This window comes from Jaculus jaculus, chromosome 17, assembly GCF_020740685.1.
Source record: "Jaculus jaculus isolate mJacJac1 chromosome 17, mJacJac1.mat.Y.cur, whole genome shotgun sequence".
Taxonomy (NCBI): Eukaryota; Metazoa; Chordata; class Mammalia; order Rodentia; family Dipodidae; genus Jaculus; species Jaculus jaculus.
This window is the reverse complement of record NC_059118.1, coordinates 15,391,406-15,461,246: the sequence shown is the minus strand read 5'-3', so window position 1 is coordinate 15,461,246 and position 69,841 is coordinate 15,391,406. Positions and strand designations below refer to the sequence as shown.

The following is a 69,841-nucleotide window of genomic DNA, read 5'->3' as shown; positions in this document are numbered from 1 at the left end:
TCCAGCTGTGCTCTTCTTCTTCTTTTTTTGTAATTTGTTTGGTTTTATGAGGTAGAGTCTTGCTCTAGTCCATGCTTACCTGGACTTCACTATGTAGTCTCAGGCTGACCTGGAACTCACAGTGATCCTCCCAAGTGTTGGGATTAACGTGTGCACCACGCCTGGCTTCTGCATCCGCTTCTCTGTGGGGTTTGGAGAACAAACCCGGGGCTTCATGCATGCTAGGCCAGCACTGAGCTGCATCCTCAGCCCTAGTCACGTTCATCTTGTGACACATGGAGAATTTATGCGAGTCGCACGGCATCATCAGCCTTCACTTGAAGGTTTTTTCCTGGTGAAGACTGACCAGGAAAAGCCTTCCCAGGAAAGATGGCCCAGCCTTCCTATTAACTAACAATAGTTTCTTCCTACTGTTCCATGGCCTGACCTCCATTCCCTCCAGGACCTTAGAATGCTTTACACAAGACATTAGCTATCCCAGCACTTCATAGTCACTGGAAATGTAAAAACAGTATTAAAAAAAAAAGATGTTCAGCCAGGCATGGTGGTGCATGCCTTTAATCCCAGCCCTTTGGAGACAGAGGTAAGAGGATTGCCAGGAGTTTGAGGCCACCCTGAGACTACATAGTTAATTCTAGGTCAGCCTGGGCCACAGTGAGACCCTACCTCCAAAAAAAAAAAAAAAAAAAAGGGCTGCTAGATGCACAAGGTAGAGCATGCATCTAAAGTTCATTTGCAATGGCAAGAGGCCCTGGCATGCCATTCTCTCTCACTCTTCCTCCCGTATCTCTCTCTGCTTGAAAATAAATAAATAGGCTGGGTATGCTGGCAAACACCTTTAATCCCAGCACTCGAAGACAGAGGTAAGATCACCGTGAATTCAGGGCTACCCTACAACTACATAGTGAATTTTGGGTCAGCCTGGGCTAGGGTAAGACCCTATCTGAAAAAACTAAAAAGAAAAAGTACTACTAATAAATAAATAAAACCCTTGCTAGTGTGGTGGCATACTCCTTTAATCCCAGGACCTGAGATGCCAAGGTAGGAGGATTGCCATGAGTTCCAGGCCACCCTAAGACTGCAGAGTGAATTGAAAAACAAGGTAGGATCTCTGTCTAGCCCAGGCTGACCTGGAATTCACTACGTAGTCTCATGGTGGCCTCGAACTCACGGCGATCCTTCTACCTCTGCCTCCTGAGAGCTGGGGTTAAAGGCGTGCGCCACCACGCCTGACTAAAATAAAGTTGTTTTTTTTTTTTGTGACATCAGGGCTGCAATGTGGTGCATGACCTCCCGGGAACTGGAAATTCCTCCCCCTGGTGCAGATTTGTTTTCAAGGACCTCGTTAAACATCAAACACCAGCTGGGAGAAAGGACAGGCGCTGCAGAATGGACAGAGCCTGGGCTTGTGCATCTCTCGGCCTGACCTTCTCCAAGCCCCCAGTGGAGCCGACGCTCATTGGAAGAGCAGCCCCCCCCCGCAGGCTCAGCAGCGCAGGTGGACGCGGTTAGTGAGCTGCCTGGATTACACCAGCCTGCCTTCGGGAACCTTCCAGGTCATTCTCTGAAGAAAAATGAGAGCGGGGAAGATTCGTTGGCAGTACTTTTGGGGAGATTATTTTGGGTCCAGGGACTTTTGAGGCCTTTCCAGGCACTCCAAACGAGGCTGCTGAGCCCAGTCACATCTGCCCAGTCACGTCTCTGGGTTCCAAGGGACAAAGCTCGTGAAGGGCGCGGCTGCCCATGGGAGAAACCCTCAGGCCACCCCTGATGCTGGCTTTGTAGAGCAGTGGAGAGACTGAGGGACAGTGGGGTTGGAGTCCTTGTCCCCACTGGTGAGTGAGCCAAACTTGCACAGCTCGCGGTGGGGCCGTCGTCTTCGGTCTGTGTGTGACCATCCATGTCACCACAACTGCTGCTGGACACGGGGGATGCCGATGGTTTAACTGGAGGATCCCCTTAGTCCCTCAGCACCCCCCCTTCCCTCCAGGCTCCTATGTCATTAGTCTTTCCACTATATAGTTCCAGCGTCCTAACCCCTCTCCTGCTGGTTAAGGCTTTTTGTCCCCTTGGATGATGAGCAAGGAGTATCCCCGAGGCAGGCTGGGGGGGGGCTGGGAGAGTCCAGAAGCAGAGGGACTTAACCGCGGAAACCCACTTAACCATCCTAAAGTCTCCTTTTACTCACGTGTGGAGCAAGGGTTGTAAGGCCACCTCTACCTTCAGCACACCCTGGTTTCAGAGCAGCTTCTTCATGGGCTACGAGAAAGCAAGGGCACGTGCCTTTCTTTGTACAGCTGTAGATGCATTTCTTCCCAGAATAAGGACGTCCAGCCAGGCGCACGCCTTTAATCCCAGCACTCGGAGGCAGAGGTAGGAGGATCGCAGTGAGTTCAAGGACCCACATTAGCCAGATGCACAAGGGGGTGCACGCTTCTGGAGTTCGTTTGCAGTGGCTGGAGGCCATGGCAAGGGTGCTCCCCTTCTCTCTCTCTCTCTCTGCCTGTCGCTCTCAGATAAATAAAAATAAACAGCATAACTAAGGCAAATTTTAAAAATAAAAACAAAAAAAACAAAAAAAGAATTTCCAGCCGGAAGCCCGGTGTGGTGGCACACACCTTTAATCCCAGCATTTGGGGAGTAGAGGTAGGAGGATCACAGTGAGTTCAAGGCCACACTGAGTCTCCATAGTGAATTGCAGGTCAGCCTGGGCTGGAGTGAGACCCTACCTCAAAAAAAAAAAAAAAAAAAAAAAAGTCCAGAGTGTCCTCAAAAGGCTAAATTCCAGTGTGATAGTTTGAATGTATGTCCTCATAGGCTCAGGTATTTTATTTTTGAATATTTTATTCATTTGAGAGAGAGAGAAAGAGACAGATAAAGAATGAGCACACCAGTCACTGCCACCAAACTCCAGATGCATGCACCACCTTGTACATCTGTCTTTCCATGGGTACTAGGGAATGGAACTTGGGTCCTTGGGTGTTTCAGCAAGCCCCTTAATCCCTGAGCCATCTCTCCAGCCACTCAAAAAACATATATTTTATTTATTGGAGAGAAAGGCAGATAGAATGGGCTCATCAGGGCCTCCAGCCACTGCAAACAAACTACAGGTGCATGCACCACCTTGTGCATCTGGCTTACATGGGTACTGGGGAATAGAACATGGGTCCCGAGGATTCACAGACAAATGCCTTAACCACTAAGCCATCTCTCCAGCCCCAACTCAGGTGTTTTATTAAAGCTTGTAACTTGGGTCTCCAGCTACCCGGCTGGAGGAGGTGTCACTGGGGGCAGATCCTAGGATCCAGCCCAAAGGTATAGACAGCAGTCTGAGCTGTGGGGGTCCTTTTTTTTGCTGCTGTTTGGTTGTTTTTCTCTGCTTGGATATATGGAAACAGTTTCTTCTGCCACTGATGAAACCCCTGGGGGAGCTGTTTATTTATTTGGGTTTTTCGAGGTAGGGTCTCACCCTAGCCCAGGCTGACCTCAAACTCACAGAGGATCCTCCCACCTCTACCTCCCTAAATGCTGGAACTAAACCCCTTCCTCCAGGTGAGACTGACCACTACAGTCAGCAATGAAAGCAGCTCCCCCCTGCTGGACGGGATTCTAACTTAGAGAATTGTGGGTTGTTGTCTCCAAGCCAAGCCAAAAAAACAAAACAAACAAACAAAAGACAATCTCTTCCATGACACAGTTCAGGAACCTTTCTGGAAAGACACAGTTCTGGGATTTCGGGAGCTGACTCCCAGAGAACTGGACATGTTCCCTGATTATAGCTATGGCTGGTTCCACACAAGCCTAATTCTGGAGGAGAAGGCATATTTGCAGTGGCCGACAGAGCGGTTAACTGAGAGGGGAGTGAAGTTCGTCCAGCGGAAGGTGGAGTCTTTGGAGGAGGTGCAGAAGTGATTATCAACTGCACAGGCCTGTGGGTTGGGGCGCTGAAGCCAGATGCCCAGCTCCAATCAGGCAGAGGACAGGTTCTCGTTTTTGCAGAAAAAGTCGTTTTTAGGCTGGGGGTGGGGCTCAGTGTTGGAGTGTTAACTGTGTGTGAGGCTCTCACCACCAGCGTAGCCAGAAAGAAAAAATAGGTGCTTTTTATTGGGCAAGCAGGACAGAGGTGACGTCCTGGGTGTCTTCAGTAAGTGTTAGGGACCCGTATGGAAATGTGTGCATTTTAGGACACTGGAAAAGTGGCCTTTACTGGTCATGAAATTTATACAACACCTACACTTGCTTGCCTAGAAAAAAGGCAAATGTCTATTAATAGTAACTTTGGATAGAAAGACCGGCACAGGCCAGCATCAAGGTGGTTGGCACTGATGGCGCTAATTCTGTCATCCTGGAAGCTCTGAGGTGATCGTCCGTCACATGGCCCCCTGGAAGGTAGAGACACTTAGTTATGAAAGAAAATCTCTCCAGCAGTTTATCCTGCTGACCCAACTGCCTTGCGTCCGTGGCTTTATCTACAAGATCCAAAACCCAGCCTGGATCCAACATTTGATGTCAAAGTGCTCATGGGATCAGTGGTACTGACTGCATGACACCCACTACTCCCCCTCAGAAGAGCTTTCAGCAAAAATGGTCACAGCATGACATGGCTACTGCAATTCCGACATCATAGCGACGGTCATTACCTGAATGTGATCTGCATGATACGAAGCCCATCAGCGCCCGATCACGGGTGCAGGAGGAGGGCGTAAGTGGCCCCCATCCCATCCTGAGGAGTGATTGGTTGGTAGGGTTGGTAGCAGGAGATATTTTCTGAAGCAGCAGTGTGACCATTAGTAAGTGGTACTGTAAAACCCATGGAAAAATACCAGGAGCCCAAAACAGCCCCCCAGATGCAGACAGGCAGACAACCTTGTGACCATAGCATGACCATTAACCCCGCCTAATGTACTATAGATAACCCTGTCAGGATGTTTCTGAGAAGAAAACAAAAAAAGGGATCCCCACCACTCCAAGTCTATTAATAAGTAACCAGTAACCAGTGCTGGGACTGAAATCATGCTTCTGCTTCTGTAAACCTGCTTCTGCTCTCCCTAACTCTATAAAAAGAGACCCTTCCCCTTGCCCGGTGCGCTCAGCCTCTCAAAGGACTGGAGTGCCCGCAGGCGCCTGTGTAAACAATAAAGCTGCCTCTTGCCTTTGCATCCAGTGGCTCGGTCTTGGTTCTTGGGCGCGGGTCTCCCACCACGGAAGATTCCCCCTCCCCCGGGAATCTTACAGTACATGCTCTGGTAAGTGACCCCTCACCCACGCTAATGTCGGAAACCCTAATTGAACTCAATGGGCGCACAAATACACAAGGAAAAAGATCAGAGTAGAAGAGGGTCTAGTTGAGAAAAAGAAGAGGTTCAGTAGAAAGGAGACGGGAAGGGCTGGAGAGATGGCTTAGTGGCAGGCCGCTTGCCTGCGAAGCCTAGGGAGCCATGTTCCACTCTCCAGATCCCACTTAAGCCAGACGCACAAAGGTGAGGCAAGTGCAAGGCCGCACATGCCCACTAGGTGGCGCAAGCGTCTGGAGTATGAGTACCACAGGGCTGAGGCCCTGGAGTGCCAATTCTCTCTCTCTCTCTCTCCCCATCTCCCCTCTAAAATAACAAGAAAAGAAACAAAGAAAGGAAGGAAGGAAGGAGACAGGGTAATAATGGGAGGAGACTGAACAAAGTACATCATGTACATGTACGAAAACTTAGCTCTTTCTTGGGTGTTTTTTTTTTCCCCCTCTCCTGGTAGGTAAATGTCACAGTGAGCTTCACATTGCTGAGACAAACGTCCAACCAGAAGCAGCTTATGGGAGGAAGGGATTTGTTTCAGACTTACAAAATCCAGGGGAACACCATTGACGGTGTGGAAGAAACTGACTCACTTCCACAGGCCACAGCAGAGAGATGCCACCAAACAGCCAGCGGGCACCAAAACCCGCCAAGAGCAAGAGCTCAAGCTTTACACATCCTAGGGCTGCACCCCAGATCCACCCCCACGGATAGTGCCGTCCTCTGTGGAGACTCAAGATTCAAGCCCGAGTCTATGGGGACCACACATTTCTACTACCACAGTGAAGGCACACAGGGCCTCTTTATTGATGGATTGTGCAGGTCCATCTTGCCCTTGTGGAAGCTTTGTAGTCATTCCCTGCGTGCATTGAACACACTCCATTCCTGATAGTAACGGAGGCAACCACGAGAGTCCTGTGAACATGCGGGGCCAGAAAACCCCAGCCTCCATGTGAAGAAGTCTCTTACAACCCTCCACTCTTTTTTTTTTTTAAATTTTTTTATTTATTTATTTGAGAGCAAGAGACACAGAGAGAAAGACAGATAGAGGGAGAGAGAGAGAATGGGCATGCCAGGGTTTCCAGCCTCTGCAAATGAACTCCAGATGTGTGCGCCCCCTTGTGCATCTGGCTAACGTGGGACCTGGGGAACCGAGCCTTGAACCGGGGTCCTTAGGCTTCACAGGCAAGCGCTTAACCGCTAAGCCATCTCTCCAGCCCAACCCTCCACTCTTATTCTTGCCACTGTAAACAAACTCCAGATGTATATATCCACTTGGTGTATTTGGCTTTACATGGTACTGAGGAATTGAATCTGGGCTGTCAGACTTTGCAAGCAAGCACCACTAACCACTGAGTGGTCTCCTCAATTGTCTTAAAAAATACTTATTTCTTTATTCATTAGAGAGAGAGAGAGAATGGGCATGCCAGGGCCCCTAGCCACTGCAAACAAACTCCAGATGCATGTGCCACCTTATGCATCTGGCTCATGTGAGACCTGGAGAGTTGAACCTGGATTCTTACACTCCACAGGCAAGCGCCTTAACCGCTAAGCCATCTCTCCAGCCTTTTTTTTTTGAGGTCGAGTTTCACTCTAGCCCAGGCAGGCTGACCTGGAATCACTTCACTACATAGTCTCAGGGTGGCTTTGAACTCAAGGCGATCCTCCCAAGTGCTGGTATCAAAGATGTGTGCCACCATGCCCAGCACCCTCATCTCTCTCTCTCTCTTTTCAATATTTTATTTATTTGCAAGGAGAGAGAGAGAGAGAGAGAGAGAGAGAGAATGAACATGGGTGCATCAGGGCTTCTTGCTGCTGCAAACAAACTCCAGATACATGTGCCACTTTGCGCATCTGACTTTATGTGGGTACTGGGGAAACTGAACGTGGGCTGCCAGACTTTGCAAGCAAACGCTTTTAACCTCTAAGCAATCTCCCCAGCCCTCACTGTCTTTTTCAAATCAGTAACTGGAAAGGATGAAACCAACCAGCAGGTACCTTTTAGGACCCAGGGAGAAGTTCCTAGAGGACAATGGCAAGGTCAAAGTACTGGTAAATCCTGGTGTGCTGGCACAGGCTTGTGATTCCAGCGCTGAGGTGAAGGCCGAAGGTCGGCCGTGAGTTTGAGCTAGGTCTATACGACAAAGTGAGTTCTGGGCCAGCCTGGGCCACAGAGCAAGACACACCATCAAGAAACCAAAACCAGGTTTTCCCTTCTCCTGCCTGCCCATGAGCAAGAGCACTTCCTATTGTTTTCCCTTTCCTTCTCTTACTCTGATCAAGTCCCTGTAAACTCACTGGGCTGGAGAGATGGCTTAGCGGTTAAGCTGCTAGCCTGAGAAGCCTAAGGACCCAGGTTCAATTCTTCAGGACCCATGTAAGCCAGATGCACAAGGTGGCGCATGCATCTGGAGTTTATTTGCAGCGGCTGGAGGCCTCTGGGCGGGCCCATTCTCTCTCTCTCTCTCTCTCTCTCTCTCTCTCTCTTTCTATCCGCTGGGATAAAAGGCGTGAGCCACCACACCCAACCCCCATGCTGTTTTCCAAGCAGAAGGTTGGCCAGCAGGTCAGGAGGTAGGTAGGAGGGACACACTGGTTCACTAGCATCCCTCGGACGAACGAGTGACCAGAAAGGACTCACCAAAGAGGAAGAGCTACTTACCACAGCCAGGCAGAAAGGTCTGCAGGAAGCAGTGCAGCTGGCCGTGCCAACATCTACACAGGGAACACGTTTTGGGCAGCCAGGTGCCATGGGGGATGGACCCACAACGCCTGAGAAGAAGAAGCGGACAATACTTCCATTGGTACATCCCCATCTCTCTTTCCCGCCTACCTCTCCCTCCAGTGACTCACTCCTTGCGTACGTCCCGTTCACAGTTGCGTCCATAGAAGGAAGGGGGACAGGCACAGAAGGACCCCAGGATGCAGGTACCTCCATTCAGGCAGCAGGTTTTATTTAGCAACTTGCCTAAAAGTTAAGAAGAAGCCTTGAGGCAGGTGGAGGAAGGGACAAAACGCCTAGGACATTTTCTGTTAAGAAGGGGCTCACCTAGCACCCCAGCCTTCACCGATCCCCCCAGTATCCTATATCTGAAAACCTCACTGAACAACTCCGTTCGTTTTGCTACAGGGACCTTGGAGCAGGGAAATCACATCCATGTTCCCACCAGCAATGGCTCCTAGGTTCCCATGTGAAGTGGGATCAGCCGAGAGAAACCGTGCTCCGGGGAGGTGAAAACATGCTTGTGTCATTCACCTCTGTACCCCAATCCCCGACAGCTGCGCACCCCCAACTGCAGACTCACCCACCCTCTCTTGGGCTGAAGTTTAACATGACACAGAGGGTGCTGGGAGGTGGCTCAGTGGTTAAAGGCATTGCAAAGACGGCCAGCCCTGGTTCAACTCCCCAGCACCCACGTAAAGCCAGGCAAGCGCTTGTTCACAGTAGTAAGAGATACTCACATGTACAAACTAATTTTTAAAAATAATACTAAGGAAGCGTGTGAAGGGCTCGGACAGAGGTGACTGAAGGCAAGGAGGTCTTACTGCTCTGTATACTGGTGGATCGCACAAACTGGAAAGAGGGAATGCGAACTTCAGGCTCCTCCAAGGATGGAGCGCTGTCCTCTCTGAAGGCCAGGTCTCCCAGAGACGGACGCGCCAGTTCACGGTGGTCCAACCCTTAATGACAAAACCAACTCCTGGAGTCTACATTCCAGGCCACATAAAAAAGATTGTTAGCCAGATGTGGTGGCGCACACCTTTAATCCCAGCACTCGGAAGGCAGAGGTAGGAGGATTGCCGTAAAGTTCGAGGCCACCTTGAGACTCCATAAGTGAATTCCAGGTGCGCCTCAAGAAACCAAAAAAAATTGGCTGGAGAGATGGCTTAACGGTTCAGGCACTTGCCTGCAAAGTCAAAGGACTTGGTTCGACTCCCCAAGACCCACGTAAGCCAGATGCAAAAGGGGGGTACACCCATTCTCCCTCTCTCAAATAAATAAGTAAAAATAGGCTGGAGAGATGGCTTAGCAGTTATGGTGTTTGCCTGCAAAGCCAAAGGACCCAGGTTCGATTCTCCAGGACCCACATGAGCCAGATGCACAAGGGGGCGCATGCACTTGGAGTTCATTTGCAGGGGCTGGATGCCCTGGCATGCCCATTCTCTCTCTATGCCTCTTTCTCTCAGATATATATATATGAAAAACCAAAATAGATTGTTGTTTAAAGGAAGAAAAACAGGTATGGAGGAGCAGGAGGATACTGGGTTCAAGGTCATCCTGAGACTACATAGTGAATTCCAGGTCAGCCTGGGCCAGAGTGAGCCCCCCCTCTAAAAACAAACAAACAAACAAACAAACAACAACAACAAAAAAGAACCAACAACAACAACAAAAATCAACCAAACAACCAATAACAAAAACCTCGCCAGGGCATAATGGCACTGGGTGCCAGGCGAGGAGTGGGGGGATGGAAGCCAAGCTATCAGCAAGGTATCAGGAGTTACGGGCCATGTGTGTGTGTGTGTGTGGGGGGGGATGTATAACAAAGCTGAAAAAGCCCAAAACAACAAGAGAAGAACAAAATTCTCTCACCAGCAAGGAATCCCAATTCAAACAGGTTGGAAATGGCCATGATCAAAACCACACTAGAAAAAGCAAATTGACATCCAATTAGGGAAGTTAGCAGAACAAAGCAAATTAAACACACAAAACAATCACCTTTCTCTTTTTACAAGTGGTTAACTCAAGAAAACAAAATGTGTGAATAGAGGGCACCTCCTCAGACACCCTGCTCCCTCCACTCCCCCACTGTCCAATTTCATCTATGTTGAAGATTTTTGCAAACTGACTTTGTGATTGAGGAGGACTGGAATGTTGCAGCTTAAGAGCCAAAATTATTTTGGGGTACGTTTAGTCCCTTTAATGGCCCCTGTGTCTGGACTAACTTTTTTTTTTTTAATTTGAGAGCGACAGAGAGAAAGAGGCAGATAGAGAGAATGGGCGTGCCAGGGCCTCCAGCCACTGCAAACGAACTGCAGACACGTGCGCCCCCTTGTGCATCTGTCTAATGTGGGTCCTGGGGAACAGAGCCTCGAACCGGGGTCCTTATGCTTCACAGGCAAGCGTTTAACTGCTAAGCCATCTCTCCAGCCCTGACCTAACTAACATTTTTTTCTTGGCTGTCAGATAAAACAAATAGAATGTAGTAATAACAGACCAATGGCTTCCATCAATCCCAAAGTTAAGAATGTTATAAAGTTTCATCTGAAGCCAAGAAAAGATATTTCTCTGCTTTGCTATAATCTGGCCTATCTAATATCCCTATCAAAAGATTTGGTCAATGCATTGACTCTAACCTGAAAGTCTCTATGTAGTCTCAGGCTGGCCTCAAGCTCACAGTGATCCTCCTACCTCTTCTCCCCAGTACTGGGATTAAAGGTGTGTGCCACCAGGCCTGGCTGCATTGATTTTTTGTTTAATTCTGTGATTATTAAAATATTAAAAAGCCCCTGTAATCTCTTCCTTGGTAAAAACAAAACAAAACAAAACATCAACTCAGGGTCACTTCAATCTGTGTTCCCCAACCGTGGTCACGCCTCTGTCTTAGAATTAGCTCATACTCCCTAGGAAGCAAATACATGTTTTGGATCGACAAAACAAAACCCATCACGAGATGGTACAACATGGTGGGTGTTAAGATGCAAGCGTTCAGTCCTAGCCCTGGTGAGGCAGAGGTAAGAAAGAGTTTCACTGTAAGTTCGAGGCCAGCCTCTAGAACTCCAGACACGTGTGCCCCCTTGTACATCTGGCTAACAGCTAAGCCATCCCTCCAGCTCTTTTTATTTTTTTAGGTTAGGTCTCACTCTAATCGCGGCTGACCTGGATTCACTATGCAGTCTCAGTGTGGCCTCGAACTCATGGCGGTCCTCCTACCTCTGCCTCCCGAGTAGTGGATTAAAGGTTACATGTACATATTTTTAAAAAATATTTTTTTTATTTATTTGAGAGGGAGAAAGAGAGAGGAAGGGAGGGAGAGAGAATGGGCATGCCAGGGCCTCCAGCCACTGCAATTGAACTCCAGATGTATGTGCCACCCTGTGCTTCTGGCTTAGTTGGGTCCTGGGGAATCGAACTGTGGTCCTTTGGCTTTGCAGGCAAGCACCTTAGCTCCATATCTCCAGTCCACATGTACATAATTTTAAGCAGGAATAAACCTTTCATCTTCTATTTTGCTTAACCTACAGATAAGTCCTCTGTACATAGTTTTCATAAACACATAGGGAAATGGCTATGTGGCTGGGGGGGTAGCTGGGTGATGGGGTGTCTGCTTAGCATATGCAAAACCCTGGGCATGATCATCTCCCCCCTCCAAGTTATATAAATAGCAAATGGTTGCATGGCCTTGTTATTGGTGAGTTTTGTTTTACAATTTCATTTAGACCTGTCATTTAAAACATTTTCAGTTCAAAGTTTTTTCGTTTTTGTTACTCTTCATGGTTTATAAGTATTGAATCTGTCTACACTTTTAATCTTAATTTGCTGAAATTCTCATGCTGTTTACATAAGGGTAGGACAGCATTTTGTAGGCAGAGCTATTAATGCGGTTGAAATTGCTAAAAAAGCCAATGACAAAGTAAGCTATAATTGTAAGGGCAAAGTTCCAGGTTTTTCAGGAAAAAGAGAGAGAGAGAGTGTGTTAAAAAAAGAGCCGGGTGTGGTGGCACATGCCTTTAATCCCAGCACTTGGAGGCAGAGGTAGGAGGATCCCGGTGAGTTCGAGGCTACCCTGGGACAACAGAGTGAATTCCAGGACAGCCTGGGCTAGAGAGATACCTTGAAAAACAAAACAAACAAAAAAAAAAAGAAAGAAAGAAAAGAAAAGAGCATTATTGACGATCTTTTAAGGTTGGAACAAAATGAGATCAGAGGTGTGGAATTTAATTTTCTAAACTAGCCGTCTATAGTGATAATGAATTCAAGTTCAAGGTTAGCTCATACCTGGAAGAGAAGCGCGCCATCTTCCTGCAGTCCACGGCTCTCAAAGATTCAGGGGAAAATTATAAATATAGAGAAAATAAAAATAATAAATTTAGTAAACAATATTAGCGATGGCTTTAATTCACAAAAAAATTCCAAAACACCTAAAGGAAAACATTAATTTCCTAAAGTGAAGATGATTATGTGAAAAAAGGAAAAGTATCCCAGAGGAGAAGAAACATGCTTGTCCCGAAGGTCTTAGGAGAAGCGGGCACCTAGGTCCAGGAAAACTGGGAGGGGGAGGGACCAGGCTCTGCCCTCTAATGACTATTGTGACCTTGAGCAAAGGACTTCCGGGGGCTCCTCCTTCCTCCTCCAGAAACCCCTGGGGTGCCTGAGGGGACCCTCAGGTGGGCGGGGAGGTGAGAGCTGCAAGCTCCATTACAAAGCCCAAACCCTGTGGGCAGGGAGGTGAGAGTAAGAGACCCCATCTTTAAAACGGAATTACTACCTCTGCTGTTGGTGCCTTTAGAGAACAGAAAGACGAGTTAAGAAGACTTACTCTTTTGAAAGAAAGAAAAAATACATCCATTTATATCAAGTTAGTGTTTCCAACTTGACTGTCATTAGTTCAGAATTAATGAATCTGGGCCTAAAAATTACAGCTCAGTTGGTAGAGGCTTGCACAAAACCCTGGGTTTGACTCCCAGCGTCAAAGAAGCTGGTTGTCGTGGCCCGTTGTCTGCAGCCCCACCACTTGGAAGAGGCCGAAGGATCAGAAGTTCAAGGTCATTCTTGGCTACAAGGCGAGTTCAAGACCAGTCTGGGCTACCTGAAACCCTGTCTTAAAAAAGAAGCTAGTCGCCTTGGCATGGTGGCGCACGCCTTTAATCCCAGCACTCTGGAGGCAGAGGTAGGAGGATGGCTGTGAGTTCGAGGCCACCCTGAAACTACAGAGTGAGTCCTTGTCAGCCTGGGCTACAGTGAGACCCTATCTAGAACAAGCAAACAAAACAAACAAACAAACTCTATATGTTAGGAAAATCTAAATTCTATGGGGGGTGTCTTTCAAGATATTTGATATCTTTTTTTCTCTAAATTTGATGCTACCTTTTTTTTTTTTTTGGTTTTTCGAGGTAGGGTCTCCCTGTAGCCCAGGCTGACCTGGAATTCCCTATGGAGTCTCAGGGTGGCCTCGAACTCATGGCTATCCTCCTACCTCTGCCTCCCAAATGCTGGGATTAAAGGCATGCGCCACCACGCCCAGCTTGTTGCTATCTTTTTGCAAGAAAGGGGTGTGGACCCCAGTGCTGCAGATGATCGGGAGGCTTTGATAGGGTGAGGGGAAAGCTCAAAATCGGGAGGGAATGGTTACCCCAGCTCCTGGATTGCCAGAGGAGGCTGGGGGCGAGCTGGCCGGCTCCTGTGGCCTGGCGGGTGAGCAGCGGGGAGCCTGGTGGCCAGATGCCTGACCAGCTCCAGGATAAACCTCCAGAAATGGCCATGCGACCCAGGGTCTCGCTGCATTTAAATTTTTTTTCTTTGTTTTATGTTTATTTATTTATTTGAAAGTGACAGGCAGAGAGAGAGAGAGAGAGAGAGAGAATGGGCGTGCCAGGGCCTCCAGCCACTGCAAATGAACTCCAGACGCTTGCGCCCCCTTGTGCATCTGGCCATCGTGGGTCCTGGAGAATCGAGCCTCAAACCAGGGTCTCATTTAATCCCAGTTTCTAAGGGAAAACTTGGCATTTAGTACAGTTGCCAGGTACAGGCATGGGAAACTTTCCTAAAGGCCGGTTTTCAGGACTAAAGGCAGTGGCTTTGGATAGTTGGGGGCAGAGGCTGGGGCCATTTCAGCACCATGGTGTGGAGGGATCCGCCCAGGGGCGCAGGCTGTTCCCTTCTACCCCTGACCTTGGGGAAATTAAACTATTATTGTTGGGCTGGTTTGATTCCCCAGGACCCTGGCGCACCCATTCTCTCTGTCTCTCTTCTATCTCTATCTTTCTCTGTTTGCAAATTAAAAACAAAACAAAAGGACACTTATTACTGGGATTTAAACTTTAAAAAAAAATTACTTTGAGAGAGAGAGAGAGAGAATGGGCATGCCAGGACCTTCAGCCACTGAAAATGAACTGTACTCATGCACGCCCCTTTGTGGGTTTATGTCACTGCATCTAGTTTACATGGTACCTGGAGATTCAAACATGAGTGCTTAGGCTTAACAGGCAAGCGCCTTAACCACTAAGCCATCTCTCCAGCTCTATTATTGGAATTTTATTTATTTTTATTTTTATTTTTTTGGTTTTTCGAGGTAGGGTCTTACTGTAGCTCAGGCTGACCTGGAATTCACTATGTAGTCTCAGGGTGGCCTCCAACTCACGGCGATCCTCCTACCTCTGCCTCCCGAGTGCTGGGATTAAAGGTGTGCACCACCACACCTTGCTTTATTATTGGAATTTTTTGCTTGTTTGTTTGTTTTGTTTTTCCAGGTAAGGTATCACTGTAGTCCAGGATATATATTTTTTTAACTTTCTTTTTAGTTATTTATTTATTTTGCTTGACTCCTTGTTGTCTGTGTGTCTGATTTTTTGTGGTTGCCAGGACAAAGGACCCCAAGTAATGAAATCTGCAACGTAAGAGGAAGCTGAAAGCCCGGCCTGGTGACTCCTTGCCCTTGGAAGGAAGGAAGAAAAAAAAAGTGTCCTGTAGTCTCAGGACTGGGCTATCAGTAGGATTGCCAGTTTGAGGCCAGCCTGGGCTACATAGTAAGATCCTATTTTCTCTTTTCTTTTTTTTAAATCAATCAATTTATTTATTTCAGAGTGACAGACGGAGAGAGAAAGAGACAGAGAGACAGAGAATGGGTGTGCCAGGGCTACCAGCCACTGCAAATGAACTCCTGATGTGTGCGCCCCCTTGTGCATCTAGGTAATGTGGGTCCTGGGGAATTGAGCCTTGAACCGGCATCCTTAGGCTTCACAGGCAAGCGCTTAACCACTAAGCCATCTCTCCAGACCCTATTTTCTCTTTTCAAGGTAGGGTCTCACTCTAGCTCAGGCTGAGCTGTGATCTGGAACTCACTATGTAGTCTCAGGCTGGCCTTGAACTCACAGTGATCCTCCTACCTCTGCCTTCTAAGTGCTGGGATTAAAGGTGTGTGCCACCACTCCTGATTTCATTTTTTAAAAAAAATCTTATTTATTTGAGAGAGAGAAAGATAGATTGATAGAGAGAGAGAGAATGGGCACGCCAGGGTCTCCAGCCACTGCTAACAAACTCCAGAGATATGCATCACCTTGTACATCTGGCTTATATGGATCCTGGGGAATCAAACCTGGGTCCTTAGGCTTTGCAGACCAGCACCTTAACCACTAAACCATCTCTCCCGCCCCTCTTTCTTCTGAGACAGTGTTACGGGAATTTCTGGGTGTCAAGAGACCAGCAGCAGAGTGAGGTGAAGGAGAAGTTTATTTATGCAGATCTCTCCGTAATGGCACCGGCTCCAAACTCAAGTTTGTGAGGGACTTTATAGTATAAGTAAGCGTGGTTTACAATAGTACATGACAGCCGGGCATGGTGGCGCACGCCTTTAATCCCAGCACTCGGGAGGCAGAGGTAGGAGGATCGCCGTGAGTTCAAGGCCACCCTGAGACTACACAGTGAATTCCAGGTCATCCTGAGCTAGAGTGAGTCCCTAACTAAAAAAAAAAAAAGTTAAACCTGCAATAAACTGCAAAAGGGGGCAAAGGCAATAAACAGCCAGAGGCGCGCGGGGGGCGGGGTGCTCTTTAGTCATCCCTCCTTATTCTGTTCTTATCTCATTTTTAGGGACTTTCCACTGTTCAAGTTGACATATATATATATAATTTATTTGAGAGAGAGGAAGAGGGGCAGATAGAAAGAGAATGGGCAAACCAGGGCCTCTAACCACTATAAATGAACTCCAGACGTACACGCCCCTTGTGTATCTGGCTTACGTGGGTCCTGGGGAATCGAACCGGGGTCCTTAGGCTTCGCAGGCAAATGCCTTAACCACTAAGCCTTTTCCTCAGCCCCAACTGTTGAAGTTTTTTTGTTTGTTTGTTTGTTTTTGGCCTATTTGTACCACCACTGCATTAACAGGGTGTTACTGTAGCCCAAGCTGACCTGGAACTCCCTCTGTAGTTCAGGCTAACCTCGATCATACTGTGATCCAGAGTCCTCTCAGCACCTCAGACTCAGAGCGCTGGCCAGGAGCACAAGCATGAGAGCTCACTACCGCAGGCCGGCTAGGTGGTTGTATTTGAGACAGGGTCTCGCTTTAGTCCAGGCCGGCCTGGAACTCATATCATAACCCAGACTGGGCTCAAATTCATGGGGATCCTCCTGCTTCAGCCTCCCAAGTGCTGGGATTAGTCACGTAAATTGTTAAAACAAATCAGCTAAGACCCAGTCTCAAAATGCAAACAAAACCTTGGGGCATCCAGGAAGGCAGTAGACCCAGAGCGCCAGTAAATCGGGAGAATTCTGCATATACACAGCTGAACCCAAGAGTGGGCCTCTCTGACCTAACCCATCACTGTGATCAGCCATCCAGCTTCCGGATTCCCGAATCAATACTTGTGGTGGAACCTGGTGTTTCCCAGCAGGACCAGGTCCCTTCGTTAACAAGTTAGCCACTGGAAGCCTGTCGGCCTTTTCCCCAGGTCCCCAGGTGGGTTTAAGAGAGCAGATTCCTGCATACCAAAATCTGAAGTCTCTGTGGGGGGGGGGGGGATTTTGTTTGACTCAAGTAGTAAAGGATGTAATTGGATGGGGATGGCGCAGGCCTCAGCAACAACTTGGTTTGTTCAGGTGTGGAATGTCGACTTAGTACAAATTATTTTATCAGTGAGCAGTCTGGATACATTTGCAATGAACTTCTTTGCACATATATCTTGGGGCTCACTAGCGGGCATATTCAGGTAAGTGTATAATACTGGCAATGGCTTGCTTAGCCAGTAAGTTTCCAAATTGTTTTCCCAGAATCCTGCCCCTATTTCTTCTCTCTCCCTGGCCCCTCCCCCAAAACCTGTGTGGGCATCTTCCCCAAGTCCGGCTGCAATTCAGTTTTTGCTAATTCCCACTATGTAAAACTTTTTTTTTTTTTTTTGAAGTAGGGTCTCTCTCTAGCCAAGGCTAACCTGGAATTCACTATGTATAGTCTCAGGCTGGCCTTGAACTCACGGTGATCCTCCTACCTCTCCCTCCCAAATGATGGGATTAAAGGCGTGTACCACCATGCCTGGCTCCCATTTGTATTTTTGTTTAAAGGTAATACTCTTATTCTCTTATACACCCTCTCCCTCAGGTCCATTCCACTGATGGCCCTCGTTGGTGGGGTTATTGGTGTTTACTGTGTGGTCAGTGAAGGTCTCAGTCAATCTCTGTGGCTGGTATTTTAAAAAATATTTTATTTTTATTTATTTATTTGAGAGAGAGAGAGGCAGAGAGAGAGAGAGAGAGAGAGAACAGGCATGCCAGCATGCCAGGGCTTTCAGCGCACTGCAAATGAACTTCAGACACATGTGCCACCTTGAGCATCTGGCTTACATGGGTCCTGGGGAATTGAACCAGGGTCCTTAGGCTTTGCAGGCAAGCGCCTTAACTGCTAAGCCATCTCTTCTGCGGCTGGTTCTTACTGAGCACTCAGATGGGTCTTTTTCTACTTAAAAAAAAAAAAAAAATTACTGGGCTGGAGAGATGGCTTAGCGGTTAAGCGCTTGCATATGAAGCCTAAGGACCCTGGTTCAAGGCTCAATTCTCCAGGACCCACGTAAACTCATTTGCAGTGGCTGGAGGCGCTGGCGCAGCCATGCTTTATCTGCTTCTTTGTCTGTCTGTCGCTCTCAAATAAATAAAATAAAAAACAAAACAAAAAAATATTTTAAAAAATTACTTAGTTTAAAAAATTTTTATCCATGGAAAATGTTAATAAAAATTAAAAAAAAAATTTTTTATCTTTATTTATTTATTTGAGAGCAAGAGAAAGAGAGAGAGAATGGGCACGCCAGGGCCTCCAGCCACTGCAAACGAACTCTGGATGCATGCGTCCCCTTGTGCATCTGGCTTACGTGGGTCCTGGAGAATCAAGCCTTGAACCGGGGTCCTTAGGCTTCACAGGCAAGCACTCAGCCGCTAAGCCATCTCTTCAGCCCTATTTATTTATTTATTTATTTGACAGAGAAAGCGGGGAGAGAGAGAGAATGGGCGCGCCAGGGCCTCCAGCCACTGCAAACGAACTCCAGATGCATCTGCCCCCTGTGCATCTGGCTAACATGGGTCCTTGGCAATCAAACCTAGGTCCTTTGGCTTTGCAGGCAAACGCCTTAACACTTAAGCCTTTTCTCCAGCCCCCCCTCCTTTTCTTTAAGTGAGGTCTCTTACCTGAACTTCACTATGTAGTCTCAGGGAGGCCTCCAACTCGGGGTGATCCTCCTACCTCAGCCTCCTGAGTGCTGGCTTTAAAGGTATGCCACCATGTCCGGCTGAGGCTCTTTTTTTGGAATGAGCCCAAACATCATTTCCTCTTACTGGTTTCTGCCTCCTTATCCTGGTTTCCAGCTGAGAGTGAGCTGGTTTTCATTCTGCCTGCCCGGGCCCCTGAGCTTACTTTATCTTACCATTACCCAGCAATGGTGTGAGCTGCTTTCTTTTCTTCCATCAACTTCCTATCCCATATTCCCCCTGCTCCCCACTAGGAGGCCCAGAAACCAGGTCTTCCAAAACTCAAAGCTTTTCCCAACTTTTTGCAGCATCCACTCACATATTCTGATTGATTTACCTACAGCTTTTTTTTTTTTTTTTTTTGAGGCAGAGTCTCACTCTAGTCCAAGCTGTCCAATAACTGAAGGCTGGCCTTGCTAATCCTCCTACCTCAGCCTTCCTAGTGCTGAGGCTGAAAGTGTAAACCACTATGCCTGACTGGATAAAGGGAGAGACAGACAGAATTGCTGCGCCAGGGCCTCCAGCTACTGCAGTCGAACTCCAGATGCGTGTGCCATCTCGTGGGCATGTGGGACCTTGTGCACTTGTGTTACGTGCATCTGGCTTACGTGAGACCTGGAGAGTCGAACATGGGTCCTTAGGCTTCGCAGGCAAGCACCTTAATCACAAAGCCATCTCTCCAGCTAAGACTGGGTAACTTTTATCTAAATCTTTTTGTTGTTGTTGTTGTTGGTTTTTGTTTTCTCAAGATAGGGTCCCACTCTAGCCCAGGCTGTTCTGAAATTCACTATGTAGCCTGAGGCTGGCCTCGAATTCACTGCAATCCTCCCAATGCTGGGATTAAAGGCGTGCACCACCATGCCCGGCTTTTTGTTGTTGTTGTTGTTGTTAAGAATCTTTGTTGTGTTGCACACATGTTATTAACTGGAAATGCAAACAAGAACAATCCACAATGGAAAGGAGACACTAGCGTCACCACAGTGACCGAGCACGCAGGCGCTACGTGGGCCACAGGCAGCCGGACAAACACGGGGGAAGGTCGCAGCCACAAGCAGAGCGTTCTGCAGCTCTGTATCAGAAACAGACCGGTACTTCAAGGGGACGGTTTCAGGAAGGAGCCCATTTGAGAAAAAGCGTCCAATGTGGCCACGACATCAAAACTGACAAACACAGATGCATTTGGTCAGAGAGACAATTCACAGTATTTGACTCCAGTCGATCCTTTTCATTCAATACTCCGGGAGGACCACTCTCTAAAACAAAACAAATCAAAAGTAGATTTCCATGATGTTTCATTGCGATAGAAAAGAAAAAGAAAAAATATCTTTGTTACCCAAGTAAAACCCCTTAATCACAAAACAGAGAGGAGAGACCTGATGCTGCAAAGATCCGTGTCCACTAAAACAATTCCCAGCCCGTTACCTTTTAGGGCATCTCTTGAGGAATCTTTTGGGGTGAGTTTTTAAAAAATATTTTATTTATTTGCAAGCAGAGAGGGACACAAAGAGAGGGGACGAGTGCACCAGGGCCTCCTGCCACTGCAAACTCCAGACGCATGTGCCGATTTCTGCATCTGGCTTTACCTGGGTGTTGGGGAATTGAACCCAGGCCATCAGGCTTTACAAGCAAATACCTCTGGCTGCCCAGCCATTTCCCCAGCGTGGGGTGAGTCGTTTCTCATAAACGTTTGTTAATACAAACACCTGGATCTGCTGTATGACACAAGGGGATTGAGGAATAGGTGGTCCCTCCAGGGAAGGCACCCTCCTGGCCCAGGGTTAGGGGACAGAGGCAGTGACCCCTCCTCCTCAGCCTGTCAGCCATCAGGTACATCCAGGTGGACAGGGAGGTACTCCTGAGCTGTATGACCCATGGTCTAGAGTCAACAGACCAGGAACACTGGTGTAAGAGAGAGTACAGGAGAGCTGAGCAGGTCATCAGGGAAGAGACCCACCGAGAGGTGGCGCTGCCTTGAGCTTTTCTGTTGCTATGACGGGTCATTGATTGGACTCAGCAGTTTCGTATGGAGCAGGGGAAAGTAAGACCCGGGTCCTGACTTTGTGCCACCAAGGAGGGGCGACAGCCAGCTGGAAGACAGGTGCCTAGGGGCAAGGGAAGCTAAGAGGTGGCCTGCGTTGGACAAGCAATCTAACAGTGACCATCAGCGCCCTGCACACCACAGAGCACGGATTCCTGGAGCCACAGGGAGGGCAGGAGCACCCCTGGCTGACAGCTTCACGGTGTGTGTGTGTGTGGGGGGGGGACTCAACCTCGGCTGTCAGGTCTCAGCAGGTCACTTGAGCCTGTGTAACAAACAGCTCAGCTACACCAGGCACAATGCTTGTGTGTCCCTTTGTAGTGCAAGAAACGGAAGTAGGGGAATTAAGCTCATGTTGCACAGGTACCTGACGTGGATGGAAATGCTGCAGAGTGTCACTTTATCTTGGTCGTAAAAGATGAAAAAAAAAACAAAACTGGGCAACTAAAGCTAAGATGTTGGTGGGAGAATGAGGGTGTGTCCATCAGAAAGTGGAGCAAAAGTTAGGCTGGAGAGATGGCTTAGCGGTTAAGCGCTTGCCTGTGAAGCCTGAGGACCCCAGTTCGAGGCTTGATTCCCCAGGACCCACGTTAGCCAGATGCACAAGGGGGTGCACGCGTCTGGAGTTCGTTTGCAGTGGCTGGCGGCCCTGGCGCGTCCATTCTCTCCCTCTCCCTCTCTCTCTGCCTCTTTCTATCTCTTTGTCACTCAAATAAATAAATAAAAATGAACAAAAAAGAAATCAAAACTTCAGCCAGGCTGCTTCAAACAGTGCAAAACACCTTCCCGTGGCTTTCTGATCCTGCCTCCTGTCTGATCCCTAACCTCGAACCCGGAACCTTTGCCCTTCTCGGGAGGAGGAGGGGGGGCGGGTCGTGGGGGTATGGGGGGGGTTCCCTATTTTGTTCTGTTTTCTCTCCAGGATTCCCGGGGCTGGTAAGAAGATCTCGCCCCTCTGGCAGAGGCGTTGTAGGGAGGCTCGGGCCTCGCAGGGCTCCTTCGTGGCCAGCCCTCGCCGACGCAGCCTGTTTTGTCTCCCGGCGGGGCTGAGTCACATTGAATAGATAGACCGTTTATCAGCACATGTTGCCGGGATCATATTATCCGCTTACAAATATAGCCTGTTAGCGCACAGGCACGGTGGGGTGGTGGCCCGGGGGAGGCGGGGGGTGTCGCTCAGCGGGTGTCAACAGCATCGAAACGCGATTGCGGCGCGGCGCGGCCGGGATTGGGGGGCGGGGACTGAACCGTCGGCGCCCACGGCTCGGGGAAGGTGAGTGGCGGGACCCCTGGGTCGCCCGTCCCGCGCGGATGCCCTGCGGGGACAGGAGTGGGGGGTCGGGGGAGGTCCCGGCTGCCTGGGTACCCGAGGTGCTCGGCTGTTTACGACTTCACCTGGGGCGCGGGGAGCCTCCAGCCAGCCCGCGCGGACCGGGCGCTCCACGCGGATGTACATTTCACATCAAGAACCGCAATCGAAAAGCCGCGCGTGGTGGGCGCACGCCTCTTTAATCCCAGGGCTAGGAGGATCGCTGTGAGTTCAAGGCCACCCTGAGACTACATAGTGAATTCCAGGTCAGCCTGGGCCAGAGTGAGACCCTAGCTTGAAAAACAAAACAAAACAACCCACCACAATAAAACGGGGGTGGGGAGCACGTAGAACCCACAGGTTTCCCCCCCGCCACCGCCCCCCGCAACTGGGCTCCTGCTGGTGCAGTTTCGCCACGAATCCTTCCTGGTGCCCAAGATGGGACTCCAAAAAAGCTCTGCTCCAAAGTGCCGTCCCGTGGGTGATAAATCAACTTTGTTTGTGTCCGCTTCTGCTCTGGAGTGGGGAAGCCCAGAAAGCTTGTCGTGCGCCCCCTGGCGTGGGTGGGGCTGCGGTGGAGATGCCACGAAATGATCAAAGGCATTACTTTTTTTTTTTTTTTTTTTTTTTTGGCCTAAAGGGCTGGAGAGATGGTTCGGTGGTTAAAGGCGCTTGCTTGCAAAGCCTGGTGGTCCAGGTTCAGTTCCGCAGTACCCACGTAAAAGCCAGATGCACAGGGTGGCGCATGCACCTGGAGTTTGTTTTCAGTGGCAGGAGGCCCTGGAGAGGAGCCCATTCTCTCTGTGTCCTTGCAAATAATTAATTAATTAATTAAAAAAATAATAAATCCAACTCTGTAAGCAGCTCAACTTGGCTGGCTGGCTGTCTTGACAATAGCCAAAGTGTGTCATGGTCCCTTAGAACAGCGACATTTGCAGGAAAACCTCGTGACATTTGAGCTTGCATTGAATTGACCAAAGATCTTTGCAAAATTGATTTTTTTTTTTTTTTTTTGAGCCTTCCTGGGCGGCACATCCCATCTCTCACCAAACCTGTGAACGGGGTGCTGCTGTCTCACTGTGTCCACATGAGAACCCAGATAAGCCCCGAGTCAGGATTCCAGCCCAGGAGGTCTGACTAAGCCTCCGGTTCGGTTCCCTTAATCCTTTCGGTGCCCTCTATCTCCCCTGGCTTGATTTTCTAAGCTTAACAAATTACCATCCAAACACTGTGATGTCCCCAGGGAAACTCTGATCATGTGACATAAGAAGTAATTCGATTTAGAATTTGGCTCAGATGTTGTAAGTATTCGGACCCTAGTACTTTAAAGTTTTAGCCCCTACCCACCCCCCTGTTCTCTCAGAAATCTTCCCCTGCCTTCCAGGACTGGAGCCCAGGTGGTGACCTTATGTCAGGATAGAATGGGATTTGTGAATCACAGAGCTCTGTATCATCAACCCCCCCCCCTCCCGGCCCCCATGGCACCTTGGAGGTACACAGCAGTTCCCGATGGTCACAGTCATTCCCTTGGGACCAGCTAGAGGATACACCTAGAAGGAGGATGAGGAAGGCTGGGAACTGGACCACCCAAGTCTTAGGGGCAGGAAAAGCCCGTGGGGAACCAGGCCTTTCTTTCAAGCTTTTCAGGTGACCTCTGGCACCTCCTTAACTCCATGCCCCCATTCCTACCCTTGCTCTCTCCTTCCTTCCTCTCTCTCTCTCTCTCTCTCTCTCTCTCTCTCTCGCCACCACTCAGAGGGCACGCCAACAATTGCTTGGCATATATTTGGAGGACTTTGTTGGGATCTGACTTTCCCATGGTGCTCTGAGGTGTTAGCCTGGCATGGCACCCAACTCCACACCTCCAAGAAGAGAAAGGACTAGGTGACCTGAATGTCCCTTCCCAACCCCCCCCACCCCCCCCCCCCGGCCCCTGCATATGACTTCTGAGTGGAGACCGGTGCAGTAGTGCCAGGGGACATATTGTTCAAGTCACACCCTCTGGCTCAGGGCGAGAGACTTCTGTAAAGTGATTCTAATAACTGGGCTGGGCAGAGGGGCATGGAAAGTACATCAACCAAATCTGTACTGATGGTTCTTTCTCCCCCCACCCCACCTCGTTTCCTGTCCCTGTGAAGCTGTCCTGCCCTCTCTTTCTCCATAGGGGTAACCTCCTAACACAGCAGTTGGTCCAGCAGTGGCTGGCTAATCCACATGTTCTTATGCAGATTCTCTACTAGCATGGAAGGGACCCCATTAATCTTTTGGGTGCCCATGCCCATCAGTTATTTAGGGCTCCCAGGAATGGAAGACACAGATACGCACCCAGTATCTGGTTCAGTTTACATGGCTCTGGGATGGGGTCACGGCGTGAGGTTGGCACCTGTAGACGTTGTGGGCCTCATCTGAGGCTGTGGCGCTTCTGTCTGTGTGGGGTTAAGGATGAGGTGACAGAGAGGGGCCCCTATGCCCTCCCATCTGCCGTAGGACCTGATCTGTGTTGACAGGGGCCCAACAGAGCCCAAATTTAGCGACTCCTGAGGGGCTGAAAGTCAGTAGTGGGCCTCCGTGGACAGATAAAATAGAATGAAAAGCAGTCAAATAACTTAACTTCCATTAAGTCTATGAAACAAGCAATAGACTAAGACAGAAAATTGCAGAAAGAGTGCTAGGGATGTATTCCGGTTGCTAGAGTGCTTGCTTAGCATGCACAAAGCCCTGGGTTCAATTCCCTGTACCTCATAAAACCAGGCCTGGTGGAACACACCAGTAATTTCAACACTGGGCAGGTGGGGCAGGAAGATCAGAAGTTCAAGGTCATCCTCAGCTATCTAGCAAGTTCAAAGCCAGACTAGGTTATACAGGAAACCCTGGAAGAAAGAAAGAAAGGAAGGAAAGAAGGAAGAAAGAAAAAGAAAAGGAAGGAAGGAAAAAGAGCAAGCAGGGGACCTCCTTGAGATGCAAAGACTTGGAAGTCTAGTCTCCAGCAGAGGACATTGGTGTCGAGTTGGGGGTCTGTGGGGATGAGCAACTTGGGTTAAAAGAGCAACACATACTGAGCCATAATTGAATGTGTGGTGTGTGCACACACGTGTGTACGTCTGTTCTGCGAGGAGACACAGTGAGGAGCCAGGAACCATGCAGGAGTGATTTCTGGGTAATGGTGGATTCATCCATGAGGTGGAGCAGTAAGGTAACCCCAAGGTGGATACATTCTAAATGAGCGCATTTGGAGTCTTCACAGGCACCACATAGGAGCGGCTGGTTAAGGAAGCAGGTTGATCTAGGTACCAGATGCCACCATGAGTTGAGACTGTTCTTTGTGTCTTAAATTTTTTGTTTATTGTTATTTATTTATTTGAGAGTGGCAGACACAGAGAGAAAAAGAAACAAATAGAGAGAGAGAGAATGGGCACGCCAGGGCCTCCAGCCACTGCAAACGAACTCCAGATGCATGCGCCCCCCCCCCTTGTGCATCTGGCTAACGCGGGTCCTGGGGAATCGAGCCTCGAACTGGGGTCCTTAGGCTTCACAGGCAAGCGCTTAACTGCTAAGCCATCTCTCCAGCCCCTTTGTGTCTTCTAATTTTTGGCCCACTCTCTTAGTAATTTGTTGCTACAGAATAAGTTACATCTTCAAACAACAATTTATTTTGTTTTTTGAAGGTAGGGTCTCACTCTGGCCCAGGCTGACATGGAATTCACTCAGGGTGGTCTCGAACTCACAGCGATCCTCCTACCTCTGCCTCCCAAGTGTTGGGATGAAAGGTGTGTGCCACCACACCCGACCAAGTGACGAATTTTTTAATTTTTAATTATTTTTATATTTAGAGAGAGAATTGGTGCGCCAGGGCCTCAACCACTGCAATTGAACTCCAGATGCTTGCACTACCTAGGTGGGCATGTGCAATCTTGTGCTTGCCTCACCTTTGTGCATCTGGCTTACATGGGATCTGGAGAGTCGAACATGGGTCCTTAAGCTTCTCAGGCAAGCGCCCTAACTGCTAAGCCATTTCTCCAGCCCTTTTAATTTTTTCTTTTGAGGTAGGGTCTCACTCTTGCCCAGGCTGACCTGGAATTCACTCTGTAGTCTCAGAATAGCCTCAAACTCACCACAGTCCTCCTACCTCTTCCTCCCAAGTGCTGGGATTAAAGGCGTGCGCCACCATGCCAGGCTCAAACAACAATTTTTTTTTTTTCTCGGCGGTGGGGGCGGGGAGGAATTCAAGGTAGGGTCTCACTGTAGCTCAGACTGACCTGGAATTCATTATGTAGTCTCAGAACTTGCCTCGAACTCAAGGCAATCCTACCTCTGCCTCCCACGTGCTGGGATTACAGGCATGCCCACCGCACCCAGCTCACAGCAAATATTTTCACCTGAACAGTTTCTGAGGGATCAGAAACGTGAGGTGGCCTACGTGCCTGGTTCTAATGCATGATCTCTCACAAAGTTAGAGTCAAGATGCCCAGAGAGGGAGTTGCAGTCTTCCAAGTGCTCAGTCAGGCAGAAGCCCTGTTTTAAGGCTTTTAAGACTGTAGTAGGCTTTTCCTCTAGATTGCCTGAGTGTCTTGATGACTTGGCTATTGACTTCCCCAGGGAGTGTGATAGTCAATATTATCAACTTGATCTAGAATCACCTAGGAGACAAATCCCTCAGCATGACTATGAGGGAGTTTCTAGATTGGGTTAACTGAGGTGGAGAGACAAACCCTAAATGCGGGCATCACCATTCCATGGGCTGGGATCCTGGCCTAAATAAAACAGAGAAAAGAGGGGCAGGAGAGATGGCTTAGTGGTTAAGCCCTTGCCTGTGAAGCCTAAGGATCCCAGTTCGAGGCTCAATTCCCCAGGACCCACGTTAGCCAGATGCACAAGGGGGCGCATGCATCTGGAGTTCATTTGCAGTGGCTGGAGGCCTGGTGTGCCCATTCTCTTATCTGCCTCTTTCTGTCTTTCGCTCTCAAATAAATATATAAAAATAAACAAAAAGAGAGAAAAGAGAACTGAGCATAAGTATTCATCTTCTTTCTGCTTCCTGACTGTGAGAATAATGTGACTAGCCACCACCCTGGCCTCGAACTCATGGTGATCCTCTTACCTCTACCTCCCAAGTGCTGGGAGTAAAGGCGTGCGCCACCACACCCAGCTTGTGAGGTTCCTTGTCCTCCTCCTCCTCTTCATTTGGTACTGGGGATGGAAGGTCGGGCTTCATACACACCATGAAGTATGTATTTCCCTAGCCACCAATGAGCCTTAGTTTTCAATTTTTTTTTTTTGGTTTATTTTTATGTATTTATTTGAAAGTGACAGAGAGAGAGAGAGAGAATGGGTGCGCCAGAGCCTCCAGCCACTACAAATGAACTCCAGATGCATGTGCCCCCTTGTGCATCTAGTTAACGTGGGTTCTGGGGAATCAAGCCTCAAACCGGGGTCCTTAGGCTTCACAGGCAAGCGCTTAACCACTAGGCCATCTCTCCAGCCCAGTTTTCAAACTTTTGTTTGTTTGCTTGTTTTGGATTTTTCAAGGTAGGCTCTCTCTCTAGCCCAGGCTCACCTGGAACTCCATAGTTCAAGACTGATCACAAACTCACAGTGACCCTCCTACCTCTGCCTTCTGAGTGCTGGGATTAAAGGCGTGCAGCCCAGGCATGTTTTCAAATTTTAATACCATTATATTCAGGCTAGAAAGATGGGTTAGCACTTAAGGTACTTGCCTGTGAAGCCTAAGGACCCAGATTTGATTCCCAAGTACCCACATAAGCCAGATGCACAAGGTGGCTCATACTTCTGGAATTTGTTTGCAGTGGCTAGAGGGCCTGGCATGCCCATTCTCCCCCATCCGCTCTTTCTTTTTCTCTCTATCAAATAAATACATTTATTTTTCTAAAAAAAGAGGAATTGGGCATGGTGGTGCACACCAAGCCAGATTCGATTCTCCAGTAGCCACGTTAGTCAGATGCACAAGGTGGTGCATGCAGCTGGAGTTGATTTGCAGTGGCTAGAAGCCCCGGTGGGCCCATTCTCGCTCTCCCTCTCTCTTTCTCTTTCTCTCTGCCTTTTTCTATCTCTCTCAAATAAAAGTAAAATAATAAAATTTAAAGAAAATATTTTAAAAGTAGTTATATTCTATCCTTGGCCCTGAGAGAGAATGCATATGTTTGTGTTGTGATCTAGTCATTGAATTTACCCTCTACTTGGAAGACTAAATACATATGCTAGCAAGTTCAATACAGTGTGGGACACGATGCTTGAGGAATGTCTACTGGCTTTGGGAGGTCAGAGTTCAGCTGCAGGGGAGGGAGATGTGTACGATGTTTTAGGGAAGATAACCTCAGGTGAGAGCTGAATTATAACTTATGCAGAGTGCCACCAGGTCGTAAGAATATCAGCAAACTGCCATCCCAGAAGTGCTGACTTCAGTGACTTATATTTAATCTCCAAGACTGCGTTGAAACTATTTTTGCCAGGCGTGGTGATGCATGCCTTTAATCCCAGCATTTGGGAGGTTGAGGTAGAAGGATTGCTGCGAATTTGAGGCCAGCCTGGGACTACAGAGTGAGTACCAGGTCAGCCTGGGCTAGAGTGAGTGCCTATCGCAGAAAACTAAAAACAAAACAAAAAACTAGGAGCTGGAGAAGTGGCTTAATGGTTCAGGCACTGGCCTGTGAAGCCTAAGGACCCATGTTTGTCTCTCCAGATCCCATGAAAGCCAGACACACAAAGGTGAAGCAAGGTCGCACATGCCCACTAGGTGGCATAAGCATCTGGATTTCAGTTGCAATGGCTGAAGACATTTTCTATCTCTCCTCTCTGTCTCTAAAAATAAAACAACAGCCGGGCGTGGTGGCGCACGCCTTTAATCCCAGCACTCGGGAGGCAGAGGTAGGAGGATCACCGTGAGTTCGAGACAACCCTGAGACTACATAGTGAATTCCAGGTCAGCCTGAGCCAGAGTGAGACCCTACCTCGAAAAAACAAAAAAACCTAATAATAATAAAATAAAATAAAACAACAACACTATTTTTGGGCTGGAGGGATGGCTTAGCAGTTAAGGCGCCTGCCTTCGAAGCCTAAGGATCCAGGCTCGATTCTCCAAGTCCCACAAAAGCCAGATGCACAAGGTGGCACATGCATCTGGAATTTGTTTGCAGTGGCTAGAGACCATGGAGCACCCATTCTGTGTCTCTCTCCTCTGTCTCTAATAAATAAATAAAAATAAATCTTAAAAGTATTTTCTTCTGTGTGCACTGAAGCTGAAATCTGTTTTTTTTTTTTTTTAACCAAATAGGTAATTTCATGCTCCAAAAATGGGACATAAAGTGGTCGTGTTTGATATTTCTGCAGTCAGAGCCTTGTGGGAAACTCGGGTCAAGAAGCACAAAGCAAGGCAGAAGAAAGAGGAAGAAAGACTGGAAAAAAGCGCATTGGAAAAGTATGGTTTTTTTTTAATGTTGTTTTTTTTTTTTTGGTTTTTTGAGGTAGGGTCTCACTCTAGCCCAGGCTGACCTGGAATTCACTATGGAGTCTCAGGATGACCTCAAACTCACAGCAATCCTCCTACCTCAGCCTCCCTAGTGCTGGGATTAAAGGTGTGTACCACCACACCCAGCTTTTGTTTTCTTATTTTTATTTATTTATTTGAGAGTGAGAGAAAAATACAGAGGGACAGAGACTGAGAATGGGCGTGCCAGGACCTCCAGCAAATGAACTCCCTTGTGCATCTGGCTTATGTGGGTCCTGGGGAATCGAACCAAGGTTCTTTGGCTTTGCAGACAAACGCCTTAACCACTAAGCCATCTCCCCAACCCAAATATGGGTTTTCATATGGATTCTTCCTGCTTGTTTAGGGATGGGATTTGGCCCGGCCACTGTCAGGCAATGGAGGATTTCCTCTGGGATTTCTCCCTGCCAGGGATATTTTACTTCTTGTTGGACTTCAGAACCCTGTTGCCCAGTGTAAGCCCTTGAATTCTTTAACATCCAAAGTTGTAAAGGCCAGCCTACCATCCAGATACTGTGCTTGGGGCTGGGCATGGTGTCACAGTCTGAGCTAAGAGGGTCACTGTGAGTTTGAGGCCAGCCTGGGCTACAGAGTGAATCCCGGCTCACCCTTGGCTGCTGAGACCCTGCCTCAAAAAGAAAACAAGACCAGGCATGGCCACACATGCCTTTAATCCCAGCACTCGGGAGACAGAGGTAGACGGATTCCTGTGAGTTTGAGGCCACTCTGAGACCACATGATGAGTTCCAGGTTAGCTTGGGCTAGAAAGTAAGACCCTACCTTGAAAAACCAAAAACACAAGACAAAGAACCAAAAACAAAACAAGACTGGATATTGTGGCACACACCTTTGATTCCAGAACTCGGGAAGCTGAGGTAGGAGGATCACCACTAAGCCATATGTTATCTGTGGACATCTGTGAGCTGTTTTCTGCCATGCATTTTAGCATTGCCTATTGAGTTGATTCTAGATAAGATTTTTTTTGTTCATTTACTTGGACTGAAATGGTGGAATTTACAGCCAGGTGTGGTGGCACATGCCTTTAATCCCAGAGCCCGGGAGGCCGAGGTAGGAGGATCGCCGTGAGTTCGAGGCCACCTTGAGACCACATAGTGAATTCCAGGTCAGCCTGGGCTAGAGAAGAAAAACAAAAGCATATTTATGATGAGCGTGAGTCACACCATTGCATTAGCACCACACAAGAAGGATGCAAAGAAGACAAGCTAGGAGGGCTGAGCGCTCCGGAGGCTTTGCTTGTGTCTATGCTTTATATTCTAAGGAGTGTGGGTACAGCAGCGCCTCCTGCCGCTGCAGATGAACTCCAAACACATGCCTCACTTTGTGTATTTGGCTTTATTTGGGTACTGGGCCATCAGACTTTGCGAGTAACTTTGCAACTTTAACTGTTGAGCCATCTCCCTAGCCTCCCCCCTCCTTTTTTTTTTTTGGTTTTTGGTTTTTGGAGGTAGGGTCTCGCAGTAGCCCAGGCTGACCTGGAATTAACTATGGAGTCTCAGGGTGGCCTTGAACTCACGGCAATCCTCTTATCTCTGCCTCCCTAGTGCTGGGATTAAAGGCATGTGCTACCACACCAGGCCATAAATATAATTTTTCAAAGTACTAAATCAATTTCTTTTTTTTTTAATTTTTATTAACATTTTCCATGATTATAAAAAAATATCCCATGGTAATCCCCTCCCTCCCCCCTCCCCACTTTCCCCTTTGAAATTCCATTCTCCATCATATTACCTCCCCATCTCAATCATTGTACTTACATATATACAATATCAACCTACTAAGTACCCTCCTCCCTTCCTTTCTTTTCCCTTTATATCTCCTTTTTAACTTACTGGCCTCTGCTACTAGGTATTTTCTGCCTCATGCAGAAGCCCAATCTTCTGTAGCTAGGACCCACATATGAGAGAGAACATGTGGCGCTTGGCTTTCTGGGCAATTTCATTTTTGTGTATAACTTTTACTCACGTTTTATGAATTTCTGTGTGCACCACTACACTTGGCAGCATATTTGTTTATTTATTTACTTTTAGAGACAGTGAGGGACAGAATTGGTGTGCCAGGGCCTCAGGCACTGCAAAAATGCAATTGAACTCCAGACACCTGTGCCACCTAGTGGGCATGTGCAAACTGGCGCTTGGCTCACCTTTGTGCGTCTGGGTTATGTGGGATCTGGAGCGGTGAACCTGGGTCCTTAGGCTTCGCAGGCAAGGCTCCTTAACCACTAAGCCATCCCTCCAGCCCCTGTTGTGTTTTTGAAGTAGGGTCTCACTCTGGCCCATGCTAACCTGGAACTTACACTGTAGTCTCAGGCTAGCCTCGAACTCAGTGATCCTTCTACCTCAGCCTCCTGGGTGCTGGGGTTAACAGGTGTTGCTAACACTTGTGACTCCCCTAGCCCTTTAAAAAAATAACTATTTATTGAAAATTTCCATACATGTAGACAATATACCACGATCTCTTTGCTCCTAGCACCTGGGGGTGAGGGGAGTTCTCCTTGGCTAAAATAGGCTCACCTGCAGAAGAACCCGACCCTAAGGGTTTAGAGAAGTGTTGAGCTGATGTGACACCCTTGGATTCCAAAAGCCGGCGTCTCTGCAAACTGTCCTCCAGCTGCTGTGGGATGGCCTCTGTCCCTTCCTCTCTGCCTTTCATTGTGTGAAACTGCTCAACGTGTCCCACGGGTGTGCAGGCTTGATGCTGAGTCAGGCTTAGTGTCACTGGGCGGGCCTCATCTTAACCCAAGACAGCAGACTTATCCAGGCTCTGCAGGCCTTTTTGAGCTCAAACCCAAAACAGCACCAGATTGGCTGGGATGGATGAGGTGGGATACAGCGTGGGGACAGAAAAGGAATTTGATGGTTTTAGTCAGCAAAATTAATTCATAATTTTCCTAATTCAAGAAAATCAGCTTCTTGGGCCAGGGAGATGGTTAAGCGGTGAAAGGAAGTTGTTTGCAAAGCCTGCTGGCTCAGGTTTAATTCCCTAGTACCCACACAAAGCCAGATGCACAAGGTGGCCGCATGAACCTGGGGTTCACCAACAGTGGCAGGAAGCCCTGGCATGCCCATGCTCTCTCAGATAAATACACAAACATATTTTTTTAAATGTATTTTATTTATTAGAGAGAGACAGAGAGGGAGAGGAATGGGCGTGCCAGGGCCTCCAGCCACTGCAAACGAGCTGCAGACGCAGGCACCACCCTGTACATCTGGCTAACACAGGCACTGGGGAATAGAAGCTGGTTCCTTAGGCTGAGCCATCTCTCCAGCCCATAAACATATTTTCTTCTTCTTCTTCTTTTTTTGTATCTTATTTGTTCAAGAGAGACAGGCAGAGAGAGAGAGAGAAAGAGAGAGAGAGAGAGAGAGAGAAAGGGAAAGAGAGAGAAAGAGAATGGGTACAGCAGGACCTCCAGCCACTACAAACAAACTTCAGACAAATGCGCCAACCTGTGCATCTGGCTTACATGGGCATTGGGGAATTGAACCTGGTTCTTTGGCTTCACAGGCAAGCTCCTTAACCACTAATCCATCTCTCCAGCCCATAAACATATATTTTAAAGATAAAGAAAATTGGCTGGTCATGGTGGCGCATGCCTTTAATCCCAGCCCCTGGGAGGCAGAGGCAGGAGGATCACCACGAGTTCGAGGCCACCCTTAGGCTACATAGTGAATTCCAGGTCAGCCTGGGCTAGAGTGAGACCCTACCTTGAAAAACCAAAATAAATAAATAAAATAAAAAATAGAAAAAGAAAATTAGAGCTAGAGAGATGGCCCAGTGGTTAAGGTGCTTGCCTCCAAAACCTAACAATGTAGGTTCAATTCTCTGCAGTCCCCAGGCTGGCGTTGAACTCACAGCAATCACCTGCCTCCTGAGACCTGGAATTAAAGGCATGTGCCACCAACCCAGGCTTCCACCTCTACTCTTTTTTAGCTGCAGTAAGTAGTGATCCCAGAAGGCCTTTAAATTCCCCCGCATCCGCAGAGGCAGGAGGAACAGAGCCACGCAGGGCCATGCAGTGTGCCGTGGGGGTCAGGTGCCAGTGGGGTGAAGAACTGCACCTGCACTCAGGTGACCCGACCCGCTTCTCCAGGCAGGAAGCCGCCATGCCCAGGAGCGTAACGGTGTCTCTGCTGCCCGTCTTAGGATAAAGGAGGAATGGAACTTCGTGGCCGAGTGCAGGAGGAAAGGCGTCCCCCAGGCCACGTACTGCAAGAACGGCTTTGTAGACACCAGCGTGAAGCTTTTGGAAAAGCTTGAGAGGAACACGCTCGTAAGGCAGGGTGTACTTGCCAAGGACAGGGACAAGCGGAGCAGCCCATTTGTGTTTGAACTTTCAGGGGAGCACTGGACGGTGAGTCAGCGTGTCTGTCTGTCTGTGTGTTTGCAGCAAACCGAGGTTTAGTGTAGCACTGTGACTGAGGTCCACTGCCTTGGCCATGGGCACGTGAATGCTCTGGCCTTTGGAGGTCTTTCCAGTGGATATGGAGGAACTCATCATCTGCCCTGAAGTGGGTCCTCCTGTCTTCTTCTATTTTCTTTTCTTTTTTTGATTTATTTGAGAGCACCACACCCAGAGCTTTGAACTAGGCAAGACCTCTACCCACAAAGGTAGTCACTAGCTTCCCTTATGAAGTATTTCTTGTTTGTTTATTCTTTTTAAAAAATATATTTTATTTGTTTATTTGAGAGGGGGATGAAAGGGGAGAGAGAAAGGGAGAGAGAAAGGGCGCTCAAGGGCTTTCAGCTGCGCAAATGAACTGTAGACGTGTGCACCACCATGTACATCTGGCTTATGTGGGTTCTGGGGAATTGAACTTGGGTCCTTTAGCTTTGCAGGCTAGCGCCTTAACCACTAAGCCATTCCTTCACTGGGAATGTGAATTTAGATCCTCATGCTTGTAGGACAAACACTTTGCCCATTGATCTATCTCCCTAGCCTCTTAATAATTTTTTTGTTTTTGGGTTTTTTTTTGTTTCTCGAGGTAGGGTCTCACTCTGGTCCAGGCTGACCTGGAATTAACTCTGTCATCTCAGGGTGACCTTGAACTCATGGCAATCCTCCTACCTCTGCCTCCCGAGTGCTGGGATTAAAGGCGTGCGCCACCATGCCCGGCTCTAATTTTTATTTTGAGACAAGAGTTCACGAAGTTGCCCAAGCTAGCTTTATTTTTATTTTTATTTATTTTTTAAAAATTTTTGTTTATTTTTATTTATTTGAGAGCGACAGAGAGAGAAAGAGGCAGATAGAGAGAGAGAGAGAGAATGGGTGCACCAGGGCCCCTAGCCATTGCAAATGAACTCCAGATGTATGTGCCACCTTGTGCATCTGGCTTACGTGGGTCCTGGGGAATCAAACCTGGGTCCTTTGGCTTTGCGGGCAAGTGCCTTAACCACTTAAGCCATCTCTCCAGCCCTGAATGTTGGTTCTTCCTGATGTTGCTCATTCTGTTGTAGGAGCTTCCAGACTCATTGAAGGAGCAGACGCATCTCAAAGAGTGGCATATCCACAGCACCCTGATCCAGATCATTCCTGCATACATTGAGCTATTTCAAGCAATGAGAATCCTGGATTTGCCAAAAAACCAAATCTCGCGTCTTCCAGCTGAAATTGGTACGTTACTGGGCAGGAGTCTCGAGGCTTATCTGTGGTGCAGGCCGGTGTGGACAAGCAACAGCATGCAAATACTCCATTGGCTGTCCCCAACTGTGCCAGGATTCAGCTGGGCTGTTGTCATGTTTCCCAGAATGTCCCTTTTGGGACACAGAAATGCTATAATCTTGCCCCCATAACTCAGCATTTACAGACATTTCACAATTGCTTAGAAACCGGGACTGCTTATTTATTTTCTTTCACTTTTAGATATTCAAACGTGGGAGCTGGAGAGATGGATCAGCAGTTAAGGTGCTTACCTGCAAAACCGAACAACCGGGGTTCAATTCCCCAGTACCCACATAAATCCAGATGCACAAAGTGGTGCATGCATCTGGAATTCAGTTACAGCAGTTGGAGCCCCTGACGTGCCTGTTCTATCTGTCCATCCCTCTTCTTTCTATCCATCCCCCTGCTTGCAAATAAATAAATAAATGTTTTTCCAAAAATTCGAACATGTAGCTACATTTAACGGCACATGCCTATAATCTCAGCACTCAGGACCCATAGACAGGAGGATCAAAACTTCAAGGCAGGCCTGGGCTATGTAGTGAATTCTATGTAATTTGGATTACATAGTAAGACCTTATTCAGAACAAACACCAAGAGTTGGAGAGATGGTTTAGTGGTTACGACGCTTGCCTGTGAAGCCTAAGGACCCAGGCTCAATTCTCCAGGTCCCACATAAGCCAGATGCACATGGTGGCACATGTGTCTGGAGTTCGTTTTCAGTGGCTAGAGGCCCTGGCATGCCCATTCTCTCTCTCTGTCTCTAATAAATACATAAGTAAATAAATCTGTAAAAGAAACAAACACCAAAACAATAAAAGAGAAATACAAACATATGATCATTTGATTATTGTAAGCATAGAATGTTTGGTTTGTTTATTTATTTATTTATTTTGAAGCAGACTATTTACTCTAGCCCAGGCTGGCCTTGAGTTTACAATAATCCTTCTGCTTTAGCCTCCTGAGTGGTGGGATTTCAGGTACGTGAGCCACTACAATAGGCTTACTTGTGGGTTTGTTGTTTGTTTTGTTTTGTTTTGTTTTTTGTAGTGCTTTGGATCAAACCAAGAGCTATGCACAGGCGAGGCAAGCATTTTACCACTGTGCGACATCCCCAATCTCATTTTGAGTTAAAAATAAAAATTTATTCATTTAATTACAAGGAAAGAGAGAGAGAGAGAGAGAGAGAGAGAGAGAGAGGGAGAGAGAATAGAGACAGACAAAGAGGATGGGCATGCCAAGGACTCTAGCCACTGCAAACAAACTCCAGATAATGCACCACTTTGTGCATTTGGCTTAAAATTTAAAAAAAAAATTTTTTTTTTCAGAGAGAAAGAGGGAGGGAGGGAGGGAGGGAAGAGAGAGAGAGAATGGGCACACCATGGCCTCTAGCCACTGCAAATGGACTTCAGTTGCATGTGCCACTTTGCGCATCAGGCTTACGTGGTCATTGGGGAATCAAACCTGGGTCCCTAGGCTTCGCAGGCAGGTGTCTAAACCACTAAAGCCATCTCTCCAGCCCCCCTTCCCATTTTTAAATTTTATTTCAGAGAGAAAGAGGTGAAGAGAGAGGACTTTTGAATTTATTTTATAGGATAGGGATGATATGGTCTATTTCCCACCCTTTCTTTCTTATTAATTATTTATTTATTTCTGTGTGTGTGTGTGTGTGTGTGTGTGTGTGTGCACACATGTGTGTGTCAGGGCCTCTTGCCACTGCAATCAAATGACAGATGCTTGCACCGCTTTTTACATGAGTGTCTGGAGAATTGAACGCTGGTCAATTTTTTTTTTCAGATTTTTATTTATTTGACAGAGAAAGAGGGAGATAAATAGATAGAGAGAGAGAGAGAGAGAGAATGGGCACACCAGGGCCTCCAGCCACTGCAAACAAACTTCAGATGCTTACACCCCCTTGTGTATCTGGCTAACTTGGGTCCTGGGGAATCAAACCTGGGTCTTTTGGCTTTGCAGGCAAACACCTTAACCACTAAGCCATCCCTCCAGCCCTTTGTTTGTTTGTTTGTTTTTGTTGTTTATTTTGTTTTTTGAGGTAGGGTCTTGCACTAACCCGGGCAAGCACCACCACACCCTGCTTGTTTTTGTTTCTAAAAGACCTTGAAGAACCTACTCAGTGGAGGTTGACTTTTTCTCATGCCAGGTCGTTTGAAGAACCTGAAAGAACTCAATGTGAGTTTCAACCACCTGACAAATATTCCCCCCGAACTGGGAGACTGTGAAAATCTGGAAAGACTAGACTGTTCTGGGAATCTGGAACTAACGGAGCTCCCCTTTGAAGTAAGAAACACACTTTTCTACAGTATGATGTATGATTTACTTTTATTTCATTTATGACTTGGAATGGTTTATACGATGGGCAAGAAGTGTTTTTTTTTTGCTTTTTTTTTTTTTTTTTGGTTTTTCGAGGTAGGGTCTCACTCTGGCTCAGGCTGACCTGGAATTCACTATGTAGTCTCAGGGTGGCCTCGAACTCTCGGCGATCCTCCTACCTCTGCCTCCCGAGTGCTGGGATTAAAGGCGTGCACCACCACACCCGGCAAGAAGTTTTTTGTTTTTCATTTATTTTTTTGTGTGTGTAGGTATATGGACGTGTGTGGAGGTCAGAGGACAACTTCCGTGTGTCTGTCTGTGAGACAGGGTCCCTTTGCTGTGGCACACAAAGTGCCAGGCGGCCAGCGAACATCAGACTAGCTGGCCGTGAGCCGCTGATTCTCGGCTCCGTCTCCCATTGTTGGACATGTGTTGGGGTCACAGATGCAGGAACCACTTTGCATCTGGCTTTATGGGTGCTGGGGAATTGAACTCATACTAGCAGGTTTTGTAAGTAAACGCCTTTGACCACTGAGCCATCTCCCTATAAGACGAAGATAAAAAATTCAAATGGGACCAAGGATATAAGTCACCAGCAAGCTCTTGCCTAGAATGTATATGGCACTGGGTTTGATCCCCAGCACTAGAAGAAAAAAAATTCAATTTTTATCAAATTTTCTTCCTGTTTATATGTCTGCCCTATCTTCTTATTACCTAAACTTTATCATCTAGCATTGTATTGGAGGAGCTCAAACTCAACGTCTTGGCAATATCATCGCGTCTGTTCACTGTGAATTCTCATTTAGCCCAACCACTGAGGACCTCTCTGCACGCCCATCTCTGTCACGTGACTCTGCATTCACTAAACATTTCCCATCCTCATGAAGATGTTTCTTTTTATAAACATTTTACTTTTATTTATTTATTTGACAGAGAGATTGGGAATGGACACGCCAGGGCCCCCAGACACTGCAAATGAACTCCAGATGAGTGCCCCCTTGTGCATCTGGCTTACATGGGACCTGGGGAATCGAACCGGGGTCCTTAGGCTTCACAGGCAAATGCCTTAACCACTAAGCCATTTCCCCAGCCCATGAAGTGAAGTTGCTTCTTACACAAGTAATTGATACACTGGTGATGTCAGATTCAAATAAAATAGCAAGTAGAATGGGGTACCCGTAGAAGGTTGAGCACAGAATTAACAGGAGTTCTGAAACAAGGGCTAAGACAACGAAACTCCCCAGCTGCGTGAGCCTTCCTGTGCGCGAGCGTCCTGTTAATGACGGACTGTCAGATTTTGATCTAAGCAATATCGGGATTTTCAGAAAACTTATAATTACTATTTTTTTAAACTTTATTTTTTATTTTATTTATTTGAGAGAGAGAGAAAGAGTCAGAGAGAGGGGGAGAGAGAATGGGCACACCAGTGCCTTCAAGCCACTGCAAACGAACTCCAGACGCATGAGCCCCCTTGTGCATCTGGCTTACGTGGGTCCTGGATAGTCGAACTGGGATCCTTTGGCTTTGCAGGCAGAAGCCTTCACCGCTAAGCCATCCCTCCAGCCCCTATAGTTAACTATTTTTCCTAACTTTTCAGCTCCACGGGGCATACTGGTTCGTTCTGTTTTGCATATATCCATAATAGTGGAAAATAAGCCATGATAATTCCCTCCCATCCCCATTTCCCCCCTCACAAAGATACCTTCCATCACATTACTTTTCTTTCTTTCTTTTTATTCGTTTGCACTTGTGTATGTGTGTATGGGCTGCTGCAAACAAATACCAGACCCTTGTGCCATTTTTTTTCTGTCTGGCTCATGTGGGCCGCTGGGGAACTGAGCCCTGAGCCAACAGCCTTTGCAAGTAGGTGACTTTACCCACCGAGTTAACTCCCCAGCCCCTATAATTACTTTTCAAAAAAAATTTTTGTTCAGTTTTGTTTTTTGAAGCCAGGTCTCACTCTAGCTCAGGCTCCACTGAAGCCATCTCTCCAACCCAAGTAATTTTCTTCTAATAGGTTATCTTACAGCCTAAAAGTGTATTATCTGTATTTATTGTTAAAAGACAAGAGCTTCCCGATCTGCTCGGGCCGACAATAGCGGTTTAGGTGACCACTGTGCTCTATGGCACTTGCCCTCTGTCCTCTGTGACACGCTGTACCCTTGTCTTCTCCTCCGCCTTTCCAACTTCTGAGGAGCCTCAGGACCCAAGTCAAATATTCCATTCTCTGGGAAGTGGTTTTAAAAAAAATGTTATGATAAGCCGGGCGTGGTGGCGCACGCCTTTAATTCCCGCACTTGGGAGGCAGAGGTAGGAGGATCGCCAAGAGTTCGAGGCCACCCTGAGACTCCATAGTGAATTGCAGGTCAGCCTGAGCTAGAGTGAGACCCTACCTCAAAAAAAAACCAAACAATAAAAAAAAGTTATGATACATAGATAGATGGTAGATAGAATGGGCACACCAGGGCCTCCAGCTACTGCAAACAAACTCTAGACGCATGCGCCACCATGTGCATCTGGCTTACGTGGCTTCTGGGGAATCAAACCTGGGTCCTTTGGCTTTGCTGGCAAGAGTCTTGACTGCTCAGACATCTCTCCAGCCTGGGAAATCTTTTTTGACCTCTGACTCTTAGAAGCCCTGCCACGTGGCTAAGCAAATTTACCATTTACTTCTCTGTGTCACCAAGCATTGCAAGTTGAAAGTTTCTTCCAGTGGGTCTAAGTGGATAGAATTGCATTGCTTGTGAAGGCGCTGACTCCTTGAGGGCAGCCAGGGTGCGCTGTTTATTCCCATCTCGCCGTCAGGTACAATACAGGAGGGAGTACAGTGAATGGATGCCCCGCGGTTGCTCCGCAGTGCAGGCTACTTGTTTCTGTCTTGCACGTGTTCATGGAAAAGAAACATCAATCTAAAAATTACTAGTTGATGGAGCCGAGGAGATGGCTCAATGGTCAAAGGTTTGTTTGCAAAGCCTGCTATCCCAGGTTCGATTCCCCAGCCACTCTCATAAAGCCAGATGCAAAAAGTGGGGCTGGCATAATGACATTCATTTTCAGACCCTGGCATGCCCACGCATGCCCACACATACACACGTGCACACACATGCATGTACACACACACACACACACACACACACACGCATACACACACACGCAAATAAATATTTCCCATTCCTGCAAGAGTAATCAGAATATTCTGTTATTCCTTTCTAGTTAAGCAATTTGAAGCAAGTTACATTTGTAGATATCTCAGCAAACAAGTTTTCCAGTGTCCCCATCTGTGTCCTGCGGATGTGCAATTTGCAGTGCTTGGATATCAGCAGCAATAACCTGACGGACCTGCCACAGGACATAGACAGGTAGCTACTTGTGTTCTGAAGGTGAGGTGTATGAACTGGTTACTAATGCCTTAACACCGGAAGCTTTTTTTTTGCTTTTTCGAGGTACGGTTTCCCTCTAGCCCACGCTGACCTAGAATTCAGTATGTAGTCCCAGGGTGGTCTCGAACTCATGGCGATCCCCCTACCTCTGCCTCCCGAGTGTTGGGATTAAAAGTGTGCGCCACCACGCCTGCTTTAGCACTTTTAATTTGCTACCACATGAATATTGTTTGAAACAGCTACATTTCCAAGTTATTCTTTATAGGAAATTATAGATAAGACCATTTCCAATCTACATGACACATATATATGTATATTACATGCATATGTGCATTTGAACACATCTTCATTGCCTTGGACTTTAATTTGCTTCAGGCTGTCTTTTCCTTTCTCTCTCATTTGTTCCCTCTTCCTTCATTCTGTCTCCTCCCCTTCCTGCTCCTCCCTCACCTTCCTTCCTTCCTTCTTTCTCTCTTAAAAAATTTTTTGGGGGGGCTCGAGGGATGGCTTAGCGGTCAAGGCATTTGCCTGCAAAGCCAAAGGACCCAGGTTCTATTCCTCAGGACCCACATTAGCCAGATGCACAAAAGAGCACATGCATCTGGAGTTCATTTGCAGTGGCTGGAGGCCCTGGAGCACCCATTCTCTCTGTCACAAATAAAAATAAAAAGAATTTTATTTATTTGAAAGAGAGATGCACATAGAGAGAGAAAGAGACAACAGATGTGTCAGGGCCTGTAGCCACTACAAATGAATTCCAAATGCATGTGTCGCCTTGTACATCTGGCCTACATGGGTACTGGGGAATTGGACCTGGGTCCTTTGGTTTTGCAGGCTAACGCCTGAACTGCTAAGCCATCTCTCTAGCCCCCCACTTTTATTTTGATAAGAGTCTTGTGGTCTAGTCCAGGTTGGCCTTAAACTCATGATCCTCCTGCCTCACTCCTGAGTGTTGGAACCAGGCATCCACAACCAGCTTACAAAAGATTTTATTTATTTGTTGTTTTGAGATGGGGTCTTGTTATGTAGCCCAGGCTATCCTTGAACTCACAATCTCCTGCCTCAGCTTACTAAGTGCTGAGATGACTGATGAGTCACATGACTGTGTTCCAGTCTTCACAGAATGGCTTTATTAATTTTCTTCCACACAAGTAGAAAAGAAAAGTTAGCTGGGCATAGTGGCACATACCTTTAATTCCAGCACTTGGGAGGCAGATGTAGGAGGATTGCTGTGGGTTTGAGGCCACCCTGAGATTTCATAGTGAATTCCAGGTCAGCCCGGACTAGAGCAAAACCCTACCTCAAAGAAAGAAAAGAAAAGAAGAAAATCTATTTTGCATAGAACATAGAATAGATGCATATATCCTGTTTAGAACATCAATGAGGACAATCTATGTGTTTCATTTATTAATTTATTGAATATATCAATTTGTTGGGGGGGGTTGTTGTTTTGTTTTTGAGGTAGGGTCTTTCTCTAGCTCAGGCTAACCTGGAATTCATTCTGTAGCCTCAGGTGGCTTCAAATTCATAACCATCCTCCTACCTCTGCCTCCTGAGTGTGTTTAAAGGCGTGTGCTACCATCCCCGGCTTGTGCATTTCTTTTTTATTCTGTATTTTCCTCCCTTGCTTAATACTTAAAACACACACACACACACACACACACACACACACACACACACACACACACAATGGAGGAATAAGTTGTATGAAATAAATTATGTTCCCCAAATCTGCTTATTCTCATGCCAGCTCTGGTATGGTTCATGCCCGTTAACCATGGGAAATGCAGGAAACACTTAGTGGAGGGGCTTGCTGACCTCCGAGGCCCTGTTGTGGCCTGTTGCAGTTACCTTCTCATTGCTGGGACAAAGCACCGACCAAAAGCAGAATATGGGAGGACAGAGCTTATTTCAGTTTATAGGGTTTCCCCCCACCAAGGTAGGAGCTTGCTCTAGCCCAGGCTGACCTGGAATTCATTATATAATCTCAGAGTGGCCACTCTCAAATAAATAAATAAATAAATAAATAGCCGGGCGTGGTCTCAGGGTGGCCTTGAACTCACAACGATTCTCCTACCTCTGCCTCCCGAGTGTTGGGATTAAAGACATGTGCCACCACGCTCGGCTGTTTATTTATTTATTTATTTATTTGAGAGTGGCAGAAAGAGAGAAAGAGGCAGAAAGAGAGAGAATGGGTGCACCAGGGCCTCCAGCCACTGCAAAACAACTCCAGACGCATGTGTCCCCTTGTGCATCTGGCTAAATTGGTTCCTGGGGAATTGAGCCTTGAACCGGGGTCCTTAGGCTTCACAGGCAAGTGCTTAACCACTAAGCCATCTTTCAGCCCTGAATTCTTTTTTAAATTTATTTTAAAAATATTTTATTTTTCTTTGTTTATTTGAGAGAGAGAGGAGAGAGAGAGAGAATGGGCATGCCAGAGCCTCTAGCCAGTGCAAACAAAGTCCAGATGCATGTGCCCCCTTGTGCATCTGGCTTACGTGGGTCCTGGGGAATCAAACCTGGGTCCTTTGGCTTTGCAGGCAAGTGCCTTAACCACTAAGCCATCTCTCCAGCCCTAAAACTTATTTTTAAATTTTATTTATTTATTTCTGAACAGAGAAAGAGAGAGAATGGGCACACTGGTGCTTTTTGCCACTGCAAACTCCAGACACATGTGCTACTTTGTGCATCTGGCTTTACGTGGGTACTAGGGAATCAAACACAGGATGTCAGGCTTTGTGAGCAAGAGCCTTTAACCACTAAGCAATCTCCCTAGCCCAAGAACTGAATCTTTAGTGCTCAATTTAAGTCAAGAAAAGCAAATCACGTCAGCTCAGCTAACTCTATTTATTTGTAGAAACCACACCACACACGCACACACACACACACACACACACACACACAAGAGCAGGAGTTCCCTATTGGGACATACTTGTAGGTCACTTTGAAAGGAAGATTTTCTGATCCTCTCTACCCCTCCATAGGCTGGAAGAACTTCAGAGCTTCCTCTTGTATAAAAACAAGCTGACCTACCTTCCTCAAGCCTTGCTTAACCTCAAGAAGCTCACCCTGCTGGTGGTCAGTGGGGACCATTTGGTGGAGCTCCCAACAGCCCTCTGTGACTCCTCCACGCCTCTCAAGTGAGTATAGACAGACTGGCGAGAGGCAGCAGCCTCCTGGGCCCGGCCAACTATTCAGGAGCCAGACTAGATGGTTCACATACTCCTGAGAACCTGCCTCCAGCTTCTGCAGACCCTGAAGTGCCTTTGGAAAATGATGTGGGGAGGTTGAGCTCAGATGATTGCTGGAGCAATGAATGCTGCTTGCTGATGGAAGGCATGGGGAGCAGATGCTGGGGGCCCTGGCTGCTCTCTCAATCTTCACTAAAAGGCCTTCCCAAAGCATGTCAAAAAAGTCTCTAGTATCTAAACAAAAAGGGTACTCTATCTTTTTTGGACAAAAAAAAAAAAAATACCAGAAAGATAGGATTTCTTCCAAAAATTATGGATAAGTAGTAATGTCATTCCAACCATGGCTTGACTGAATGGTGCAAAAGTATTTTTCCTGAGATAAAAAATGTTTTAGAAACAGGCGTAGTGGGGCATGCATGTAAACCCAACCCCTAGGTAGGAAGGTCAAGAGTTTGAGGCCAATCTGGGCTATATAAAGAGATCTTGTCTCAACCGGGCGTGGTGGCGCACGCCTTTAATCCCAGCACTTGGGAGGCAGAGGTAGGAGGATCACTGTGAGTTCGAGGCCACCCTGAGACTACAGAGTTAATTCCAGGTCAGCCTGGACCAAAGTGAGACCCTACCTCAAAAACCAAAAAAAAAAAAAAAAAAAAAAAAAGAGAGAGATCTTGTCTCAAAACAACAACAAACAAATTGCCAGTGGGATTAGCACTGCACATGATGTATAAAAGGGTGCCAATTTAGAGAGACTGCACACTCATGAGACTTTATATATGTCTATGATTTTTTTTTCCCCCAAAGTAGGGTCTCACTCTAGCCCAGGCTGACCTGGAATTCACTATGTCATCTCAGGGTGGCCTCGAACTCTCGGAGATCCTCCTATCTCTGCTTCCCCAGTGCTGGTATCAAAGGCGTGCGCCACCATGCCCGGCTGTGTCTGTGATTTTTATCCTTATGCAGAAACCAGAACCAGGTTCTGTGGATGGAGGATTGCAGGCATGGTGAAGGCCAAGTCAAATAACTCTGGTTGGTTGGCTCGTTAAGTTTGATTTATTATTTATTTATTTGTGTGCGGCAGGGTCTCATGTATCCCAGGCTGACCTCAAATTCATTATATAGCCAAGAATAACCTTGAATTTTTGAAGCTCCTGATTCCATCTCCCAAGTGCTGGAATTGTGTGTTTGTGCCATCACACCTGGTTTGTGTGCATGCTGGGTAAGCAGTCTACCAACTGAGCTACATCTCCAGCCCCTGAGTTATGTTTTGAATTGATAAGGGGAAAAAAAATAGCAAAGGGCTGCATATGGTTCAGTGGTAGAATGGGCAGGTGGTGGGGGACAGAAAAGAATAACCAATGAAAGAAAACTGCTTAAAAAGTTCCTTTGTACTCTGCAAATGTGTGGACTTTTGTTTTTGTTTTTGTTTTTTCCGAGATAGGGCTGGCATCACTCTGAGCCCCATGCTGGCCTCCCCCCTCAGCCTCCCAAGTGCTTGGGATTCAAGATACACCCGGCTTAGCAGGCTGTGAGGCATTTTGCATGTGAACATATGTTCTTTTCCATCCTTTCTTCCACAGGTTCATAAGCCTTCTGGACAATCCTATTGAGAAGACCCAAAGCGAAGACGTCGATGAAATACTAGAAAGTGAACAAGAGCGCCAGCATTTTGATAAAGAGTTTATGAAAGCCTATATTGAAGATCTTAAAGAAAGAGGTGAGTTGCTCATACTTAACGGTATCTAAAAAAAAAATTACAAATTCCACTCACTCATGCAAGACATATATAGTCATAAATCAGTGACAAAAATCTTATTGACTAGGAGGCAGGTTACTTTGTTAATGTTTGTTGCCCCTCTAAAACAAACAAACAACAACAAAAACCTAAAATGATTCATTTCCTGAAAACATGAGGTTTTTCTGAGCACACTTAGATGCTTGCTACATCATCAGCTACTTTTTTTTTTTTTTTTTTTTTTGGTTTTCTGAGTTAGGGTTGAGATGGCTCAGTGGTTAAAAGTGGTTAAAAGGCACTTGCTTGCAAAGCCTGAAACCCTGACGGCCTGGGTTTGATTCCCCAGTACCCACGTAAAGCCAGATGCACAAGCTGGTACATGTGTCTGGACTTCTTTGGCAGTGGCAGGAGTGCCCTGGTTCACCCATACTTACTCTGTCTGCATCTTTCTCTTTCTCAAACAAATAAATGAAAACATTTTTAAAAGCCAAAAAAAAAAAAAAAAAAAATCACCAAATTAAAACGTAAGGGCATGGTGGCATATGCTTTTGACCCTAGCACTTGGGAGGCAGAGGTAGGAGAATCACTATGAGTTCAAGTCCAGCCTGGGACTACAGTGAGTTCCAGTTCAGCCTGGGCTAAAATGAGGCCCTTCCTTGAAAAGACCAAAAACTAAAAGTAAAAAAGTAAGGGTTGCATCATGTATTTCTGTATGTATATTATATAACTGTATATGAAGCATTTTTTTCATTTTTTTGTTATTTTTATTTATTTATTTATTTGAGAGTGAGAGAGAGAGAGAGAATGGGTGCACCAGGGCCTCCAGCCACTGCAAACGAACTCCAGATGCATACGCCCCCTTATGCATCTGGCTAACGTGGGTCCTGGGTAATCAAGCCTCGAACTTGGGTCCTTAGACTTCACAGGCAAGCACTTAACTGCTAAGCCATCTCTCCAGCCCAGTTTTTTTGTTTTTTTCCCCAAGGTAGGATCTCCCTCTAGACCAGTCTGTCTCAGAATTCATTATGTAGTCTTAGGCTGGCCTTAAATTCATCCAATCCTCTTACCTCTGCCTCCTGAATGCCAGGGTTAAGCGTGTATGTCACCATGCTTGGCTTATATGAACTTTTTTAGTGCGTGTGTGTGTGTGTGTGTGTGTGTGTGTAGGTATGTGTTTGACGCAGCACTTAAGAGGAGGTCAGAGGACAAGCTTGGAGTCAGTCTCCATCCTCCACATGGCTAAGGTGGAGTCTCCCTTGTTTGCTGCCGGGTAAGCCAGGCTAGCTGGCCCGCAGGCTGCTCGGATTCTCCTGTCTTCGCCTTCTGTCTCACTGGAGGCATTTGATGAATGGGTACTTATGCTACCACGTCCAGGTTTTCATGAGTTCTGAGGCTCAAAGACAGGGTTTTGTGCGGGCTAGGCAAGTTGCTACCACTGAGCTACATCCACAGCCCCCAAACAGCCATTTCTTACAGCTCAGCCTGTATACAATTGACTGTGGTTCGGTAGTTTTTTGGGTTTTTTTTTTTTTTTTGGAGGGAGAGTTGAGGTAGGGTCTCCCTCTAGCCAAGGCTGACCTGGAATGCACTACGTAGTCTCAGGCTGGCCTTGAACTCACAGTGGGCCTCCTATCTTTGTCACTCAAGTGCTAGGACTAAAGGTGTGTGCTATCACACACCTTTGTCATGGCATTGGCCCTCAGCAGACAACTTCTGAGTCCATTAGAAAATCCATGTTTATCGGGAGCAAAGGTAGATTTAATCCTACCACATGAAATTAAAGGCGTGCCTCACCATACCTGGCTTAGGAAATAGATTTCTTCTTCTTCTTTTTATGTATTTTATTTATTTATTTATTTATTTGAGAGAGAAAGAGGGAGAGAGAGAGCAAGAAAGAGAGACTCCAGGGCCTCCAGCCACTGCAAACAAACTCCAGACACATGTGCCCCCTTGTGCATCTGGCTAACGTGGGTCTTGGAGAATCCAACCGGGATTCTTTGGCTTTGCAGGCAAACGCTTTAACTGCTAAGCCATCTCTCCAGCCCAGGACATAGCTTTCTAACAAGCTCCTTTGGATAAAACTTGGCTGTGAAGAGAGAGATTAGGACATTAACTAGTGAGATAGGCAGGGCTAAAAAGTTTATTTAGCAGGCTATTGCAGGAAGTTATTTTATAATGAGAATAAATGAATAGCTAAGTATATGTTTTTCTTTTGTTGCAGAATCTGTTCCCAGTTATACCACTAAGGTATCTTTTAGCCTTCAACTTTGATATCATCCTTCAGAAGACCACAAAATCTCACTGTCTGGCGGAACTCTATGCATTTATTTATTTAATTCTTTTGTTGGGGGGGGCAGAGAGTTTTGAGGTAGGGGCCCACTCTTGCCAAGACTGACCTGGAACTCACTCTGTAGTTCCAGTCTGGCCTCGAACTCACTGCAATCCTCCTGCCTCTGCCTCTTGAATGTTGGGATTAAAGGCATGTGCCACCATGCCCAGTGGAAGTCTTAGTCTTTGTGTATGGGCTATGTCTTCTAGGAACCATAGCTTGTGCTTAAGGATAAAGTCTAGAAACCATTGTCATAGGTGTTAAGAAAAGTAATTTTCACATTGCAAACATATGAAGTCCTTCCTTGAAAACTGGTAAATATATTGATATTTACAGGTTTATTTGCATATACTTATTTCCAAATAATAAACATTTAATACTTTAGAAAGGAGAGCATTTTTAAAAATTTTAACTTAAAGACTAAGTTCTGATTTTTTTTTTTAATTGAGGCAGGATATCACTGTAGCCCAGGCTGACCTGAAATTCACTGTCGTCTCAGGGTGGCCTCGAACTCATGGCAATACTCCTACCTCTGTCTCCCAAGTGAGTGCTGGGATTAAAGGCGTGTGCCACCACGCCCAGCCCAAGTTCTGAATTTGAATGCATTGTTTTCAAGAAGCAAGGACTTTAGCAGCATTAAAAAAAAATACATTGATTTATTGGGGGGGGGCAGATAGAGAGAGAAAGAATGGGTACACCAGGGCCTCTAGCCACTGCAAACTCCAGATGCATGTGCCACCTTGTACATCTGGATTATGCGGGTACTAGGGAATTGAACCTGTGTCCTTTGCCTTCTCAAGCAAGCACCTTAACCACTATGCCATCTCTCCAGCCCTTTAGCAGCATTTTTATTGCTGTTTTTATATTGACAAAGAAAATTTTCATTACTTTGAAAATGCTTGAGTGTATTTATCCCTTTCATTTATTTTTTAATTATTTAGTTATTTATTTGAGAGAGGGGAAAAGGCAGACAGAGAGAGAGAGAGAAAATGGGTGTGCCATGGCCTTCAGCCTCTGCAAATGAACTACAGATGCATGTGCCACCCTTTACATCTGGCTTATGTGGGGCATCCTTTGGCTTTGCAGGCACACGCCTTAACCGCTAAGCAGTCCCTCCAGCCCCTTTTCCCTTTTATTGATAATGTTGCTCCTTTGGTTTTTAAAAACCACAATTTCCACATTTGGAATTTAGTTTTGGCAAGTGTAATTTGGCTGGCAGGACAGACTTGACTGTGCACTGGGTACCAGAGGCTCAGACGGTGTGTGGATTAACACTAGCTGCAAATGTGGGCCTGGCTGGTCATGGGACCCTTCAAAAGGTTTAGATGGGTAGCCACCAAGTCTTGAGCAGCCACCTAGAGGTTCTGGAACCTACCTGAGCACAAAAAGCAAAAGCAACGCTCTTAGGACTCCACCCAAGGTGGCTCTGGCGAGTCAGTGAGATGACCAGCCCACGCTGATGAGCCCCTGGTGAGTCTTTGTGGGTCGCACAGGAGACACCAGCCTATAGGAATGACGCTGTGCTCGGGAGCCCTGGTGAGTATAGCTTTCACTGGCCAAAGTGGGATTCATGGCAGAGCTCTGTGCTCTTACATAGCGTCATGTGACCTGAAGGAATTGCACTAACTTTCTATTTTTATACCTTATCTCAGTCTAAAATAAATAGAATGGAGCTACTTGTTTTGAAGGTTAATTAGCTTTTTTTTGTTGCTGTTGTTGAGGTAGGGCGTCTAGCCCAGGCTGACCTGGAATTCACTATGTAGTTTCAGGGTGGCCTTGAACTCATGGAAATCCTCCTGTCTCTATTTCCTGAGTGCTGGGATTAAAGGCGTGTGCCACCACACCCAGTTTAATTAGCTTTTTTTAAAAAAAAGTTATCCATTTTGAGATACAGAAAGAGAGAGAATGAGTATGGGTGTGCCAGGGCATCCAGTCAGTGCAAACAAATTCCAGATGCATGCGCCACCTTGTGCATCTGGCTTATGTGGGTACTAGGGAATTGAACCTGTATCCTTAGGCTTTGTAGGCAACCACCTTAACCATTTAGCCATCTCTTAGCTTTTTAAATATTTTATTTATTTGTTTGAGAGAAGCAGAGAGAGAGAGAGAGAAGGGGTGTGCCACTGCAAATGAACTCCAGATGCATGCATCACCTTGTGCATCTGGCTTATGCGGGTTCTGGGAAATTGAACTTGGGTCCTTAGGCTATGTAGGCAAGTGTCTCCTTAACCAATAATTCATCTCTCCAGACCTCAATGAGCTTTTTGTTTTTCGAGTTAAGGTCTCACTCTAGCCTAGGCTGATCTGGAATTCACTATGTAGTCTCAGGCTGGCTTCGAACTCACGGCGATCCTCCTACCTCTGCCTCCCAGATGTTGGGATTAAAGGCGTGCGCCACCGTGCCTGGCATATTGCATTTAAAGCTTCTTTAAAGTCACTGTTTGAGTGCTTGAGCGCGGCATGTCTAGTGGCACCTGCACTGGACAACACAGACCGAATATTCCTAACTCTGCTGAAAGCTCTACCTGGCAGCCATGAAGAGTCAACTCCCATATAAGCAAGTGGATGCATTGCAGATTCTCCCTCATCAAAAAAGCCCATGCCGGGCGTGATGGCGCACGCCTTTAAACCCAGCCCTTGGGAGGCAGAGGTAGGAGAATCACTGTGTGAGTTTGAGGCCAGCCTGAGACTTCACAGTAGATTCCAGGTCAGCCCGAGCTAGAGTGAAACCCTACCTCAAAAAAAAAAAAAAAAAAAGTCAGAGTAAATAAGACAGAAATAAGTCAGAATCCAAGGTTGTTGAAGTGAAATCCCAGAGAGAAGGAGCTGCAGAAAAGAGGTCCAAAATTCTGGAGAGATGGCTTAGTGGTTAAGGTGCTTGCCTGAGAAGCCCAAGGACCCACGTTCAATTCCCCAGTACCCATGTAAGCTAGATGCACATGGTGACGCATATGTCTGCAGTTTGTTTGCAGTGGCCAGAGACCCTGGTGTGCCCATTCTCTCTCTCTCTCTCTCCCTCCCTCCCTCTCTGGCTCTGTAATAAATAAAAAATTTTTTTAAAAACATCCTCTCTCTCTGCTTGCAAATAAATAACGGCCAAGACCATGGGTAAACCCCCCTGAGCTAAAGGCTTCTTGTCTTGCTTTTGTAGCTTATGGCTTCCTGCCCGTGCCCCTAATCACATAGCCTTAGAAACTCGAATCCCACCAATAATGTAAAGAACTCAAGGTGATGTCAGACTGCCTGCTAAATGGCCTATAAAAGCTCAGACCCGCCAGAGGCTGGAGGAATTTGGAGCATTAACTCTTTGTCAGTGCATAATAAACTCTGAGTTCTCCAACCTCTCTGTGTGATGCTTGGTTTCTCTCACTGACTTGAACCCGAGTTTGTGCATCAAGACTACAAAAACCAGGCTGGAGGGATGGCTCAGCTGTTAAGGCTCTTGCCTGCAAAGCTAATGACCAAGGTTCAATTCCCCAGTCCCCACGTAACACCAGATGCACAAAGTGGCACACATATCTGGAGTTCGTTTGCAGCAGCTTGAGGCCCTGGTGCACCCATTCTCTCTGTCTGCTTCTCTTCTCTCTAGCTCTCTCTGTTTGCAAATAAATAAAAAGTATACTTGTAAAAAGACTACAAGGCTGGAGAGATGGCTTAGCGGTTAAGCGCTTGCCTGTGAAGCCTAAGGATCCCGATTTGAGGCTCAATTCCCCAGGACCCACGTTAGCCAGATGCACAAGGGGGTGCATCTGGAGTTCATTTGCAGTGGCTGGAGGCCCTGGTGTGCCCGTTCTCTGTCTCTCTCTATATATCTGCTTCTTTCTCTCTCTCTCTATTGCTCTCAAATAAATAAATAAAAATAAACAAAAAATAAAATAAAAAAGACTACAAAAACCCTCTCCTAGGACTAACGTCATTTTAATATATTATAAACATATAGGAAATAATGGTTTGTTTTTTTTTGTTTTGTTCTTCGAGGTAGGGTCTCACTCTAGTCCAGGGTGGCATGGAATTTACTATGTAGTCTCAGAGTGGCCTTAATTTACAATGATCCACCTACTTCTGCCTCCCTAGTGCTGGAATTAAGGGTATGAGCCAGCATACTTGGATTGGAAGAACATAATTTTTATTTATGTATTTTTTCATAGAGAAATTAAGTTTTTATTAACCACAAAGGTTTTAAATTCATGTAAGTTCACTTAAATAGGGTTAAGATGCTCAAGGCTGCATTGACTAACATTTATTCCAGGGTAATTTGAAATCTTCAGTGAGTTCATTTGTGTATTTATATTTTACCAGCTTACAGAATTTCATCACTACATCAAAGTAAAAAATAGAAAAAATACCGCATAGGACTTTTCCAGAAATATTTCAGAACACAGAAATTATACAAGTCACTTTTTGTACAATAATATTTGGCAATGTTGTTAAGATGCAATGACATTTCATTTATAAAAACCATCTTCAATTACAAAAAAAAAAAAACCCCACACACCCCAAAAACAAAAACCCTCAGAAACTCCATTGGTTTTTAATCTGCTTTTATAACTAGCCAAAGATTCCCTCCCTCTTAGATTCTTTAAGTAATATTTTAAGAAAACCACAAATTAAATTTAGTAATACTTTTTCTGGCCTTATGTATACATATTAACTAGTATCTAGTAGGAAAACCCGCCTGAGATTGGTCACATTAAGCACTGTAAAATAAAGGTGAGAACCAATCACCTTTTGCCAAAAAGATACAACTCTAGTCTCAGAGATCTCTCTCAGGATGGTCTCGCGCTTGAACATGGAACAGACACGTTTTCTGGGTTTGCACTTTGTAGCGCGGAGAACCTGGACTGCAGCTCTTGCTGGGGTTCCCCTACCCCACTGCTGTCTCCTCCCAGCGACACCCTCCGTGGGGACACCATCACCAGGGGAATAGTGATGTTTTGAATCAAGACTGCGTCAAGCGATCTCGCATGACATAGTTCGCATGTAAAGAAGATGCTTTGTGGTCAATTACCTCAAAAAGTAATCACATTCCCGTAACCGAGGCACACGTGCCTGGCTGCGACACACGGCTCGACTTTCTGGAAGGACTTCATTTTTCTGGATGCCACGCTCCCACCCCGGCAGCGTGCTCAGTGAACAAGGACAAGTCCAAGAAAGGTGAGAATTTTTTTTTTTTTTTTAACATATCTTTTTTTTAAATTATTTATTTATTTATTTGAGAGCGACAGACACAGAGAGAAAGACAGATAGAGGGAGAGAGAGAGAATGGGCGCGCCAGGGCTTCCAGCCTCTGCAAACGAACTCCAGACGCGTGCACCCTCTTGTGCATCTGGCTAACGTGGGACCTGGGGAACCGAGCCTCGAACCGGGGTCCTTAGGCTTCACAGGCAAGCGCTTAACCGCTAAGCCATCTCTCCAGCCCGAAAGGTGATAATTTTACTAAGTGACAAAACTTTGGGAAGTCAATACAGTACTCTTTAATACAACAAAATGTTTTTGTTGGAGTCATATATACGTTAATGCTAATTTACACTCCAAAAATATCACTTGAGTACCAAATCAAAATACCATGGTTCTTAGCAGAGCAAGTTATTTTAAACAAACTACTGTCATCTGAAACTGCACAGGTTCTCCTCACACATGCCATTCTAGCTATGGCAGTAAGGCCACTGTGTGGACCGAGGGGGCCTGCCTCATCGTGAGCTTGGTCCGCAGCCAGGCGGAGTGCCAGCGCCTGGAGAGTACCCACAGAGACTCAAGATCAGTATCGATTTCTTACAAGTGCTTTAGAAAAGCTGTTAATTGTTCACACGAGCACCATGGCCCTCAAAATCAGTCGCTTCAAGCCACACTAGCCTGGCATGAATGACCCTTTTGATTTCAAAACCCCACATCTCTTTATCTTCATCAAGTCACAGCCTTACCCCACCTCATTTAAACAAACAAAAAAATTCTACCTAAAATACTTGTATTTTTTTAAATAATAAATAAACATGCTGTCAGCTTGGAGAGCCCGGGGACTGGCCGCTGCGCACCCACTCTCGCGGTCACTCCTTGCCCAGCGCAGCCGCCGCTAGAGGAGCCTGTATGCTTCCTCTTGCCAAAGTGGCCAGTTCTTCAATCCCGGCGTTTAACTTACGGATCACCCACTCCATTGCTTCTCGGCCTTTCCTCGCATTGGAAGATATGGTGCTGGCCATCAGTCCTTCGAGGGAGCTGCTCAAGTTGATGCCTTTCACAGTGATGACGGCTTCCTGGGTCAAAACAGTCTTTCCTGGGTCCTGAGGATGTGGCTTGTATGTAAGTCTCTCATCTACAGAAACCATGTTAGTGAATGAAATGTTGGTAGAACTCAGCTCCGGTGTCTTCCTCACTGGGTCAACCACAGCATGCTCCTGCACATGCGTCTTGGTTCTTTCTGCACCAATAAGAGACTTCACAATGGAGGGCAGTCTCAGTGCTTCTCAGTGCTGAGAAGCCTGTGGCTGTGCAGCTTTCCAGAAGGATCTGTATGTCGGTGGAGCACATCAACGCCAACCACGCTTGGGGTTATCGGGTTTGGGTATTTCTGCATGGCAGCGGTAGTAACGGTTTCCCATGGGTGATCAAAAATGTGCTTGGACGTCCAGATCTTCATGGTGCCAGGGTCTGCCTGGTGTCCGGCAGCGTGAGGGAACGAAGATGAACACAAGTTCACCTGTCCCCGTCCTAACCCGTCACCTATTTATGTATTTTTTATTGACGACTTCCATAATCCTAAATAGTAGATCATGGTAATCACCCCCACTACACTTTCCCCTTTGCAGCTCTGCTCTCCACCATACTCCTTCCCCTCTTGTTGCAGTCTGGTTCACATTGCTGGTAGAAATCACCCAACAAGAGCAGCTTCTGGGCAAAAGAGATTTATTTTGGCTTACAGGCTTAATGGGAAGCTCCATGATGGCAGGGGAAAACGATGGCATGAGCAGAGGGTGGACATCACCCCCTGGCAAACATAAGATGGACCACAGCAACAGGAGGGTGTGCCAAACACTGGCAAGGGGAACCTGGCTATAAAGCCCTTAAGCCTGCCCCCAACAATACACTCCCTCCAGGAGGCATTAATTCCCAAATCTCCATCAGCTGGGAACCTAGCATTCAAAACACCTAAGTTTATGGGGGACACCTGAATCAAACCACCACACCTCTCAATCGGTTTCTCTTGTATTTTGATGTCATCTTTTCCTTCTATTATGATGGTCTTGTGTAGGTAGTGTCAGGCACTGTGAGGTCATGGATATCCAGACCATTTTGTGTCTGGGGGGAGCACGTTGTAAGGAGTCCTACCCTTCCTTTGGCTCTTACATTCTTTTGGCCACCTCGTCCGCAATGGACCCTGAGTCTTGGAAGGTGTGATCGAGATGTTTCAGTGCTGAGCACTCCTCTGTCACTTCTCAGCACCATGGTGCCTTCTGAGTCATCTCAAAGCCACCACCATCTGAAAAAGAGAAGCCTCTCTAAACAAAAGTGAGAGTAGCATTAATATATGGGTATGAACATTAAGAGAAGTGCTTACCAGGCAGTTTGGTGAGCATAATATATGCACTTACCCAGACATCAGCAGATGTTATACCCCTAGGGCTCATGACTTCCTCAGTTGTAGGTTTTTAGTATCAGACATATATTCTCTCCCATGGAGCAGGCCTCAAGACCAATTAGAGAGCAGTTGGTGTACCCCATACCACTATTGCACCCATTGGCTCATTTGGCCTGGCTGGCCAAACTTAAGGCTTGCAGTGTCCACTGTTGTTTATCTCTACTAGTGATTTCTCTCTCCCATTGAACTGTACACAGCATAGCTTTTTCCAGGTTTCTGTCAGCTTGTCTACACGAAGAAGGTTTCCAGCTCAGCTCTAGCAGGATTTCTCAGTTACCTTGCAGCCCAAGCATGTGTAGTCTTCAGCAATAGAGTCTTACCATCCATTCCTGGTGGGAAACCAGGAGGCTCAGCAATGGCCTGTAATGTATGGGGGCGGGGGGCATTAGGGACCTCCCTGGCAAATTAATCACTGGACGGTTTCTCAACCCTGGCACTGAAAACTGGAAGAACATAATTTTATCGAATATCAGGTGGCTATAGCTACTTGGGCTTACATCTGGGTCCTCTATTCTGTTCCACTGATCTACATGTCTGTTTTTGTGCCAGTACCATGCTGTTTTTGTTACTATGGCTCTGTAGTATAGGTTAAAATCAGGTATGGTGATACCACCAGCCTCTTTTTTGTTGCTCAGTATTATTTTAGATATTCGAGGTTTTTTATGATTCCAAATGAATTTTTGGATTGTTTTTTCTATTTCCATGAAGAAAGCCTTTGGAATTTTGATAGGGATTGCATTAAATGTGTAGATTGCTTTAGGTAAGATTGCCATTTTCACGATATTGATTCTTCCAAGCCAGGAACAAGGGATGTTTCTCCACTTTCTAGTGTCTTCTGCAATTTCTCGCTTGAGTGTCTTAAAGTTCTCATTGTATAGATTCTTTACTTCCTTAGTTAGGTTTATTCCAAGGTATTTTATTTTTTTTGATGCAATTGTGAATGGGAGTGATTCTCTGATTTCATCCTCTGTGTGTTTGTTGTTAGCATATATGAAGGCTACTGATTTCTGTGTATTTATTTTGTATCCTGCTACATTGCTGTAGGTTTTGATTAGCTCTAACAGCTTGCTAGTAGAGTCTTTAGGGTCCTTTATGTATAGAATCATGTCATCTGCAAATAATGATAGCTTGATTTCTTCCTTTCCAATTTGTATCCCTTTTATGTGTGTCTCTTGCCTTATTGCTATGGCTAAGACTTCCAAAACTATATTAAATAGAAGTGGAGACAGTGGACACCCTTGTCTTGTTCCTGATTTTAGTGGAAAAGCTTCCAGTTTTTCCCCATTTAGTAATATGTTGGCTGTAGGCTTGTCATAAATAGCCTTTATTATATTGAGATATGTTCCTTCTATTCCCAGTCTCTGTAGGACTTTTATCATGAAGGGATGTTGGATTTTGTCAAATGCTTTCTCTGCATCTAATGAGATGATCATGTGATTTTTGTCCTTCAACCCATTTATGTAATGTATTACATTTATAGATTTGCGTATGTTGAACCATCCCTGCATCTCTGGGATAAAGCCTACTTGGTCAGGGTGAATGATCTTTTTGATATACTCTTGTATTCTGTTTGCCAATATTTTGTTGAGAATTTTTGCATCTATGTTCATGAGGGAGATTGGTCTGTAATTTTCTTTTTTTGTTCTATCTTTGCCTGGTTTTGGTATCAGGGTGATGCTGGCCTCATAGAAGGAGTTTGGTAGGATTCCTTCTTTTTCTATTTCCTGGAAAAGCTTAAGAAGCAATGGTGTTAGCTCTTCCTTAAAAGTCTGGTAAAATTCAGCAGTGAATCCATCCGGGCCTGGGCTTTTTTTAGTTGGGAGATTATTGATAACTGCTCGGATCTCCATGTTTGTTATAGGTCTATTTAAGTGATTAATCTCATTTTGATTTAATTTAGGTAGGTCATATAGATCAAGGAAATCATCCATTTCTTTCAGATTTTCATACTTTGTGGAGTATATGCTTTTATAGTATGTCCCTATAATTTTTTGAATTTCTCTGGAATCTGTTGTGATGTTACCTTGTTCATCTCTGATTTTATTAATTTGTGTCTCTTCTCTCTTTCTTTTGGTCAGATTTGCTAAGGGTTTATCAATCTTGTTTATCCTTTCAAAGAACCAACTCTTTGTTTCATTAATTCTTTGGATTGTTCTTTTTGTTTCTATTTCATTAATTTCTGCCCTAATCTTTATTATTTCTTCCCGTCTACTACTTTTTGGTTTGCCTTGTTCTTCTTTTTCCAAGGCTTTAAGGCGAAGCATTAGGTCGTTTACTTGCGACCTTTCTAATTTCTTAATATAGGCACTTAAGGCTATAAATTTACCTCTTAGAACTGCCTTCATTGTGTCCCAGAGATTTTGGTATGTTGTGTTCTCATTATCATTTGACTCTATAAATTTTTTGATTTCCTTTTTGATTTCTTCATTGACCCACTCATCATTTAGTAGTGTATTGTTTAGCTTCCATGATTTTGTGTATGCTCTATAGCCTTTCTTGCTACTGATTTGTAGTTAATTCCATTGTGGTCAGATAGAATGCAAGGAATTATTTCAATTTTCCTGAATTTGTTAAGATTTGCTTTGTGTCCTAATATATGGTCTATTTTAGAGAATGTTCCATGTGCTGCTGAAAAGAATGTATATTCTGCAGCCTTTGGATGAAATGTCCTGTATATATCTGTTAGGTCCATATCTTCTATGACCTCATTTAGTCCAGATGCCTCTCTGTTTATTCTTTCCCTGGATGACCTGTCAATTGATGAGAGTGGGGTGTTAAAGTCACCCACCACCACCGTGTTTGGTGTTATCTGTGACCTTAGTTCTAATAGTGTTTGTTTGACGAATTTGGGAGCCCCCATGTTAGGTGCATATATGTTTAGGATTGTAATGTCCTCCTGTTGGAGTGTGCCCTTAATCAATATAAAGTGACCTTCCTTATCTTTTTTGACTAACTTCGGACTAAAGTCCACCCTGTCTGATATTAGGATAGCAACCCCTGCTTGTTTTCTAGGCCCATTTGCTTGAAACACCGTCTTCCAACCTTTCACCCTAAGATAATGTCTATCCTTTGTAGAAAGGTGAGTTTCTTGAAGACAACAAATTGTAGGATCCTGCTTTTTGACCCAGTCTGCAAATCTATGTCTTTTCGTTGGGGCATTGAGACCGTTGATATTAAGAGATATTATTGAAAGGTGTGTATTTATGTTTGCCATTTTTGTGTGTGTGTGTGTGTGTTACTGGTTCTACCTGTGCTCTCTTCTGTTAACTGGTATTTGAGTATGGCTGGTTTTTTCTAGGTTCCTTATATGTGTGCTTTTCCTTTTGTTCAGCATGGAGGATTCTATCAAGTATTTTCTGTAGAGCTGGTTTTGTCTTCAGATATTCCTTTAACCTGCTTTTGTCATGGAATGTCTTTATTTCTCCATCTATTTGGATGGATAACTTTGCAGGATAAAGTAACCTTGGTTGACAGTTGTTATCTTTCAGAACTTGGAATATATCACTCCAGGCCCTTCTGGCTTTAAAAGTTTGTGTTGAATAATCTGCTGTAATCCTGATGGGCTTGCTTTTGTAGGTAACTTGATTTTTCTCTCTAACTGCTTTCAATATTTTTTCTTTGGTTTGTGTGTTTGGAAGTTTGAGTATAATGTGGCGAGGAGAGTTTCTTTCTGGGTTTTGTCTGGCTGGGGTTCTAAAGGCTTCCTGTATCTGTATTGGCACCTCTTTCCCAATTTGGGGAAAATTTTCCTCTATGATTTTGTTGAAGATGCCTACTATGCCTCTGGAGTGGAGTTCTTCTCCTTCTACTATGCCCTGAATTCTTATATTGGATCTTTTCATAGTGTCCCGAATATCTTGAAATTCCCACTCATACTTTTCTATAAGTTTGTCTTTCTCTTTGTTGGACTGCATTAGGTCTGCCACCTGATCTTCTAGCTTAGATATTCTGTCCTCTCCCTCATCCATCCTACTGGTGAGATTTTCTACAGAGTTTTTTATTTCATTAACTGTGTTCTTCATTGCTAGTAATTCTGACTGGTTTTTCTTTATTATTTCTATTTCTCTATTTATGTCTTGTATTGCCTTCTTTATTTCATTAAATTGGTGTCCTGCCTCTTCTTTGATTCCTTTGATTTCCTCTTTGATTTCCTCTTTGATTTCTTCTTTGATTGTTTTCATGTGTTCTTTGACCTCTTTGAACATATTTATAATTATTCTTTTGAACTCTTTCTCAGGCATTTCCTCTAACTCTTTCTCACTGGAGGACATTTCTGATGCATTAATACTTTTAGGTGGATTTATATCGTCTTGCTTTTTAGTGTTTCTTGTGTTATAATGTATATATTTTTGCATCTTAGATTAAGTTAATGCTTGGATTTTCTAGCTAGCTGTGTATTCTTAGCTGTATCAATTGATTTGGTGTAAAATATTTTCAGGGTAGGACCTTAAGGTATTAGGTGTGGCTCTTAAGACTCTCAGAGTATCTACAAAGATGTTCTTAGGGGTTGAGTTTCCCTGCTATAGGAGTATTCAAGCAGGCTGAGTGGAATAATATACTGGTAGATTCTAAAATTTAGCTAAACACTGTACCCATTCCATCAAAAACAGCCCCAAGTATGTATGCAAGAGTAGTTATTATAATGACCAGATCCTCTATCAACAAAGAGGTTTAGATTTCTGGTCTGTTGAGGTATCCAAGTCAGCTTGTGACCAGGTGAGACCCTTCCCTGGTGCAATCCCAGTTACCTTGGGTGATTGTGGTCTCAGTCAAGTTGCTGCCTGGGTCGTCGGGCTGCTGTTCTGATTTCTGGAGCTGGGCACTTGCTTTTCCTACGGGGCAAACTGAGCCGCTGCCGCCGCCTCTGCAGCTGTTGTAGATGCCACCGCCGGAGCCCCCACCACTGCTGAAGCTGCCGTTGTCGTGTCCACCGGTGCTGCTCACCCCGAAGCCGCTGCTCTCCTGGGTCCGCTGCTGCTGGGGCCACTGGTACCGGTGCTGGAGCCGCTGAAGTTGCTGCCAAATTCTGCTCCTGCTTGGGTCCCGCCGTCAGCCCAAGTTGGCGTGGCCGGGTCCCGGGCTGCTGCTGTGTTCGCTGGAGCTGGGTTCAGGCGGCAGGGGAGGGGAGGGAGCCGCGGCTGCTCTGGTTGTATCGTGTGCTTTTACCTCGCGGTCTGCTCCTCCCTCCGTTGCTCGCTGCCGCTCTCCCCTCACGTTTCCCGAGTTGCGGAGAGCGCGGTGTGAGGGGAAAATCCCGCACCTGGCTTGTCCTGCGGCTCGAGCCGAGAGTCCGGCGGTTTTCTGCCGCTCCGCGGTTGCGGCGGGTAGCTGAGCCGCCCCGGAGCCGCTGTTCCCGCCTGTGCAGGCTCTGGATGCTCTATAACTCTTCCACTTCTCCGCTGCGGCCTCAACTTCCTATACACCTCACTTTTTAGTAAAAGTGTGTATTTTGCTGAGTTTTTTTTGGTCTTCCCCCCCCAGGCTGTTTTGGCGTGGTACCTACGCCGCCATCTTCGGTGGCTACCAAGAACATAATTTTAAAGAAAATTGGACTTAACGTTTTTTAAACTTTTTATTTATTTCTTTTTTTTTTTTTTTTTTTGGTTTTTCGAGGTAGGGTCTCACTCTGGTCCAGGCTGACCTGGAATTAACTCTGTAGTCTCAGGGTGGCCTTGAACTCACTGCGATCCTCCTACCTCTGCCTCCCGAGTGCTGGGATTAAAGGCGTGCGCCACCACGCCCGGCTATTTATTTCTTTATTTGAGAGACAGAAAGAAGCAGATAGAAAGTGAGAAAAAATCCAGGCGTGGTAGTGAATGCATTTAATCTCAGCACTCAGGTGGCATAGGTAGGAGGATCGCTGTGAGTTCAAGGCTACCCTGAGACTTAGTGAATTCCAGGTCAGCCTGGGCTAGAGTGAGACCCTACCTTGAAAAACAAACAACAACAACAACAAAAAAAAAGTGCTAGACTGCTGCCCTAAAAATATTCTATGGATGTGGGTAAGGGTGCACCCAGAGATTCTACCTCTGCCTCCCAAGTGCTGGGATTAAAGGTGCGCGCCTACCACGCCCAGCCCAAAATCAATGGTCTCAAAGTGAGCAGCAATGGCTTTTTAAAAAATTTGTTTTACTTGTTGACAGCTTACATAATTATACACAATAAACCATGATAATTCCCTCCCACACTTTCCCCTTCACAACTCCACTCTCCATCATATCCCCTCCCCCTCCCAATTAGCCTTTTATTGTTTGTTTGTTTTTCCGAGGTAGGGTCTCACTCTAGCCCAGGCTGACCTGGAATTCACTATGTAGTCTCAGGGTGGCCTTGAACTCACGGTGATCCTCCTACCTCTGCCTCCCAAGTGCTGGGATTAAAGGCATGTGCCACCACACCCAGCTGGCCTCTCTTTTATTTTGATGTCATCATCTTTTCCTCCAATTATACTGGTCTTGTTTAGGGAGTGCCAGGTACTGCGAGGTCTTGGATATGCAGGTGATCAAAGGCTTTTATTATATGGACAGTGTTGTACTTCCGGCACTACCTCGCTCTAACTCCCGAACACTTTCATCAGCCCCCCAAACCCTCCCATATCTCAGGTTGATTCAGTTAGTTGTCGTGGGCTTCTGTGTCCTCTGGCCCAGCCGCAGTTCCCCTGAAGGTGTCCCAGGCAACAGTGGGGATCAAGGTTATGCGCATATGACAAAAGAAAAGACTTTTGGGAGACAGTTTCTGTGGACAGCTCAGTTCATTGTCAGGGAAATGGGTTTACAAGCAGGTGAGGGTGGAAAGAGGGTCCTGAGGGGATTGGATGTACAAGGTTGCTTGCTGATGCCTAATTAGCATATGGGGACATCCATTCCAACACGCAGGCAATGGCAAAAGGAAGGTATAGGGCACAGGGGGATGGGCTGTGCAAAGGTTGCTGGCTGATGCTGATACCATATAAGGAGTTTCCTAGGCAAGTGGCCAAAGCCTAAGTCTTATCTGAACGTCCAGGTATCTGTGTGTGTGGAGGGAGTGGTCTTACTTCTTGGCAATCCCGGGGTTGAGATTTTTGTCTGGGTTCCCAGGCTCACTGCAACCTCCAAGAACAGAGGGAGGATCCTGGCTCACTGCAACCCCGAGAATGGGGGGAGGAGCTCCCCTGCCAGTCTGGTCCCCAAGAGATGACCGAGATGTGACCAGCAGTTCAGGCTGCTGTGACCTCTCCATAGCCCGGGTCCTCTGTGTCAGAAAGCTTAGGCTTGCTTTAACCCAGGGCCTGCCTATGTCATGTCTTCTCTTCCCCTTAGCCTTGGAAACCACTCACTTCCGGTCTCCATGGACGCGTCACACCAATGGAATCATACCCTATGTTAAGTTTTAAAATCTATTTATTTATTTATTTTGGTTTTTTGAGGTAGGGTCTCACTCTAGCCCAGGCTGACCTGGAATTCACTCTGTAGTTTGAGGCTGGCCTTGAACTCACAGCGATCCTGCTACCTCTGCCTCCCCAGTGCTGGGATTCAAGGCGTGCATGGGCACATGTAACTTTTTTATCGAGGTAGGGTCTCACTCTAGCCCAGGCTGACCTGGAATTCACTATGGAGTCTCAAGGTGGCCTCGAACTCACGGCAATCCGCCTACCTCTGCCTCCCGAGTGCTGGGATTAAAGGCGTGCGCCACCACGCCCTGCATAACTTTTTTTTATGTTGCCATTTTTTTTTTTCTTTCTCTCTGCTTAGCATTTTCTTTGGAAGATGCATGAGTATTTCACAGCAAGCCATACAACAACGATGAAAACAAGCAATAAAATGAGACCGAGACCGCAGCGGCCACAGCATAAGTTTTGAGGGCCACTACTCTGGCACGTGTTATAGAAGCAGTCACTCCCCTGGTACACCCCAGTACTTCTTTCCACCCGGTAAATGCTGTGTGCTGGTGGGTTCCAGGCAGTGGGCGCAGCATAGGCGGAGGGAGACGATGAAGGTGACATCCTGCCTGACTTCAGCCTGCCGCTGCTGCTGGCCGCCTTTATTTCTGTACTGCTGTTGGCGGGAGAAGGTCTTTGAGTGACCAGCAGAGAGGTGTGTGGGCTTACTGGTGTCAGCTTCGAGGTGCGTGAGCAGGAGCTGATTGGTGGCGGCTGCCAGGTATTTGAGCTTCTTGGTGGCAGCTGGTGGCTCGCCAGTGTTGGAGCAGTCATTGGCTTTGAGATGCGGTACTGAGTTGTAATGCGGGGGTCAGCCTTGGAAGGGCTGCGGGCTTTGGGTTTCACTGTTGATGCTTGGGCCTTGTCCACTTTATTAGGAGGTGGAGGTGAGCGTGGGGGGTTGGTACAAGTACCAGTGACCTTAGGGTCCTCCTCAGGCTCCGGGGGGGTGGGTGCTAATGGGGACGGTGGTAACTTTGAGGGCGGGCCTGACCCAATCTGAACACAAAGGCCCTGCAGACATGCCTCACAGTTGTGACTGTCGTGTGGCCCTTCAAGACAGACATCCCTGATGGCAGGAATCTCCTCCGCTTGCTTAAATCCTTCCCTATAGCACTTCTTCAGAATTTTGAACACCAGGTTGTTCAGGACCCTAGTGATGTTGTCCTTGGTAAACTCGGGAACCTCAAAAGGGGGCTGCCGGCATTTCTTGCATCTCTGGGCGAAGACCCTCATCTTCACCAGGCCCCTGAGCTTCTTCCTACACCAGTGCATGTGGAAAAGGACCAGGATGTTGGCAGAAGCCCAACTGCGAGAACAGGAGGAACACTGGAACCTGCGGGGTGGGGGGACAAGAGGAACAGAGCCTCAGCTTGGAGCAACACGGCCAGAGGGAGAAGGGCCGCAGACAAGTGACTGAGTTGAAGTCCTACATTAACAACAGCGTCCCTCTTCCCCATCTCCACTGTGTCCCTGTGGACCTTCTCCCGCCAACAGCAGTACAGAAATAAAGGCGGCCAGCAGCAGCGGCAGGCTGAAGTCAGGCAGGATGTCACCTTCATCGTCTCCCTCCGCCTATGCTGCGCCCACTGCCTGAGACCCTCAGGGGGCTGCTGTGGAAAGAGCTACAGCACCTTAGAGACAAGGTACGCTGGGAGCTAGCTCACCCTACCCTAGCGCTCGGTGGGTGTCAGAGGCGGACCGGAGGGATTTATCTCCAAACTCCCAAGCCAAAGTTTCTTCAAACATTGATGTCAATGTGCCCAAGGCTCTCCGGACACACAGATCCCAAGAACTCTGGGCTGAGATCAACAAGTGTCACAGGAAAAACCTAGACACGGTCTCTTTCTCTGTCGGTCCCTCTCAAGTAAAATTTAAAAAAATAAAATAAAATAAGCCGGGCGTGGTGGCACATGCCTTTAATCCCAGCACTCGGGAGGCAGAGGTAGGAGGATCGCCATGAGTTCGAGGCCATCCTGAGACTACAGAGTTAATTCCAGGTCAGCCTGGACCAGAGTGAGACCCTACCTCGAAAAACCAAAACTAAAAATAATAATAATAATTAAAATATAAAATAAACAAAAAAAAAAAAGAAAGAGAGAAAGGAAAAAAAGAAAAGAAAGAAGCTTTGCCTGCCTTGATTGCCCATGGCTGCTCATCTACAGGATCCCAGGACATTCGAGTCTAGTTTCCAACTCTTTATTTTTTTTTAAAGTTATTTAGTTTGGCTGTTTTTAATTAATTATTTATTTATTTTATTTATTTGAGAGAGCACAAGAGAGAGAAAGAGACAGACACTGAGTGAGAGTGAGAATGAGAGAGAGGATGGGCGCACAAGGGCCTCCAGCCACTGCAAACGAACTCCAGACGCATGTGCCACCTTGTGCATCTGACTTACGTGGGTCCTGGGCAATTGAACCTGAGTCCTTAGGCTTCGCAGGCAAGCACCTTAACCGCTAGGTCTCTCCAGTCCTAGCTTCCCACTCTTATTTTGTTCCCACCCCCCTCCAACTCATTTCTTTGTTCCTAGTAGCCTGGAGAATCTCATGTGCTGAGTGCTTCACCTCCACCCAACAGTTTGCAGAGTGGTACCCTGACTCGGCGCGGGGGTGGGGGAGGGAGTTTTCTAAGAAGTTAGGTTGGATCAAGAAAGCGGGCAGGCAGCATAAGGACATACGAGGAATAGGAACCATGGAGAACCAGAGAGCTGAAAAGTGGCAGAGACGTTTCCCAGAAGCGCTAGATGACCAGCGTGCTCTTCCGACCTCACAGCCCGCTTCCTGTTCGATTGAGGCCGTGGTACCCAACGGCAAACAGGGCGTGGGCAACAGTGCCCCAGGGCTCAGTACTCTTTCCAAGACGCTCCAGCCCTCTTGCCCTCTGCCTAGGTGATGTGCGGTTGTGTTGCAATGCATACATTTATTCTATTATTAGTTGGTTATCAGTAGCTGAGCCTAGCTTTGCTTGGCTTGAGGCAGAGTTTAAGCTGGGGAATCGGAGGAAGCTGGGTAGAACCAGGTAGGTCAGACTGGCTCCCGAATCTTTTCTCACTGCTGAAATAGAAACCAGGTCCCCGGGCTGGAAAGATGGCTTAGTGGCTAAGGCACTTGCTGGCAAAGCCAAAGGACCCAGGTTTGATTCCCTCAGTACCCACGTAAAGCCAGATGCACAAGGTGGAGTTCGTTTACAGTGGCTGGAGACCCTGGAGCACCCATTCTCTCTCCCTTCTTCTTTCTCACTCTCTCCCTCCCTCCCCTGTCTAATAAATAAATAAAATATTACAAAAAAAAAAAAAACAGGTCCCGGGCTGGAGAGATGGCTTAGCAGTTAAGGTGCATGCCTGTGGAAGATCAAGGACCCTGGTTCGATTCTCCAGGACCCATGTAAGCCAGATGCACATGGTGGCACATGCATCTGGAGTTCGTTTGCAGTGGCTAGAGACACTGATGTGTCCATTCTCTCTCACTCTCTCTTTCTCTCCTCTCTCTCTAATAAATAAATAAAAATAAATCTTAAAAAAAACAGGTCCTGGGCTGGAGAAATGGCTTAGCTGTTAAGCACTTGCCTGTGAAGCCTAAGGACCCCAGTTTGAGGCTCGATCACCCAGGACCCACGTTAGCCAGATGCACAAGGGGGCGCAAGCGTCTGGAGTTCGTTTGCTGTGTCTGGAGGCCCTGGCAGGTCCATTCTCTCTCTCTCCCCCTTCCTCTCCCTCTTTCTCTCTCTGTCTGTCACTCTCAAATAAATAAAAACTAAAGCCAGGCATGGTGGCGCACGCCTTTAATCCCAGCACTCGGGAGGCAGAGGTAGGAGAATTGCTGTGAGTTCGAGGCCACCCTGAGACTACAGAGTGAATTCCAGGACAGCCTGAGCTAGAGTGAGACCCTACCTCAAAAAAAAAAAAAAAACTATTAAAAAAAATAGATCCTTACGCATGTTAGGCAAGCTATTTACCACTGAGCTACACTGTGAGCCCTTCCTTCCTGCATTGTCACTGTAGCCCGTCCTCTTAGGGTAACTGCGGGGTGAACTGAGGGAGATGAGAGGTGAGCAGGCTGGGAGTCAAGGATACATGGGGGAGAGAGGGACTGGGCTGTCTTGAGCTGTCCGTCCTTTGCTCAGGGCTGGCCGCACACTCCAGCTCCACCATGTGCCGGGCCAGAGTTCTGAAGTTCTCAAACAAGGACTTTGCTGTGTGTTGGTGGGGTCGGGGGGGGGGGGAGCTTTGCACGTCCACTTCCGATAGGGGTGGGGTGGGAAGCTCTATTTAGACCTTCCTGGGCAGGGCAGCAGGCTAGATTGATCCCATGACTCTACCCACTGTGTTTGGTGGGCAATGCCCTCCTGCCCCCACCCAAGGTCCTGAGGTTCCCCTTTCTCTCCTAAAGAAGAGAGAGTGGGCTGGGAAGATGGGTCTGAGGTTAAAGGTGCTTGCTTATAAAGTCTGATGAACTGGGTTCCATTCCCCAGTACCCACGTAAAGTTAGATGCACAAAGTGGCCCATGAATGTCGAGTTTGTTTGCAGGGGCAAGAGGCTCTGGCACACTCGTATTCATCCTCTCTCTCTCTCTCTCTAATAAAGAGAGAGAGGGCTGGAGAGATGGCTTAGTGGTTAAGGTGCTTGCCTGTAAAACCAAAGGACCCAGGTTCAGTTACCCAGGACCCACATAAGCCAGAAGCATAAGGTACACATGCATCTGGAGTTCGTTTGCAGTACACCCATTCTCTCTCTCCCTCCCACCTCAAATAAATAAATCAAAAATAAAATAAAATAAAAGGGTGAGCCGGGTGTGGTGGTGCATGCCTTTAATCCCAGCACTTGGGAGGCAGAGGTAGGAAGATTAGGAAGTTCGAGGCCACCCTGAGACTACATAATAAATTCTAGGTCAGCCTGAGCTAGAGTGAGATCCTCAGGGGGGCAGAAAAAGGAACAAGAGAGTGAACTGTTGAGTGACCTCTGAGACCACCATTTTCAAATGAGTCTATCAGAAGCTCAGGACAGAGAAGAACACAGTGGCCGTGAGTTGCCCTGCGCCCATCCCCGAGGGCTCTCTCGGTGCTGTAGATGTCTCCTTAAGGTCTCCTGGTGGACCCAAGAGTCTCTCAGGAAAGGGAGTGAAAGCAGCACCCCTTGAGTGAAAAAAACCACCATCCCCCCCCCCTTTCCCTTTCTTTCCCAGCCTCCAGCCTCAGAGCTCTAGCTGGGCCTGCTTGCCATTCCTGGAATAGGGGGAAAAAGTAATCTTTTTTTTTTTTTTTAATTTTTATTTATTTATTTGAGAGCGACAGACACAGAGAGAAAGACAGATAGAGGGAGAGAGAGAGAATGGGTGCGCCAGGGCTTCCAGCCTCTGCAAACGAACTCCAGACACGTGCGCCCCCTTGTGCATCTGGCTAACGTGGGACCTGGGGAACCGAGCTTCGAACCGGGGTCCTTAGGCTTCACAGGCAAGCGCTTAACCGCTAAGCCATCTCTCCAGCCCGAAAAAGTAATCTTTAACACTAGCGGGAACATCTGGCACCAAGGCCCTTCCTGCCCACAGTCTTCAGGAAGTGAGGGAAAAGCAGGGGTTTTCTGGCCTGTGTACTGTTGTGTTCTCCTTACCTGGCGAAGGTCTTCCGTTGGTATTGTAACCAGCCTGGCTTCAGATCATTAGGCAGGAGTCCCTTGTCTAGTGTGAGCGTCCACTTGTGCCATGGCTTCACCTCTTGAATTAACTCCTGGAACACTTGCTTCCACACCTGGATGTCCTTATCCATCTCGGCTGCCACGGCGACCCCGAGTGAGTCAGGCACTTAGGCCCTGGTAAGCCTTGTAGCAGGAGCTGAGGTTGCCCACCTCAGCTAGAGCAAAAGCTTCGGTTGGCTTTTCCTGTGAAGACCTGGCTTGGGACTGTGGTCCAGGTCTTTCTGGGCCAGGAGCAAAGGTTAGTTGACTCTGTTTCCAAGCTCAGAAGACAGCAGTTTCAAAAGACACCCCGAATGGTTTTATCTGTCGAAATATTACTGAAGAGGAGAGTTCTGGAATCCAAATCAGGAAGGAATTGCACTCTGGCCTCAGTGTGGAGGTCTCACGATGGCGGAAAGGTTGCAATTACTCTTTCTGGTTCTAATGTTCAAAAAAAAAAAAAAAAAATTGGGGGCTGGAGAGATGGCTTAGCAATTAAGGATCTTGCCTGCAAAGCAAAAGGAAACCAAAATCTGGGCTGGAAGATGGCTTAACTGTTAAAGACACTTGCCTACAAAGCCAAAGGACCCAGGTTTCAGTTCCCCAGTTCCCACAAAACCAAATGCACAAGGTGCCTCTTTCTTTCTCTCTGTCTCTCAAATAAATAAATTAAATATTAAAAAAAAAAAAACTTAGCCTGGTGTGGTGGCACATGCCTTTAATCCCAGCACTCAGGAGACAGAGGTAGGAGGATTGCCATGAGTTCGAGGCCACCTTGAATTCCAGGTCAGCCTGGGCTAGAGTGGGACTCTACCTCAACAAAATAAAAAACGAGAAAAAATCTTCATCCATTGGTGATCATCATGCTTGGCAAAAAAAAAAAAAGGTCCTGCATGTCCTCT

The 69,841-nt window shown here is 46.7% G+C and overlaps 3 protein-coding genes and 1 pseudogene across 3 annotated transcripts in view; 1 reads left to right on the top strand and 3 right to left on the bottom strand.

Annotated features, from left to right (window-relative positions):
- Positions 1-12,314, bottom strand: part of Tdgf1 (teratocarcinoma-derived growth factor 1) — a 13,684-nt gene extending 1,370 nt beyond the window's left edge. Inside the window, exons 1-6 of the mRNA XM_045136953.1 lie at positions 12,286-12,314; positions 9,880-9,932; positions 8,832-8,966; positions 8,139-8,253; positions 7,948-8,057; positions 4,293-4,382 (exon numbers count right to left, since the gene is read on the bottom strand). Of these exons, the coding sequence (XP_044992888.1) occupies positions 4,293-4,382; positions 7,948-8,057; positions 8,139-8,253; positions 8,832-8,966; positions 9,880-9,932; positions 12,286-12,305 (523 nt within the window). The 5' untranslated portion in view covers positions 12,306-12,314. The remainder of the gene's footprint in view (positions 1-4,292; positions 4,383-7,947; positions 8,058-8,138; positions 8,254-8,831; positions 8,967-9,879; positions 9,933-12,285) is intronic.
- Positions 12,315-22,019: 9,705 nt separating this feature from the next.
- Positions 22,020-48,315, top strand: Lrrc2 (leucine rich repeat containing 2). Its single transcript, XM_045137002.1, has 9 exons — positions 22,020-22,043; positions 29,368-29,511; positions 33,745-33,952; positions 35,056-35,212; positions 37,422-37,558; positions 40,805-40,950; positions 43,956-44,111; positions 45,740-45,876; positions 48,116-48,315. The coding sequence occupies exons 2-9, from the start codon at positions 29,387-29,389 to the stop codon at positions 48,163-48,165; spliced, it is 1,116 nt and encodes a 371-aa protein (XP_044992937.1). The 5' UTR covers positions 22,020-22,043; positions 29,368-29,386; the 3' UTR covers positions 48,166-48,315.
- A 5,952-nt stretch (positions 48,316-54,267) lies between these two features.
- On the bottom strand, positions 54,268-54,857 carry LOC123455499 (annotated as a pseudogene).
- Positions 54,858-63,724: 8,867 nt separating this feature from the next.
- Positions 63,725-69,031, bottom strand: Rtp3 (receptor transporter protein 3). Its single transcript, XM_045136952.1, has 3 exons — positions 68,877-69,031; positions 63,940-64,606; positions 63,725-63,886 (listed from the first exon to the last, which is right to left on the bottom strand). The coding sequence occupies exons 1-3, from the start codon at positions 69,029-69,031 to the stop codon at positions 63,725-63,727; spliced, it is 984 nt and encodes a 327-aa protein (XP_044992887.1).
- Positions 69,032-69,841: the final 810 nt, after the last annotated feature.

Excerpts from the sequence above, each read along its gene's own strand:
- Lrrc2 (XM_045137002.1), top strand. The coding sequence starts at position 29,387 with ATGGGACATAAAGTGGTCGTGTTTGATATTTCTGCAGTCAGAGCCTTG. Across the intron at positions 37,559-40,804 it reads TAACGGAGCTCCCCTTTGAA|TTAAGCAATTTGAAGCAAGT; the intron begins GTAAGAAACACA and ends ATTCCTTTCTAG. Across the intron at positions 40,951-43,955 it reads CTGCCACAGGACATAGACAG|GCTGGAAGAACTTCAGAGCT; the intron begins GTAGCTACTTGT and ends ACCCCTCCATAG.
- Rtp3 (XM_045136952.1), bottom strand. The coding sequence starts at position 69,031 with ATGGATAAGGACATCCAGGTGTGGAAGCAAGTGTTCCAGGAGTTAATT. Across the intron at positions 64,607-68,876 it reads CAACGGAAGACCTTCGCCAG|GTTCCAGTGTTCCTCCTGTT; the intron begins GTAAGGAGAACA and ends CCCACCCCGCAG. Across the intron at positions 63,887-63,939 it reads GCACCTCGAAGCTGACACCA|CAGTACAGAAATAAAGGCGG; the intron begins GTAAGCCCACAC and ends TCCCGCCAACAG.